The 71387-nt window shown below is 45.5% G+C and overlaps 2 protein-coding genes across 3 annotated transcripts; both read left to right on the top strand.

The window, feature by feature from the left end:
- Positions 1–14656: 14656 nt before the first annotated feature.
- Positions 14657–24881, top strand: LOC123282416 (rhox homeobox family member 2-like). Of its 2 annotated transcripts, XM_070502380.1 has the most exons (3): positions 14667–18333; positions 18498–20255; positions 23762–24881. In XM_070502380.1, the coding sequence occupies exons 1-2, from the start codon at positions 18216–18218 to the stop codon at positions 18872–18874; spliced, it is 495 nt and encodes a 164-aa protein (XP_070358481.1). In that variant the 5' UTR covers positions 14667–18215; the 3' UTR covers positions 18875–20255; positions 23762–24881. The 2 variants fall into 2 exon arrangements, with proteins under 2 accessions (XP_070358480.1, XP_070358481.1); XM_070502379.1 differs by having other exon boundaries at positions 14657–20255.
- A 9178-nt stretch (positions 24882–34059) lies between these two features.
- Positions 34060–64724, top strand: LOC139042734 (rhox homeobox family member 2-like). Its single transcript, XM_070502699.1, has 6 exons — positions 34060–34457; positions 48690–48979; positions 49599–49644; positions 54836–58176; positions 58341–60098; positions 63605–64724. The coding sequence occupies exons 4-5, from the start codon at positions 58059–58061 to the stop codon at positions 58715–58717; spliced, it is 495 nt and encodes a 164-aa protein (XP_070358800.1). The 5' UTR covers positions 34060–34457; positions 48690–48979; positions 49599–49644; positions 54836–58058; the 3' UTR covers positions 58718–60098; positions 63605–64724.
- Positions 64725–71387: the final 6663 nt, after the last annotated feature.

Here is a 71387-nt window from a genome sequence, read left to right as displayed (position 1 = left end):
CATTCCCACCAACAGTGCACAAGGGTTCCCTTTTCTCCACATCCTCGCTAACTCTCGTTATTGCTTGTCTTTTTGATAATAGCCATTCTAACAGGTGTGAGGTGATATCTCATTGTGGTTTTGATTTACATTTCTCTGATGGTTAGTAATATGGAACACCTTTTCATGTACCTGTTGGCAATTTGTATGTCTTCTTTAGAAAAATGTCTATTCGGGTCTTTTGCCCATTTTTTAATCAGGTTTTTTCTTTTTTTGCTGTTGAGTTGGATGAGTTCCTTATCTATTTTGGATATTAACATCTTCTCAGATATATGGTTTATAAGTATTTTCTCCCATTCAGTAGGTTGCCTTTTCATTTTGCTGATGGTTTCCTTTGCTATGCAGAAGCTTTTTAGTTTGATGTAGTTCCACTTGTTTGTATTTGCTTTTGCTGCTTGTGCTTTTGATGTCATATCCAAAACGTCATTGCGAAGACCAACGTCAAGGAGCTTTCTCCCTATGTCTTCTTCTGACGACAGTGGCAGTCCATGCTTGTAGGCCAAATCTAGGATGGTTTCTGAATTCCCACTGGCCATCCTCTTGTGGATCCAGGAGGCACGTCTGCTTGCACTTCTGAAGACTACACTTCAGTCTCCATGTTTAGTTGACAAGCACAGTCTGCTCATTCGTTATGTTCCCCCTCGTCAGTGTAGGGGCCTTTCTGGTGAGCATCCACATGAGTAACAAAAAGCTTATTAGGAGCAGAACTGCCTTTTACCCAAACGTCTTTCCCTCACAGGAAGGCTTATTCTATATGCCAGTCTGAGTCTTGCAGGAGGTTGGACCAAATGGTGAGGCCATTAGCCATGGTCCATGAGTCAGTGATAATACAGCAAGCCTCTTTTGTTGAGGTGGCCTGGGCCATCGATACTGCGTGAAGCTCCGCCCATTGTGATGAGCATCCCTTACCAAACTTGATAAAGGGAAGGCCTCGCTCAGGTTGGACGGCAGCTGCACCCCATTCCTGCTTGTTAGTAGTTATCCAGGAGGAGCCATCAGTGAACCAGGCCCATTTGGGGTCCAGGAGGTCTTTATATCTGGGCCCTCATTGGGCCATTGGAGGCAGTGGCTCCTTGGGCAATATGCCCGGGGGAGCCAGAGGGACACTCCTGAGACCTTTTCATGGAGTCGTGAGACCCCATCTGGGCCGAGTTTTGCTCATTCTTGTATGTGCCATTTATATTTTAGTGTGCAAGATTCCTGAGCCATCTCTACCAGGTGATTTGAGACATTTGCTTGGATCCATGACATGATTAGGATTTCTGGTCTCAAGATTACTTCACAGCCATGGATAATGTGCTCAGTATCCACCAAGGCCCAATAACAGGCCAATAATTGTGTCCTGAGCTGATTAAGACTAAGACACTGGGACTCTCTGATTCATCTCCACATTCACCAGGAAAGGCAGAGGGCCATCACTATACAGACCCTAGCAGGACTACCTATCAAGTCTCCTATGACCTGGTACCTGGCCCTGAGTTTCTTAGTGGGGAGCCCATCAATCTTCTCCTTTGAGGCCCCATTATCGAGTAACCAGACTCAGAGATATCTTTGGGAAAGCCCTTGCCCAGATAGTCCAGAAGAGGGCGCCCGATTACCATTTTTACATTGTTCTTTTTGTTGGCAAATTTTTGCTATTTTTGCAGTAGCCACTTTTTCCATGCCCAGAAAGAGGGCAAGGCGATGGTTTGGGGCCTGCTGTGGCACTAGAAGGTTCATAGCAGTTGGTCTGATGGGCTTAATGGGATTCAGACAGTAAGCAGAACTGAGGCCAGTCATCATCACTGACAGCAGTCATAGCTCTGGAGCCTGTGTGCTCATCAATGACAGTGTCCATACAAATCTGCCTTCTGCCTTGGATGCTGGGCGTTGACCCTTACGAATGAGAGCTCAAGATACACCCGGTCCCTGTAGCACTGAGAAAATTCTCCCAGCTTCAGGGAAGCAGTGGGCTCTTTCTGTTTCCTCTACTTTTTTATCGTCTGTTGTTGTTAGTCTCAATCATCATTGCGGTAGCTAATGTTTATTGAACCGGCAGCATGCTTGGCCTTGTTCTGAGTGCTCCACATGAATTTATTCATTTCATCTTGTTTTCAGCTCTATGAAATAACTACTATTAAGATCTCATTGTACAGACGAGGCTCAGAAAGCCGAAACAACCTGCCTAAAGTCACAAAGCCAGTATGCAGCAGGGCTGGGATTTGAAACCCTCTGAGTCCAAAGTTTTTCTTCTTCGTATTAAGCTACATGTTCTCACCTCTCCATGCCGTCTCAGAAGTACAGACTCTGTGTGTGGGTCGTGGATTTGTGTGGTGTCTTCCAGGCAGCGAGCTCGCACTTCTTCCTGAATAGAGAGGACACCTAGCAAAGCACTTTCTTGTCTTTGTTCGCATTGTCTTTTTTTTTTTTTTTTGGAGGAAGATTAGCCCTGAGCTAACAGCTGCTGCCAATCCTCCTCTTTTTGCTAAGGAAGACTGGCCCTGAGCTAACATCCGTGCCCATCTTCCTCTACTTTTATATGTGGGATGCCTGCCACAGCATGGCTTGCCAAGCGGTGCCATGTCCGCACCTGGGATCCAAACTGGTGAACCCCGGGCCGCCAAAGCAGAACGTGCAAACTTAACTGCTGCACCACTGGGCCGGCCCCAAGACCAATTGTCTTCATATGAGAAATCAACCACTCCAGATACAAAGCACAGAGGTTAAGGGCAGAGGCTCCCAGCCTTGAAGATTTCATGGACTAATAATATTAATAAAATAAAACTGGGTTCTTACATAGGTCATCATCTTTTTCTTTCATCAATTAGGACCATTTAAAAGATCACCATTTATACTCCTACTACGAATAATCTTAATAACAGGAATAATATTTAAACCTTATAGAGAAAGGTTATAATGTACCAGGTACTATTCTCAGTCTTTCAATGAACAGTCTGATTTAATCCTCATCCAAATTCTATTCAGTAGACATTACTCTCATCTCCATTTCATATGCGAGGGATTTGAAAAAGGGAAACGTCATGTAGATTGCTCCTGACTCTGTGCTGATAACCATTATAGTATACTCTTCCTCATCTGTATTTCATAAACGATATCTTTAAAAGAAACATGCAACGGAGTCCTCGATCTCAGAATTTAGGAATAACCAAGTAAAAGCCCAGACAGCTCGAGGTTTGAGACTTGAGCAAATTAATGCTGTGTCTCTTTTTTGAAATTTAATATGAAAATACTAATATCCTTTATGAGGAGTAAATGACTTGACTCCCAGAGCCCTTCACACAGTGACTGGCACATACTAAGGACCCCAATACATACCAGCTGTGAGCCTTATTATTACTATTCCTCCTGGCACAGCCCTGCAAGCTCATCTCTTGCTGAGAAGAAACTGAGTATGGACACCACAGGCTGGCCGTATTATTGAGGTCAGAGAGTTTCTGTGACTGACTACCTGCTCCTTCCCTCAATTGTCTCCAGTTCTGCCCTCCTTGACTGAACTGAAGCAGGCAGAAATGTTTAGGCTTTACTTCCCGTTGGTTGGAATTGTTGTTGCTGTAGCAGCACTCATAACCACTCCTGGGAACCCTGGGGAGCAGATGCTTAAGGAATTCTTCTGAGGCTTCTGCGGCAGCTGCTGCTCCAAACAAGGATCTGGTCAGTCAGGTTTCAGAGGTTGTAAGGAGTGGGGTGCTCCACAAAAAGCATCCGCAGTGGTTCTCCCCATCCATCACTCAGAGCCCGAAGTCGACCATGCCTCTGACCCTTCCCACCATTCTGCCCATCTGGCCTCTCATTAGGAAGGAAAGGGAAGAAAAAGAACTAGGATGTCAGTCGGAGGGAGGACAAAGAGTGATTTGTCGGGGCGGCCTGGTGGCGCAGTGGTTAAGTTCGCAGGTTCTGCTTTGGCCGCCCGGGGTTCTCCGGTTCGGATCCTGGTGTGGAGATGGCACCGCTTGGCACGCCATGCTGTGGTAGGCGCCCCACATATAAAACAGAGGAAGATGGGTATGGATGTTGGCTCAGGGCCAGTCTTCCTCAGCAAAAAGAGGAGGATTGGCAGCAGATGTTAGCTCAGGGACTGAGAGAATCAACATTTCTGGAACTCTGGCATCTATTCAAAAACTTAGAGCAAACTGTGGGCTGCTTATGAAAAAAGGACAGCTGAATTTTGGAAACAGAGTATTGCAGAATTTTTGCCCACTAGCCTAACATCTCTCATCTCCCTCTGGGGCAGGAGCAGGTGTAGGGATGGCAGCTTGTGTTCCTGGTCTAACTTTCTGGCACTAGAGGGATAATATGGACCTTGTTTTAAAAAGATTATGCATTTTGACCTGTCTGGTGATTCCCTGAGGGAGTAACTCACAGGCTGATTTTTGTCCGTCTCCCCACAGGCTGGTTTGGCTTTCTGGGCAACAGCGGTGTCTGCCAAGAGGTTTAAAGAGAGAAATCTTGTTCAGAGATATTGGTCTGTCGTGTTCCTTTTCTTGTAATGACTTTATCTGGCTTTGGTGTTAGGAGAATGCTGACCTCATAGAATGAGTTAGAAATTATTTCCTGTGCTTCTATTTTCTGAAAGAAAATGTAAAGAATTGGTATCATTTATTCTTTAAATGTTTGGTAGCTCTGACAATAACTAGTAATCCACTATTTGGAGATAATCGCTGTTCATATTTTGGTAAATATGCTGTTAAATGTTTTCCAATGCATACACCTCATAGAGTAGTTTTATTGACATAATCAACATCATATTTTATAACATTATATTATTAAGTGTATTTCTATTCTTCAGTACGACTTTTAATAAGTGTATAAACATTCTGTCAGCTAGATGTATCAATGCATTTAACCAATCCCCATTGTTTTAAATTGTCTATATTTTGGTTTGTTGTTTTATTTTTTTTAACCTGTTTTTTTTTTTTTTGAGGAAGATTAGCCCTGAGCTAACTGCTGCCAATCCTCCTCATTTTGCTGAGGAAGACTGGCCCTGAGCTAACATCCGTGCCCATCTTCCTCTACTTTATATGTGGGATGCCTGCCACAGCATGGCTTTTGCCAAGTGGTGCCATGTCTGCACCCGGGATCCGAACCCACGAACCCCGGGGCGCCGAGAAGCAGAAGGTGTGAACTTCACGGCTGCACCACCGGGCGGCCCCAGTGGGCTTTTTTTTGAAGGATCAAATTACTGTGTGGCTAACTCACCAAAGCCTACAAAATTTACCAATTTACCAAAAACTTTTGTTTTGTTGTTGCTTGTAAATACAGAGTTTATAGCAATTCACTTTGGCTGAATTGGCATAGTCTAAGAGCTATGGAGAGCTTGTTTTATAAGAATCTGTGCCTCCAGACACCTCCGTTCCTTATCTCTTCTCAATTTGGGACAGGAAGCCCTAGAAGATTCTGTTCTTCCCAAAGCAGATGACCTTCTCCTGCACTCCTTCCCATATTAGCCAGAGTTCTCCAGAGAAACAGAACCAACAGGAGATTATAGACATACATGTAGATATAGATAAAATAGGAATTGGCTCCTACAATTATGGAGGACAAGAAATCCCACTATGTGAAGTCTGTAAGTTGGGGAATGAGGAAAGCTGGTGGTGTAATTCCGTCTGAGTGTGAAGGCCTGAGAATTAGAAGGGCAATGGTGTAAGTCCTGATCCGAGTCTGAAGTCCCAAAAGTCAGGAGCACCAATGTCTGAGGGCAAGAGAAGATGGATGTCCCAGCTCAAGAAAAGAGAGAAAATTTGCCCCTCCTCTGCCTTTTTGTTCGATTCAGTCCCTCAGTGGAATGTATGATTTCAGTTGGTGAGAGTGATCTTCTTTCCTCAGTCTACCAATTCAGACGCTAATCTCTTCTGGAAACACCCTCACAGACGCACCCCAAAATAATGTTTTATCAGTTATCTGGGGCAACCCTTAGTGCAGTCAGCTTGACACATAAAATTAACCATCACATCACCCCACCCCAGTCTAGAGCTGCAACATGGGGAACTTGAATGAGGAAAACTGAGCTTAAGATGCTAATTTGAAGACTCAAATGAACCCTGGTCAACATACATACAGAAATGTTCAAAGGCTGTTCAAACCATTCTTGGACTGATGTCCATGGAAACTGGGTTGATTGTAGCATCCACTTAACTCTGGGTCCAATGATGATTTTGAGAAAAGGGGACAAAGTGTTGCCTTTCTTGGTATAGTGCCCGACAAACAGATAGATATTAAGACTTACATAACAATAATTATAACTTTTTTCTTTTCTCCTTTCTCCACCATCCATTTTTCCATGCCAATACTCTCTCTTTAGACATCTGATCTCATCTTTGCATGATTCTTCAAAATTAAGAATGAGAACACTTAATAAGAACTTTCTCAAGATTGCCTCATATACAGATTATGAGGGGAAGCAGAACACGCCACCCCAAAATGTACTATTTTGGCATGTGGATTGTCTTGACCTGAAGGCAATGAAGACCCAGCAGACTCAGGAAAAGCTATTTACCTCTCCCTTAACTGCCTAAAAGAATTTAGATAGGGGGCCTGTACCAAGAAGAGAGCTGTTACCAGAGACAACTTTTTATATCAGAAAGAATTTATCTGCATGGCAGGGCAAACAGTTGTTTACCAAACATTTGCTCTTCTCATCTTCCTGTGAATTTTCTTCCTCCCCTTTGAAGCCCCAGACCCCTACCCCTTCTCCTTAGCTCAGGGTGGTACACAAGCCTCAAGAACCTGACTGCTGGGGAGTCTCATATTTTTATGGGGCACCCATATGTATGAAATTTGTTTTTCTCCTGTTAATTTGTCTTGTGTCCATTTGATTATTAAACAAGCCAAAGAACCTAGAAGGGAAGAAGAGAAAAGTTTTCCAACCCTACACTTAGAAAATCACTTTTCCTGCGTTCATCTAATTATCTTGTCTCAGAGGAAGGTTTTTTCTTCTCCAATTTAAATCCTTAATATCAACCACTCCCAATTCCCTACAAAGCATTTGTACTTACATATCCTCTTATCATATTGAACCTAATATGTCTGTTCATTCATTCAACAAGCAATGTTTGAGAGTATACAAAGTGCTAGGCACTGTAAATTCTGTGATGAATAAGGTATGTCACCTTTCCAGGAGCTCAGTATAGTGGGAAATAAATAAATGCTCAAGAATGGTATCAACATAAAGCAAGTAAATGTTACAATTCCAGTAGATCTGCAGCTTTTGGACATGTCTGCTCCAGGTCATAAGAAGGTGGAGGGAGACCAGGGAACTGCATGAAGGGAGCAGAAAAAAAGGGGAAATGTAAGGAAGACCCGTGAACAAGAGGTTACCATAGATGGATTGACAAAAGGGATGAAAATGGGTTCAAGGCAGGCAGGGGAGGGACATGTGAACGGTCAGAAGCAATATTATAGGTGAGGTGACACCACAGGCAGGTGGGCTCCTGCAAGGGAAGCTAACAACTGTTGCCAATCTTCTTTTCTTTTTTTCTACTTGTTCTCCCCAAATCCCCCCAGTACATAGTTGTATATTTTACTTGTGGGTCCTTCTAGTTGTGGCAAGTGGGGCGCCGCCTCAGCATGGCCTGATGAGCAATGCCATGGCCACACCCAGGATCCCAACCAGTGAAACCTTGGGCGGCTGAAGCAGAGCGCCTGAACTTAACCACTTGGCCACGGGGTCGGCCCCGTGGCCAAGTCTTGTAGTCCAGGAAGGGGCGCGAGTAGACGACTGAATATGCAGATGAGGATTCAAAAGTGAAGAGGGTGCCCCGGGGCCCAAAGGGTTGTTTTCACTAGCATGACCACCAGCAGGAGCAGAAGGACTAGTTTCAGAGGCTTTGGCTGAGGCCACTCAGCTGATGCCCTAGGCCCTCCTAAGCACAGGCTGAGGGCAGGAGCGTCAGCAAGAGCTGTGGCTCCACCGGGAGCCACAGCTTTGCTGTGCTGCAGGCTCTTCGACAAACTGCGACGCTCCTCCCTGAAGCCGTGGCTTCCAGAGGAGGGGGTGCCCTCGCGAGACTGGAAAAATCTCGGTTGCGTTAGCTCCCAGAACCTGCCACCTCCATGGGAAAGGTTCCCGGTCGCTGGCAAAACCCTTCTTGGACCGTTGGGAGGACTCAGGCTAATGTCAGGTGTGAGTATTGGTGTAACTATGCTGGTGGGGCAACAGTTTCCTTTCATCCTTCCTATTCCATATGAGGCACCCCTAGTCTAAGCTGGATAGGAGATCATTTACTTTCTAAGCCTCATACTGGAAATGAGTGAAGGGAAGGATGACGGACCACAAAATACTTTTCACAGAGTGGCCGTATGAACAACAGCCAATTCTTCTGTTTTGAGTTCTGTGTGCGTGTGTGTAGGGTACCCTGGGTCATATATATCTTATGTATGTGTATGCATAGTAATAGCTCAAAGTGAAGTACATATTATTTTTTTCTGACTCTCTCCCAAATTAAAAGAAAAGTCACAATTGGATGGGAGGAAATGGACAAAGTATTCAAAGTATTTTCTAAGCTACTGACAATGTCTTGATTTTAGTTGCAAGATTAAGCAAATAGAAATATAAAGCTCAAGTTAAATTTGAATTACAGATTAAAAACGAACACATTTTTGGGTAAGTATTGTAGGGGCGGAAAACTTTTCCCTTTTTCCCTTCGAGGTTCTTTGGTTGGTCTAATAGTCAAGTTGACATAAGACAGATTGACAGGAGAAAAACAAATTTCATGCATATGGGAGCCCCATAAAAATATGAGACTCCCCAGCAGTCAGGTACTTGAGGCTTGTGTACCACCCTGAGCTAAGGAGAAGGGGTAGGGGTCTGGGGCTTCAAAGGGGAGGAGGACAATTCACAGGAAGATGAGGAGAGCAAATGTTTGGTAAACAACTGTTTGCCCCGCCGTGCAGATAAATTCTTTCTGATATAAAAAGTTGTCTCTGGTAATAGCTCTCCTCTTGGTACAGGCCCCCATCTAAAACTTTGTAAGCAGTTGTAAAAGAGGTAAAAAGCTCTGCCTTTGCCTGCTGGGCCCCAGTGGTCTTCTGCTTGAAATAACCCACATGCCAAGGTGGCACATTCTGGGGTGGCATATTCTGCTCTCCTTCAGTATGTCCCAACCAATATTTAGGAGATATTTATAAAAACATTAATCATTGTTTATCTGAATTTCAAATTTAACTGTGGATGCTGTATTTTATTTGGCAACTCAAGTTTATTCCCTCTTATTCAAATGAACAAAATTAAAGAGTTGATGACTTTTTAAAAAATTTCGAATTTCTGTCCATTGCCTCTATACTTCCTTGTAGCCATAAAAAGCATAATTTGGGGGCTGGCTCGGTGGCCAAGTGGTTAAGTTCGCATGCAGCCCAGGGTTTTGCCCGTTTGGATCCTGGGCGCGGACACGGCACCGCTCATCAGGCCATGCTGAGGCGGTGTCCCACATGCCACAACTAAAATATACAACTAAGTACTGGGGGGCTTTGGGGAGAAGAAGAAAAATAAAAAATTTTAAAAATAAAATAAAATCTAAAAACAGCATAATTTGCCATGATAAAAATTCAAGTGATTCCTAGATGTGAAAAGCAGAAAGAGCAAATCTACCTGCATTTCATAACCAAGAAATAATCGGGTTTGACATTGGCGAACATTCTCACAGACATCTCTATGCAGACAAAGATGAAGAAGGATGGATTAATGGATGCATGCCTGCAGGGAGAGAATTTAATAAGACTGAGATCATATTACATATGCTTTTTGAATATAAACAATTATTAAATTTAAATTTTACTTCAGTTTAACTGAAGAAAAAGAAACAAAGGAGATTGAACGAACTGATGAGTTTTAGAAAAAAATGTTTCTTTACAAAGAAATCTTTGAAATCTCTTTTCCTTCTCTAGGATGCTCTGACATTCTCAGCCTCTTACCTTGCCTGTTGAGGCATAATGTTTCTTAAGGCTCTCCCAAGCTGCCTGCGTGAAGTTGCAACATGTGCCAGAAAGGAAGTTTAAGTGATGTGAGGCCTGAAGCCTGATTTGTTATTGCGAGGCGTCCTGTCTTCACACTTGTGATGTCTTGGTCTTCCATAGTCAGGGGTTTAAGATCAGAACTTGGTCATAAGAGTGAAGGACAAAGTTAGAGAAACCCACAGGCAGGGCTGAGGGCAGAGAAAAAGCATATATGGGAGCAGGACTTATAATGAGGAAAAACAGGGCGGACTGATGGTGAAAGGGAACAGAATATGCTACCACAGAATGTGCCACCTTGGCATGTGGATTATTTCAAGCTGAAGTCCATCGAGGTCCAATAAAGGGAAAGCTTTTTACCTCTCCCTTAACTGCCTAAAAGAATTTAGATAGGGGGCCTGTACCAGGAAGAGAGCTATTACCAGAGACAGCTTTTTGCATCAGCAAGCCTGTTGCTGTAAGAAATGCTTTCAATTACATTGTACTGTTCCAGAGTTTTGAAAATTGCCTAAAATTACCTTCTCAGGCAAAGGTTGCAAACTGGCAGCTGCTTCCTGTGTCTCGTCCTCAGACCTATTTTAGATGACCAGCACACTTTTGTATAAAACATGTTTGAATTGATTGCCAAGATTTAAAGAATAGAAGGTTTCATATAAATATTTTTATTTCTGGCCAATCTTTACAAAGTGGAAAATCTTCCAGCCTGGGCGCCCCGCTCCCACCCAGAAAAACCGAACTGCACCTGAGTATTAGTCTTCCCCTTTGGAGGACACATATCCTTTTCCAGGTCACCACAGTCTCCAGTCTGCTTGTTTTCCTCATTTATGTTACCTGTCTGGCCCTGTAAGCATTTAGGTTTTCAACCCTTGATCTTTTTGAAAAATAATTATTATGGAAAACATCCAGTGTATACAAAAGCAGATAAAATCGTAAAATGAACCCTCATACAGCTATGACCCAGTTTCAGCAATTATCGTTCAGATCCAATCTTGTTTCATCAATAACCTTACCAATTCTCCAACACCCTTGCACTCAACCCATGATTATTTTGAAGCAAACCTAGACATCACATCATTTCATTAGTATTTCAGTCTGTATGTTTAAATGATACCCATTTTTAATACACATAATTTCAGTATCATTATCACAGCCAGAACATGGACATGTCTTTAGCATCATCAAATATCCACTATGCTTACTTTTAAAAATTCTTCTCCCTACTAGTCATCTGATTTCCTTTCTCTGTATTTGGGGAGAAAGGACGAATGGGAAGCATTGGCCTGGAAAAGTGGAGTGGAGAGTAGAAACATGACTAAGACCCTCCAAATTGTAGAAAACAATGCATTAAATGATTCTTTGTTTACATAACACATTGACTCCTTTATTTTCTTTTCCCGATTTTTTTTTTAAAGATCTTATTTTTCCTTTTTCTCCCAAAGCCCCCCGGTACATAGTTGTCTATTTTTAGTTGTGGGTCCTTCTAGTTGTGGCATGTGGGACGCCGCCTCAGAGTGGCTTGATGAACAGTGCCATGTCTGCGCCCAGGATTCGAACCGGTGAAACCCTGGGCCACCAAAGCAGAGCGTGCGAACTTAACCACTTGGCCACGGGGCCAGCCCCTCCTGATTTTTTTGAAACACTCCTGATATCTTTTTATCACTAGACTTATTCTCTCTCTCTCTCTTTTTTTTTGGTGAGGAAGATTGTCCCTGAGCTAACATCTGTGCCAGTCTTCCTCTATTTTGTACATGGGATACTGCCACAGCATGGCTGGATGAGCAGTGTGTAGGTCCACGCTGAGGATCCGAACCTGAGAAGCCCAGGCCACTGAAGCAGAGGGCACGAACTTAACCACTATGCTACCGTGCCAGCCCCTACTAGACCTATTCTGAATACATTGGTAAGGCTTTTCTGAATAGATTGATAAGGCTAACATAATTCTATAGATGGGACAACAGAGATATAACAGGTTAAGTGGCTTGTTCAAAGATAGAAAATAATAGAGCTGCGGCAAGGACCCAGACCTCTTGCCTCCTAATCAGGCCTCTTTCCCTTATGCCATATAGGAAATGTGGGATGACAGGTTATAATGGGTTAATGGGAGATGATAGGGAATCACTGTAGTGAACAATTCTGTGTGCTTACTCTCTGGCTAGGCATTGTGGGAGACAACTTATATACATTATGTCATTGATTCCTCTCATCAATTCAATGACTTAATATTCCCATCTTATAGAAAAGGATGATGCCTACACCTGTAGGCAAACCTGTCAAGTCATCACCCAAATAAAGTACATTGTTGCTTCTACCACTTCACAGTCATATCTTTTTCCTTGATCAGCTCTAAAATTCCTCTAACTTACTATAAGTGGTGATGAGGAAAGGGGAGGATTTTGGAGGTGATCAAGAAATTGACATGGGGTCCACTCAGTTGGTAGAACAGTCAGTTGGCAAAATGATCTTGTTTGGGATTCAATTTGAAATGCCTCTGCATCGGTTTGCTGTTGCATTTGTCTGTGCTATATTATATGCAACATTGTTTGTGGTATCACTCTGTGCCTCCTTAACCTGGCCAAGCTGTACTGTCAGTATTTGAGTAAACCCATGACATTGGAAATGACTTTTGAGGTGAGAGGTACAAGGCTGCTCAGTGAAGATCAGCCTGCCCGGCTGGTTCCCTCCCTAGACAGGTGCTAGACCTTGCAAGACCTGTGGGCCTAAACAGAAAAAAAAGGAGGAATGTGTGCCTCTGGAGTGAAGGTGGGCTACCCCTGACCTGATAATGGGCTATAGTAGGAGGAGCTTCCCATGGCCAGGCTGGTGATTTATGGTACTAAAAGGGAGCAGAATTTGCCACCCCAAAATATGCCTTTCTAGCATAAGGATTATTTTAAGCTGATTATTTTTAAGCAACAGCAGACATAGGAGAAGCTCTGAAAACTGAGTAGAAGTTACCCTTATATAAGAGACATTTACATTTATAAGGGAAATCTCCATCTGTAAGGACATCTCCCATTCTGTACCAGAAAGAGGGGGATGACTAAGTTTCTAGAAACTCTCATCAATGGAGAAGGCCCCTGAAATAAATCTGCATAACAAACTTACCCTTGTTTACGGTGCTTTGCCTGGTAACCTCTCATAACTGGCTACCCACCTCCCGAACACCCTCTTTTGCCTTTAGCTGGAGGTGGTTTTTAACATGATGGCTCAGGCCATTTCAGAGAGTTACTCAGTTTTCCTGGGTCTCTCCCCTGTATACAGGGGATATTCATGCTACTAAACTTCTGTTTGTGTTTCTCCTGTTAATCTTTATTAAAGGTATGTCTCAGCCAAGAACCTAGAAGGATTGTGAAAGGTGAAATAAAATGGAGCCACTTATGTCAAGAGGTTTTTAAATGGAGCTGGGAGGCCATTAAGGAAGTGGGTATGCACGTCCTCACCAAATGGAACCGTGAACTTTTGAACTGGGCCTGATCGCAAATATTTCAGGGCTTCTGCAAGAACACCTGCACCTTGCTACAGTGCTACACTTTTGCTTAGTGATGGCCTTAGCAACCAAACATGTTTAGCCAAGATTAGTTTTCTACCTCCTGCACTGAGTAAAATTCTTTGTAAACAATTTATGCAAACATTGTCACTTTGTCTTTAAAAACCCCTGACTTTTGCTCCCTAATGGGACACTGTTTGAGTTGCTGCTCAAATCTGTGTACGCTGAAATGCAATTTTTTCATCCCAAATAAATGCTTTGCTTCTTGAACTAGTTTCTTGTTTTTAGATTGACAGGTTAGGGGAAAATTATTTTTCCTCCCCTAAAGTAGTCGGAGTCGAGAGGGTGTCCTTCTCCCCATGGACCGCTATGGCAGTGAGGGAACCCACAAGGCAAGAGATGGCAGTCCAAGGCCAGAACTTTAAGCACACTTGGAGGAGTCGCCTTTGTAAACAGCTAGCCTGCCTTTGCTCTTGTCACATTTTGATCTACTATTGAGGACGACATCATTCTAGTCCTTCCGCAGAGGGATATTGAGACCCCAACCCTTGGGCTGGGCTGCCTAAGGGGTTACTTGAAGCGACAACAAGGCAGAGAAGTTGATATTCCTGTCTCTCCTGGGGAGGAGCTGGGTGTCCTACTGAACAGGTGCTTCAAACCACCAGATATGTTGGGCCTTGTTCACGGCCACTTCTCTCCAAGCAGTGACCTGGTGAGTGGGCTAACTGAGGTATAGGCTGATCCTAGTTCTGTATTTACAATACTTGTTTCATGAAACAACTCTTACTGGGGGCCTGCCCAGTGGCACAGCCATTAGGTCACACATTCTGCTTTGGCAGTCTGGGGTTTGCCAATTGGGATCCTGGGTGCGGACCTATACACCACTTGCCAAGCCATGCTGTGGGAGGCGTCCCACATGTAAACTAGAGGAAGATGGGCACGGATGTTAGCTCAGGGCCAGTCTTCCTCAGCAAAAAGAGGAGGATTGGCAGCGGATGTTAGCTCAGGGCTAATCTTCCAAAAAAAAAAAAAAAACCACAACAACTCTTACTGTGTTTGCAAAATGGTGGTGGGGGGGGACATCCATTAACATTTTCTTCAGACAAATGCTGTATGATCTCACTTATATTTAGAATCTAGAAAAAAAAAACTTGTAGAAAAAGATCAGATTTGTGCTTACCAGAGGCAGGGGCTGGGGGGTGGGGTGGGAATTGGACGAAAGTGGTCAAAAGGTACAAACCTCCAGTGAGAAGATAAATGAGTACTGGTGCTGTAATGCACGACGTGACGAGCACAGTTACCACCGCTCTACGGTATCTCTGAACGTTGCTGAGAGTAAATCCTAGGAGTTCCCATCACAAGGAAAAGAATATTTTTTTCCTTTTCTTTTTTGGTTTGTAACTATGTGAGCAATGATGGAGGTTAATTAAACTGACTGTGGTGATCACTTCACAATATGGGTAAGTCAAAGTACAGTGCTGGACGCCTTAAACCTAGACGGTGCTGCTTATCCATTATAGCTCAGTAAAACCAGGGGAAAACGTCTTTGGGAAATTCATGCTGTAGAGTGTGGAAATAGATGAATGGATAAAGAAGATGTGGGGTATACATACATATGTATATGTATGTATGTATATTTACAATGGGATATTATTCAGCCGTGAGAAAAGAGAAAATGCTGCCATTTGCAACAACATGGACGAATCTCGAGGACGTTATGCTGAGTGAAATGAGCCAGGCAGCGAGAGACAGAAAAAAAGAGAAAGAAAAAGTATTCTGTGAGACGATTATCTTTAGCCATTAGTAGTAGTAATAGCAGTCACCCTATTTTATCGTTGGGACACTGAAGCTCAGAGAGACGATGAGGCTTGCTCAGTGTCACGTGACAAGAACATGGGGCCGAAGTTCTCGCCATGAGGAGGAAACAAGAAGAGCAATGCTGTGCGCTGAATCCCACTTCAGGTGTTCCAACTCCCAACCTGGCTTCTTTACTCAAACCCCTGGGCTTCGGTATTTTGGCAGGGGGATGGTTAGTGCCATCACGCACCCCCTTGATAATCTGAGGGAAGGCGCGCACACGCTTAAAGTCACAGTACGGACAGATTTTACATTCGAGTTCCAAGAGACTCACGATCTCCCTGGTGGCCAACCATGGCCTCCAAATCAGGAGCCCCACGTCCAGACAATGTGCCCCACCCCAGTCACTGCAATGAATGGAGCCAGGTAGCACCCTAGACTCTCCCCCTCTCCCCCGCATCCTAAGACACTGCTCTCACCAAGTCACTGCCGCTGACCAAAACACTTACAGTGACCCACGCCCAAATCCAGGCATTCGAACTCCTCCCATAACTTTGGCCCCAACCCACCTTTCAAACTAGTTCTCACCCACAACAGTGTTGTCTTCAGGCTCTCCCTCCAGCTCCCCCTCAAAGTCACGTGTTACATGCACTCACTCTGCTGGCCACTCTGGCCGTGTGGGGGTTCCCTGAGACAAGCTTGCACTTGGTTCCTCCTCGGGCAGCTCACGCCACTTCTTGTAACCGGGATTCCCTGCACAGCTCAGCATCTGCCAATGCCTGACCCATCCTGTGAGGTGCAAAGGACACCCTCTTCCCCACAAAAGCCAAACCTGCTGCTACCACGGGGTGCTGAGAACAAAGCGTCTTGCAAGGTTTGAATCCTGGCGCACTTCCGCCGAGCTGTGTAACCTTGGGGAAGTCAGTGAACGTCTCTGAGCCTCCATTTCCTCGGTCAGGAACTAAAGACGGTGATGGTCCCCTCCTCAGGGGAGGGCTGGAACACACTGATTAGCCAGGCCCTGGTGCGCGGTGAGCTCCCACATGATGTCGCCAGCATGAGCAAGCACAGCGATGTGCCGCTCCACAGACTGTCATATCCACTCGGGAGCAGGGACTACGCTCCATGTCTGGCACCTTCAGTCACAGTGTGGGCTCACGTCCGGACTGACCCCACTCGGTCTTGATCCCTTAACTCCGGCATCAGCTCAAGATGTCTGAGCCTTCACCATGGGCCTTCCTTGTATTACTTCATGCAAATTTCACAACACCACAGAGGAGGTACGGTCACGATCCCCATTTTACACATGCGGCACCTGAGGCACAGAGAGGTCAGCTAACTCCCCCGGGGTCACAGAGCAAGTAAGTGGTGGGGCTGGGCTGCCTGCCTCCAAGCTGTGGGGCCTCCTGCTCCTGGGTGGGCCAATCCGCCTCCCCAGATGGTGAGAACCGACGGCGCCATGGCCAGCTGGGCCTTCTCAGCCCTCCCCACATGGCTGCCCTGCATACGCAGCAGCCGACATGGGCTTCTTGCGTGAAGCGTGTATATCTCCAAAAAGACACGGTAGGGACGTTATTTTCACAAGAAGACATCCTCTCCTCGGTGCCCACACTCAGATGATAAGCATCTCGATCTCCTCTCACGGGCCCTCATGAAAAATAACTAGGAAAAAGATGGAAGTAGGAAATGGGAGGCAACAGGGTACGGTCATTCATAAAGTCCTTTTAAATCGTCTCTATTAATCTTCTCGCAACCGCGCGTGTTAGCTTCTATTGTTGTCTCCATTTGGCAGATAAGAAAACTAAGACTAGGGGAGAATAAGCAACTCAGGTGAGCGTGGGGGCCCCGCGCAGGGCACCCCAAAGTATCCCACAAGGGCCTATGGATGATTTTGAATTAAAGGTAAGAAGCTTCGAGAAGCGGCCAATGCAAAAAGGGGATTTCCCCCTCCTCTTTCTGTTTCCGCGGAAAGCAGGAAATAAATCTCCCATGTGGAAGGTACCCTCCCGCCACCAGGCGACGGAGACAGCCTGATCGCCGGAGCTAGGGAATTCGGGGCCAGGAAGCCGGCAGACACAAAATCCGTTACTTCGACTAATTTGCTACCTCAAGCCTAAATTCTGCTTAAATTCCTCACTAATTACACACCCCAAACCTAAGCTTCTCGGTCCTGACATTTTCGCACAGATTGTTTCTCTGTGTCAAAAGATCTAACAAGCAGCCTGCTTTGCCCATCTTGGAGAGCATCGTTTGTTTGATCTCCAATGTGGACCTATTAAATTGGCTTTTCTCCTGTTAATCTGGTCTCGTGTCAATTTTATTCTTAGTCAAGAGGGGTAGAAGGGGGAATTTCCCCCTGTCGGACCAGACCCAAGGCCAAGCTCCTGTTCCTGGAGTCCCGGGGAGTATGGCGAACTCTGACTTCAGCCTCATTGCAAAAACTCAGAGCAGGCAACCTCCTGGCCAATCATACTAGTTTACTATTCCCTGCCTACGACTGGATGCTGGATATGGAGGGCTGGGCCAAGAGAGATCCTCCAAACATCTCTCCAACGTCTACGGAGCTAGCGTGGGTTCTCTCGCTTCCCCTGCACAAATCGGCTGGAACGATCCAACGCAACCCCTTCTTCCTCTGGAAAGACAACCCAAGAGGTCGGGCGTAGTCGGGCAAAGGGCAACCCGGAGTCCCAAGTTCTGTCCTGGCGCATGCTCCCTACCAGCGCCCTCCTTGCAGGCACACCCTCCCATTTGATGGCCACGCCCCTGCCGTATGGGCACCTCAGCCCGCCCAATCGCCAGCAACTGGTGGTGAGCCCACACACGGCGCCTACTCAGACACGCTCTAGTCCGACTAGCTGCTCTAACCTGCCTAGACGCTCTGACCTGACTAGACGCCCGAAGAGCCTTGAAGGAGCCGGGTCGCGGGCCGCCACTCCAGCCTTGAGCCATGGATCCCAGAGCAGAATCCCCAGAAGCACACGGCCTCTTGGACAGCACTCGGGACCTGGAGCCTCCACAGCAGTGCAGCGACGAGGGAGACGACGAGGACCGGGAAGAAGTGCATGGTGAGTGGTGGTCGGGACAGGCCCTTCGGCCAACTCCAAGCAAGGAGCGTGGCCTGGGAGAGGCGAGCGGACAGGACACCCCTCCGATGCAGCCCCTCACCCCCTTCTTCCCAAGCCTGGGCTCCAACGCCCTGATCTTTCTCTTTGGGATTCCTCCTTTGCAGAAGCGAAACGTGTGGAGATCTCGCTTAGCGCAGACGGAGGAGAAGAGGAAGAAGGGATACAGGCCGAACCTGAGCAGGAAGCAGCAGCAGCAGCCGCACAAGGAAAAGAGGCAGGAGACGGAGCAGGAGAAGGAGAAGAAAAGGACGACGGCGCCGTTGGCGCTGGAGCTCCCGCGAACCGCGAGGCCGGCGGCGATGGCGGCCGAGAAGCGGGAGAGCAGGGGCCGGAGGAGCAGCCCCCGCAGGCCGCCGTCGAATGTCCGCAGCCTGGAGCCAGGCGGCAGCCGGGCCGCCGCGCCACGTTCACCCCGGTGCAGCTGCGGGAGCTGGAGGGCGTTTTCCGCCACACTCCGTATCCCGAATTGTGGTTGCGGTAAGCCGATTGCTCTGCTTCGCGTCGTTTCCAGGCAGCATGTGGGGCTGGTCCAGGGCGGCCTTCGGCTCTCTCACAGGTCCCTCTCCTCCCCTCCCTCACGAAGAGCCACCTAGGGGACTCCAGGCTGCCAGGGCCCCCGCCCCTGCCCTTGGGTTCTAGGGTTGGGGTGAGGGCTGTGCCCCTTGGGAGTCAAGGTAAATGTTTTCATTCAGGATTTCAATAAATCGAGGCAGGAAACTTTGGCTGCCGCCTTTAAGATAGAAAACGTTCGGTCGGGACCAGGCCAGGGATAAAAGTGAGTAGCGTGAGGCAGGGTGAAGCAAATGCCGGACTGGATCGTGCCTTTGTTTAACGTTTTGATCATCTGTTGTTCACGGATTGTGTTTGCCTTGATTTTCATAGTTTTAAACGCTGCGTTTGAAAGTGATTGATCTTGATTAGCGATTTTTCTGCATCCCCTTAAATCCTGTTCTTGAGAGAAAACTGTCCGTAAAGCAAGCCTCATCTGAGATACTAGGGAATAGTGTACCCGAGTGGGGTGGGGAGCTGGTGATTAAAAAAAGTTTAAAAATAAGTGCAACCGGGGGCTGGCCCCGTGGCCGAGTGGTTAGGTTCGCGCGCTCCGCTGCAGGCGGCCCAGTGTTTCGTTGGTTCGAATCCTGGGCGCGGACATGGCACTGCTCATCAGACCACGCTGAGGCAGCGTCCCACATGCCACAACTAGAAGAACCCACAACGAAGAATACACAACTATGTACCGGGGGGCGTTGGGGAGAAAAAGGAAAAAATAAAATCTTTAAAAAAAAAAAAAATAAGTGCAACCGAAGAATGAACAGCAGAGAGTTTGTGCCATCCTTAAGCATCGTCTAGGAATGGACTCCAGCCTGTTCATCACTCATAGGCAGATAATAGATAATAGACAGATAGATAGATAGATAGATAGATAGATAGATAGATAGCAGGCTATTTTAAGGTTCTAATTTAATGCGTAACACGAGTGAGAGCAATGGTTGAAAGTTGGTAGGGAAATTTGCTCAGTCAGATATTCTTTTTCATTTTGAAGTCGGTAACACTCGGTGAACTAGAACTTCATGCGTCCTTGGGAACCGTGCCTCCTTCACCCGTGATACTTGGCTCTCCTTCAGTGCTTTGTCAACGTCAGTTCACTGTCAGTCCTGAAGTGGTGTGAGTTTTCCTACTGCAGAAGTGGGTTCGTAAAGCAAATGGCTGACATTTCCCTGAAAGAAAAAGTTTCAAATAAGAATGCACTATCACGCTAGATTTAATTTAATGCACAGCTCCAAATACTGAACACTTGCGATTTTTCCCCCCTCAGACAGGAGCTTGCTAGACGCATGGGTGTGACTGAAGCCAGGGTGCAGGTGAGTAAACCTGAACAAAGCAGCTCGGCAGGGCAGCCCTTCTAAAACCTGCTTCTGTCCTACACGGTCTCACGTTTGTGTGTTTTTGTTGCCTCTTCCGTGTTTGGGAAATGAGTTTTGAACTTTGGGGTCCTGGTGGGTGGAAAACGGGGTAAGTAAACAGCAGCTTTTGGAAACTGCCCGTCACCAGAAGGAACATGATTTCCTAAAGGAGAAAAAAAAAAAATGGTCATTAGTACACTGTTCCTTATATACAAAGATAGATGTGTATGTATAGCTCAACTCCTTTTGACACGGGTATCCTTTAGGTAACACTTGTGTGTGGAGTCACACTGGGGTTAAGTCTGAAGTGGAAATTGCTCAGATGAATGCACCAAGAAGTTCCATTATACTAAATTACTTAAAACCAAGCATAAGCTCTTTATGTAAGGAGTGAATTTATAAGTATCTAGGCATTGAAGAGGGGGCGTAATTCACACATAGAACACAGCAGAGGAGCAGCTGATGTGTGTTTGGTTTGGCCGAGACCGGTGGGGAGGGTATAGCATGAGTCCAAGCGCCTGGTCCTCCTGCCGTTGTTTTGAAGTGTTTGGCAGAGTGGTGTAGAGAATGGCGGCCCTAAATTTTAATCTTCTGGAATTCTTTGATATGTGAGCCTGCAAACACTGCTAACATAGTAGGTTGTGCATCGTGGCGGGGATGGGAGGGGGTGTTGCAACCTTGTAACTATGTCCAAAAGATGAAACAAAGGAAAGTACAACAATTTCAAAGTTCCACGGACCTAAGAAAGGTGGAAGCGCCAGGCACGAATTAGAGAGTCGAACGTACGCCTTGGGGACCTCACACACGTTCAAATTTTTGAGACTCCAAGTGCATTGGTGAATATTCTCTGGAGGAATGTCTAACACCTAAGAGGTGTGTCCTTCCTTCCTGTGGCGCTGTCGTGAAGCGGTGGGTTGTGTGGAACTTGGTGGTGGGGGTGGGGGGGGGGATGGCCCTTAGTTCAGGCTGGATGCTCACCTGTGGGAATTTGAAATGCTTTTTCTTTGCTCAGTCAGTGATGACTAATTTATGGGTCAATGGATCAAGAGGTGATGTTTTGAGATCGTAGGAAAGTCTAAGTTGTGTCAAAGGATAATTTGGAAGTGAAAAAAAGAAGAAGGAGAAAAGACAGAAAGAGAGGAAAAGAAAAATCAGGCTGGGTTTATTAGCTTTGCTGCAGAGACCGTGTGTGAGGGCAGTGACGGAAACGGGCCGCAGACCTAGTGCCGGGGTGTCTGAGAAGCAGCCCAACAAAGCAGGCCGCTGAGCGCTGGCGTCCTGAGGCCGAGGGCTGGGCTCACAGTCGGGTCTGGCCGGGGCCGGGAGGACCAGGCCTCTGCTTTCGCAAGCAGGCAGAGCAAGCTCAGAGGAAAAGAAAAACTTCAGTTTTCGTGCGTGGACTTCCTCCCTGCATGGGTTTGCGCAGTGCTCCCTCAGTGGGGTTCTGCAGGGACGAGGAGCCACAAGAAACAACTAAGGAAAGAGAGAGGATGTTCTCACCTGTTTCCAAACTCTACAGCATGAATTTCCCAAAGACGTTTTCCCCTGGTTTCACTGAGCCCTGACGGGTAAGCAGCACCGTCTAGGTTTGAGGCGTCCAGCACGGTACTTTGACTTACCCATATTGTGAAGTGATCACCACAGTCAGTTTGATTAACCTCCATCATCGCTCACATAGTTGCAAACCAAAAAAGAAAAAATTGTTTTTCTCCTTGTGGTGAGAACTCTTAGGATTTACTCCCAGCAACTTTCAGAGATACCGTAGAGCAGTGGTAACTGTGGTAGAGCAGTGGTAACAGTGCTCGTCACGTCGTGCATCACAGCCCCAGTACTCATTTATCTGCTCACTGGAGGTTTGTACCTTTTGACCACTTTCGTCCAATTCCCAGCCCCCCAGCCCCTGCCTCGGGTAAGCAGAAATCTGGTCTTTTTCTGCAAGTTTGGTTTTTTGTTGTTAGATCCCACATAAAAGTGAGATCATACAGCATTTGTCTGAAGAAAATGTTAATGGAGGTTCCCCCTTAGTCTGCAATTAACAGTAAGAGTCGTTCTAGGAAACCGGTATTTTAAATATGCAGCTAGTATCAGCCTTTACCCCAGTGAGCCCGATTTGCATTTTGGTTGTGTTTATGCAGGTTTGACCGCTGGTATGCTGGGATCCCTCAAAGTGAGCCCTATCACAGTGGCTTTTTAGACTACGTATTCACACAGAAGGACCCAAACACTACGGTGGGAGAGTGAAAATAAGGCAACAGGCAGAGAGAGGAGGATGCAGACTGGGACTGTCCCAAAATAGTAAACACAGCGTGATTGAGCTGACTAGGATGCTGAGGGGACAATGTAGTCTAAAGGGCAGTTTTATTTTTAGTTGTTTGGATATTTTGTGACCCCCTCACCCACACGGTTGTCGACTCTCTTCCCCAACCGCTGGTTCCATCTTCTTGCCTTAAGCATAAGGGAGGAGAAGGGGACCTCCTGGGTGAGCGGCACGGCCTAGGTTGAGTGGCATGCCGGGCATCAGCGGCCCCCTCCCAGGGTCCTGGAGCAGTGGGCTGACCTGGTCCCGAGCCCAGGAAGGTTTGGAGGGTGGGCCAGGTCGGAGCTCGCAGAATTGACAACGGTGACAGCGGTATGCCTCTTTCCCTCCAAACTCTTGGCTAGGCAAGGATTTTAAGAGAGTTAGTCAACTTGGTAAATTTGGGACTTTAGTAAAGTCGGCCCGAATTTAGTGAGTCTAAGCATTCATTTCCCCTAAAGTCTAAAAAGTTAAAGCAGTGTCCATGGCTTCAGCTATACTCGTGTCCCAGCAAGCCCGGCCACAAACTCCCTGGGCCCCCTCTGACCGAGCCTCGCTCGCAATGCCATCTTTTTAACTACCAAGAGGTTGCAGAGGATGAATGGCCCTTTAGTCATCCCTGAAGGAAAGCTTTGGTTTAAAAATCCCACACACCCCCTTTGATTATTTCCTGTACACTGAAGATGGGCTTTTCAACATGGAGGCTGTTCCCCTCAGGATGACTTGAAAAGACACCCACTTCTTACCATACTGTGCTTCCCCAAGATCACTGTGACACTTGCCTAGTGAGGAGGGGTTAGTGGCAGCTGGACAGCTGAGGGTCAGCTGTCAGGACACAGACGTACCAAGCATAGCAATCACAGCAGGGACACGGTGCAATTCCTCAGCCACACCTGCGTCCGAGAGTGGGGAAAATAACATTAAAGGTGGGAGGAGAGAGACACAGCAATCTGCCAAGCCGGAGCCTGGCACGTGGCCAGTGCTCACCGACGGCGAGCTGGGGCGGGGGGCCATGGTGGCAACTTTCCTAAGATATTTTCGCAAGAAGGAAACAGCTTCTCCTGACGCAGTTTAAAATCTTAAGGGCATAGAGAGTTGCCTGCTGTGTTTTTTCATGACATTAAACGCTCAACGTACTAAACCAATCCCTTTTTCCCTCTGTTTGAAGGTTTGGTTTAAGAATAGGAGGGCCAAGTGGAGGAGATGGCAGAGGGCGTTGATGTTCAGAGTCATGCCCCCCGTGGTCCTGGGCCCCCCCGTCGTCATTGGCTCGGGCAGACCCAGAAGTACCATCCTGATTCGGACTCCGGATGGCATGCGGATGCTTTTGCAGCCGCTGCCGCCGGGGCTGCCTCTGCCGCCGGGGTCTCCCTTTCCTCCTGTGTTCTTGCCGCCTCCGCCCTGGCTTCTTCCACCTTTCCTTCCCTGTGGCTGCTGTCGTGTGGCATGGCCTGCTCCCTTACCATCAGGGGGCCTTTTGTAGCCCACATTTTCTAAAGAATGGTCCCTGTGACAGTTTTTTCAAAGTTCTTTTGAGCCAAGTTCGAATTCTGCATCCCTCACCATCAAGAGCAGTTCACCAAATGCCTGCTAAATGTGTTAAATAAAAGTACGCAGTCATTGACCCTCTCTTATAGGGCACGTGTTTGTATTTTCAATAAAGTTGTGAATTCTCTGCAAATTTGTCTTGTGTGTTACATGGGGTTAGTGAGTTTGATGGAAATTGCGAAGAAGATGCCGTTCAGACCGACGGCCAAGGAGGCTTCCTTTCATGCAGGAGTATCTCTGAGTCACCATCGGCAGGCCACGCACATCTCAGAAGTTTCCCAAGTGCCCGTGGCAGGCTCACACAGACCCACCTCTTCTCTGCCACCCTCTCCCCCAACACCCCATCGTCCCCCGACCCTGCCCCGTTGGGACCATACAGATGTGTCAGATGGAGTGGCATGAGTCCCTGATGAGAGAACAGTGCGTTTCAAGGCAGGCCTGAGCCCCATTCTCGCTGAGGAGCTCAGGCACAACGGAGGACTCTACGGGAAGCTTCCTAAGAGGCTCCTCCCGGGGCTTTAGGGAGAAGTGGGAGCCAGGCCTTCACCTGGTGCTCTCCAAGTTCTGTTCGCCACCTTCCCTTTTGTGGAGGGGACACGGGGATAGAAAACTATAATTAGTGTTCGGGTGGTGAACATGATGTAATGTACACAGAACTCGAAATATGATGTACAGCCAAAAAAAAGAAAAATTGACAAAAAAGAAAGAAACCATTCTAGCAGGAGGGTCCTGCTTCTTCCAAGGCGACGCAGGGGGAGACTCCCTCAAGGCCAGAGCAAGGCTCTTCTCCCGCCCCCTTGCCCTCCTCCACCCCCCACAAGTAGAGAGCGCATTATAGCTTCCTCCTCAGCTCAGAGCTGAGATCACGCCTTCAAGTGTGTTTTGTCCCCTCCACCATCCTTGAGAGAACCCTGGTTCCAGCTAATTCTACAGCGAAACGTGCCAGGGTCGGGGAAAATCACCTTTCGACCCTTGTGTTCTATGGCTGGACTAACAATAAAATTGACACAAGACCAGATTAACAGGAGAAAAACCCAGTTTAATAGCACGTTTTGGAGATCATAGAGAAATGGTGCTCAGAGAGTGCACGTGGCAGGCAGCATATATATCTTTTACACAAAGAAACAATAAATTTGTGAGGAATGACACGACAAAGAAACTCAGATTTGAGGTACGTAATTCGTGACGCATTGAAGCAGAGTTGAGGCTTGAGGGAGTAAATTAGCAAGGTTTGTCTCTGCAGGCTCCCGGGATCAGGATGCAGGGAGAGCACCCTTCACAGGGGAGATGGATTTCCTGCTTTCAGGGGGGAACAGAGACAGGAGGGTCAGAATGCCCTTGTTGCTTCTCAAGTAACTTTAATTCAAAATAACCAGTATGCTATTGTGGGATATTTTGGGGTAAGGTGGCCTGCCCTGGGCCCCAACAGTTCCCTCCTCTGAAACTTCCCTGGAAGTTTCCCATATTAAAAATCGAGTTGGTAGATTGTTCCATTATTTCACGGAATTAAACTTTTAGTCTTCAAAATAGATCGGTTCAGTTGAACAGTTGGGTCTCATTGCAGGAGACCACGATGCAGGTGGGCTCCCAGAGTTAGGGCTGGGACATGCATGCAGGCTGTCAGTTCTTTCTTTTGGCTCTCTTTGGGAATGACTCTGGATCTTGGGAAGGTAGTAACCTCTGAGGACGCCTCTTGGGTCCGTAGAGTTGTTTAATACTGGCAGAAACATTTACTGTTTGTCTCACTTAAAAACCCAACAAGATATTTAAAAGGATTTTTTTAGCAGCTGTGTGGTCAAAAATTGGCCAAACTAAACCCTGATGTTCAGAGCCTGATAGGAATTTTTTATAGGCCTTCTTTGCTCAATTAGAATAAAACTATGTACCCAGAGGAAAGAAGCAAACTAGGAATAATGTAACCGGACCGGTAGATCAACCTATGATGTCATTTAAGTTACAGCCCAGTTTCTGAGGAATTGAGAGCCCACTGTCCTTACCTTACAAGTCCTTGCAAAGCTGAAAGTGCATCTCTACAGGCAGGTCAGATTCAACCCATTCCCTTTCACCAATCCCAAAACCTTCCCTATTTGCCTCAAAAGGCTTATAACCTCTCCCAGAACTCTTTAGACCATCCCCAGTTCCTAAGACTGAAGGAAAATTTTAAATGGCAATTACCCTGAAACTCCTTTGAAAAAAAGGGAAACTCGCCTTTTTTTCTCTCTGTCCATTAAAGTTGTAAATTTTACCACGTCTTTAAAATGTAAACACCCCAAAAGATAACAGCCCACGGTTGCCTGAGACTAAACCTGGCTAGCTCAATCAATGAAGCCCAAGGTTTAAGGAAAAAAACCGAGGGAAAATGTTTTGTTTTAAATGCAGGCTACCAGAGAGGCTCTTTTGCTGCAAATCTAACTCACACCCTCCTTGTCTAAGGCAAATATAAATCTTAAAAGTCTTCCCCACAAATATTTAAAGATAAAAAACTTGGGGCCGGCCCAGTGGCAAAGTGGTTAAGTTCGCGTGCTCCGCTTCAGCAGCCCGGGGTTCTCAGGTTTGGATCCTGGGTGCAGACACAGCACCGCTCGTCAAGCCAAGCTGTGGCGAGATCCCACATAAAAAGAGGGAGATTGGCACAGAATGTTAGCTCAGAGACAATCTTCCTCAAGCAAAAAGAAGAAGATTGACAACAGATGTTAGCTCGGGGCCAGTCTTCCTCACAAAAAACAAAAAGACAAAAAAACAAAAGACGTTTAAGCAGGTAATCTTAACTTGTTCCATCTGCTAGAGACATAATTATTTATAAATTAGTGAGTTTTGTATTGTACCTGATTCATGGCTGAAATTTTTTTTTTAAAGATTTTATCTTTTTTTCTTTTTCTCCCCAAAGCCCCCCGGTACATAGTTGTATATTCTTTGTTGTGGATCCTTCTAGCTGTGGCATGTGGGACGCCGCCTCAGCATGGTTTGATGAGCAGTGCCATGTCCGCGCCCAGCTCAGGATTCGAACCAACGAAACCCTGGGCCGCCTGCAGCGGAGCGCGTGAACTTAACCACTCGGCCACACGGCCAGCCCCTCTCTCTTTCTAACAGGGACAGAAAATCTAATTTTAATTTTAGACTAGTTTACTTTTGATATTAAAACTTATTTACTCAATTAAATTCATTCCAATCTTAGCCAGCCCTGGCCACACATAAAATCCCTTTCCAACTTTTTTTTTTTATAAACCTTCTATAACATTTTTATGTGCATTTTAGTTTATCCCTTGTTCTTTTATCATTATTATTATTCAGAAATAACCAGCTTTATTCTGGGACAAAATTATTCTTTTCTCAACAAAAATGCAGCTCCATTCCTCACACCTTTTTTTTTTTTTACCAGAAACATACAACTTATTTTCTTTGTGTACAGAGGTTTTTCTTTATTATTTATAGTAGCTTTAATTACATATATTAATTAGAATTATTAACCCTTAGAAACTTTAATTTCTAGTGAAAACTAAGAAGTAAGCAGTTGCTTCTTGACCAGTGAGAATATTCTCCTTGGTCTCCACCATATGGAAGGGGCATTTACCAGAGTGCACATTGGTGGCCAGTCAAATAGCCTGGGGTTCCGAGCTATCTCTCTGTCTGGCTGTGCCAAGCTCTCAGGAGAGTTTGTCATAAAGGGCCCAGTCCATAAGGGCCTTTGTCGTCTCAACCTTCGTTGCCTGATAGTGCTGGAAAAATCCCATTCCAGTAGCACCTGCCTGGTGTCACAGATTAGCAGGTCTCCGACTGGAGGCGTCCCACACTTTCGTGGGAGATCGGAGACGCTATTTTCACTACACCATCCTTACCGCCTGTGCAACGAAGGTCTTTCCTTTCTCTGACTAGTTCTGGGAGTGAACTTTTGGGTCATGGGGGCTGCATCATCTGCGCCCTCTCCAGGGACGCCTCTTGTGTCCATGGTAAAGACTTATTCTGAGCCTGGAAAGTTACCTCTGGGTCTTTCCTTAAAAAGGCTTATTGGGTTGAGTTACTGTTGGAATAAATATACAACTGGAGATCCTACTTGTCAAAGGCCAGACAACAGATCTTTTGAAGTGGAAAAACTTCTATATTTGAAAAATATTTTAGAGAGCTCTCATAACAAGCAGCTGCCTTATTTGTATTTGTGGGAAGATCAAATTGAAAAGAAAACCCCCCAAAATATAATGGCTAGCCTTAAGGAATCTCTTAATAAATTGAAAGAACAGAAGTCAGACTTAGAGCAAAGATTAATAAGCAAATGCAGGGGCCGGCCGGTGGCACAGTGGTTAAGTTCGCATGTTCCGCTTCGGCGGCCTGGGGTTCCCTGGTTCAGATCCTGGGAGTGGACATGGCACTGCTTGGCAAGCCATGCTGTGGTGGGCGTCCCACATATGAAGTGAAGGAGGATGGTTGCGGATGTTGGCTCGGGGCCAGTCTTCCTCAGCAAAAAAGAGGAAGACTGGTGGCAGACGATAGCTCAGGGCTAATCTTCCTCAAAAAAAAAAAAGAGCAAATTCAATGAAAATTCCCCTTCTCTTCATTCCTATGCTCCCCTGTATCCCCAGCTCCCTGTCCCTGATTCCCCAGAAGATCTTTTGGATCTCTGGGACCCTGGTTCAAACCCTCTCCCCCCAGGACTTAGCTCCTCAGCCAGTTCCCTTAGATCCTAGAATGCCGACTTCTCCAAAGGGCTTTCAGCTGCCTGTTTTAACTTGTCTCTCTAGAAGACTTACAGGGGGCACTCAGGCCTGACCTCCAAGTGAGAGGCATACAGGTTACTTGTGTAAATGCTGAAAGCCAGGAAGTGAATTTAGTAGAGGTGGCCAGGAAAAGCAGAAAGGTTCGCTTTGCTGTCCCTTACAACTCCTCCTGCTTTCCAGGGCTCTGTCATCAGGCTGTGCCAGCTTCAGGGGTTTCTATGCAGTGTCCATTGCGGATGTATCCTGGACCTCCTCCGCAGAGAATTCATGTCCCCTGGACAGCAGCCGATCTATTGAACTATAAAACTCTCCTGCCTCCATTGTCAGAAGATCCTACTAAGTTTAGAGAGGAATTAGAAAGATTAGTGGCGGGGCGGCCCGGTGGCGCAGCGGTTAAGTGCGCTCGTTCCGCTTCTCGTTGGCCCGGGGTTCGGTTTGGATCCCGGGTGCAGACATGCACTGTTTGGCAAAAAGCCATGCTGTGGTAGGCGTTCCACACATAAAGTAGAGGAAGATGGGCACGGATGTTAGCTCAGGGCCAGTCTTCCTCAGAAAAAAGAGGAGGATTGGCAGATGTTAGCTCAGGGTTAATCTTCCTCAAAAAAAAAAAAGAAAGAAAGATTAGTGGCTATTCATAACCCCACCCACAGACATCTTGACTGGCTGCTAAGGGGCGTTCTTCCAGCCCATGATTACACTGTAGTTATCAGACAGGCCAGACGACTCCCTGGAGAAAACACCCCTCAAGGCGGCTGGGGGGGGGGGTGGTGGTGGAGGGGGGGTGGGGGGGGTAGGGATTGATGGCCAGACCCTCTCCCAGGAGCCTGCAAATGACCAGGAAGTGGTGCAACTAGAGGCTGATATTCAAGGTTTAATAGGAGCAATTTTAGAGGCGTTTTCTCCCAAAGTTAATTGGTCAAAAATTGAATTATGCCCTCAGAAAAAAGGGGAATATCCAGAAGCCTTTGTTGAGCATTTTACACAAACTTTTCAAAGCCAGACTGCATTAAACCCGGAAGCCCCAGAACACAGGAATCTCCTAATTTCTGCTTTAGCTGGAAACTTTCTTCCTGAGACATACAAGAAAGATTCAAAATAGTGTGGTTGGTGGGTCAGGGCAACCATTACATGTAATAATGGTAGCTGCTACACAATTCTTTGAAAATAGCAGGAGAGTAAAAGAAAAAGAGAATTAAAGACAACTCTTCTCGCTTTACAAATGGAATCTTTTGAGAAGCAAAAAGGCAGCTCTGAAAGTAAACTAAAGCCCGCTCAGAGGCCTCCCTATTGACCTCCAGACAGTTGCAGGTATTGCAAGAAAGCAGGCCATTGGGAAAGAGAATGTCCTGCTCTTAAGAGAAGGGAAAGTTTAAAAATTATCCTTGCTTGGCCCCAGAACCCCCAGAAGGCTTGTTTTTCTCCTCCTCAGGGGCATTTCTCCCTAAAATGATGGGGTCAGCTGATCCTCAGTCGCACCCCTGAGCCTACCATTAAACTTAAAATAGACGATCAGGAACTGGATTTTTTAGTTGATGCTGGTGTGACTTTCTCTACTATCTGTTGGAAGGATTTATCTCTACCTGTCACCTCTGGTTCTATTCAAGCTGTTGGAGTCTCTGGGCAGCCTATTTCCCTGCCCATATCTCAGCCCACTCCAGTATCTTTAGGCCCCCTTAACACTCATCATGCTTTTCTGCTCTCTGACTGTTCACCAGCAAACCTCTTTGGCAGAGATTTTTTTAATGTAAATTTAATGCCACTATAAATTGTAATAAAAAGGTGTTTTTGTCTCCTTGCCCTCTGACCAAACCCCGAGTCTCCTACTTTCCTTGCTAGAAACTCGTCCTGATTTAAATTCTTCTGAAGAGGATGGATCTTTAAAAGATGTCCCAATTAGTCTCTGGGCTACACATGCAAATGAGGTAGGATTGTTGCTTAGTGCAGAACCCGTGCACATTACTTGGAAAAAGCATAAACCATTTCTATCAGTAGCCCAATACCAGCTCTCCAGAGATGCAGAGTGAGGAACTGAACCCATAATAGACTCCCTTCTGCAACAGGGTGTACTAGTTTTTACTTCCTCACCCTGTAACACGCTAATCTTGCCAGTAAAAAAAGAAGGCAAGTTTGACTCAAATGGGAACCAAATCTATAGATTTGTACAAGACCTCAGAGCCGTAAACTCTTTTGTAATTCCTCAGCATCCTGTAGTCCCTAATCAGATTGTCATCCTAACGTCAATTCCTGCGGATGCAGCCTGGTTGACCTCTGCTCAGCTTTCTTTTCAATCCCATTGCACCCTGACTCACAGTTTCTTTTCGCATTTACATTTAAAGGGAGACAATTAACACGGACTTGCATACCTCAGGGATATTGTGAGTCCCTCTCGATATTTTCCCAAGTCCTTAAAGCTGACTTGGATTCTGTAGCCTTTACTCAAGGCTCCACTCTTGTTCAATATGCGGATGACCTTCGACTCTGTAATCAAACTGAGCAGGGAGCCCTTACAGACCCCTCATTCTCCTGAAGGCACTCGCTGAACGAGGCCATAAAGCTTCCAGATCTAAACTTCAGTGGGTGCGAGCTACTGTTACCTACCTAGGGCATGAGATCTCAAGACACTCAAAAGCTCACTCCCAAACGCCTTGAGTCAATTTTGTCCATCCCTCTCCCCAAAAAGAAAACACAGTTACATAAATTTCTAGGGGCAGCTGGTTACTGCGGCCGATGGATTCGTAATTTTGCAGCCCTTGCTAAACCTCTCTGTATGCTCTTCTCCCAGATATCACTCCAGAGCCTATTTCCCGGCCATCAGAGGCATTAACCTCCTTTGAAGCCTTAAAATTAGCTTTGTCCACACCTCCGGTTCTCAGCTTACCTAATTTTGACAAACCTTTTCACCACTACGGTCATGAAAATAATGGAGTTGCTGCAGCCATTCTAGGACAATCTTTTGCCTCTCAAGTATGACCTAGAGCATATTTCTCATGCCAACCAGACCCTGTGGCATCAGGTATACCCCCAAGCTTACGTGTGGTGGCCACAGCTGCCACCTTGATTGACAAAGCCAGTATTTTAGCATTAGGCTGTCCCATTCACCTCTATATTCCCCACGCTGTGTCTGCTATTTTGCAAGTACATAAGACCCAACACTTCTCTACAGGCAACACACCACGTATGAGCAGGCTCTTTTAACCAACACTTCCATCTTACATCTTTGTAACATTTTAAATCCAGCTACTTTTCTGCCCCTCCCTGATGATGGAGAGCCCCACTCCATCCCACATGATTGCCTTGCAACTACAGAAATGGTCTCAATGGTCTCAAAGCCACGAGAGGATCTCTCGGACATCTCTTTAGACAATGTAGACTTGCTTCTGTTTTGTGATGATTTCTGTAAGCGAAATTTCCAGGGAAACATAACCGGTTATGCCATAGTTTCCCCACATGAAACGCTTGAAGCTTATTCTCTGCCCACTGTAAAATCAGCCCAAGCTGCTGAACTCATAGCTCTTACTAGAGCTTGCACATTAGCAAAAGGAAAAACTGCCGCTATTTACACAGACTCCAGATATGCTTTTGGAGTCTGCCATGCTGTTGGCACAATTTGGAAATCCCGTGGATTCTTAACTTCTGCAGGAACTCCTATTGCTAATGGATGCTTAATAGCAGCCTTATTACGAGCTATTCACCTCCCTTGTAAAATTGCCATTGTTCACCGTTCAGCCCATACTAAGGAGAGTGATGCCATATCTTTAGGAAATGACAGGGCTGACAGAGCTGCTAAACAGGCAGCTCACAACGGACCCCCTTATCCTTCTTCCACCCAATTTTTAAACCTGCCTTTAATCCCTGACTGATATTATTAACTATTAGCAGATGCCCCACAATCTGAAAAAGACAATTGGATACAAAAGGGTGCCAAACAATTATCAGATGGATTATATATTGGGCCAAATGGACTTCCAGTAGCTCCTTTTCTTTTGACTTTTTGGCTTGCACTTATCTCCCACCAAATGGGACATACATGCAAACAGGGGGTAGTTAATGAACTAAAAGACAATTGGTTTTGCCCTGGCATCCATAACATTTCTGGCCAAATTATTACCCAGTGCATTACTTGCAAATCTCACCAAGTTTCTGGGAGAAACCAGCATACCGCAGGAAGTCCTCCCAGGCTCACAGTGCCCTTTGCGGCACTCCAAATGGACTTTATAAATTTGCCCCCAGCTTTAGGCTACTCTCTTGTTTGATTATCATCTGCATGTTCAGTGGATGGACTGAATGCTATCTGACTAGACATACGGATGCCACAGCAGTGGTAAAGAAATTAGTAACTGAAGTTATTCCTCGTTTTGGCATTCCTATATGGATTGAATCAGACCAAGGAACTCATTTTACAGTGGAGATAAACCACTTGCTTGCAAAAACTCTGGGGTACTCCTTAAAATTTCATACCCCATATCACCCCCAGTCACCAGGGCAAGTGGAATGTAAAAATCTAGACATAAAAAGGACTTTAGGAAATGCCTATCAAGAAACTGGACTTAAACGGTCAGAAGCTCTGCCCTTGGCCCTTATAAAGATTCAAAATACTCCAAATAGGAGACGTGGATTGGCTTCTTTTGAAATAGTTTTTGGATGCCCAATGCCTACTGGCACCTCTAAACCTTCCATTCCTGGATTAAGTGAATATTATGGGAACTTAAGTAAACAATTTATGCTATGAGTAGCTATACACAGAAATTAGCTAGCATACTTGAAGCATATCGTCAACAGGTAAAAGAGGCGTGGCCTCCACCTTCTGACAAGCCTTGCCGTCCCTTTTGACCAGGAGGTTGGGTGTACATCAAGGTCTTTAGAAGAAAAAGTGCGCTGTCACCTCGCTGGCAAGGACCTTATGACGTCCTACTGACCACATACACTGCTATCAAAATAAAGGAAAAATCTTCCTGGATCCATGAAAGCCACACCAAAATAGACCCAGAACGTCATTCTCAAGACAACTGGGAGACAGTCCCCACAGGCGACCTTAAATTAAAGATTTCCAGGGCAAATTCCCAGGCCCCAGAAGCAGCCAACATCACGAAGTAGACAGCTTTTCCCAAGATGACAGCTTTTCCCAAGATCACGGATCAAGAAACCTCGCTTTCACCTATTTTCTCCCCCTTGCATTTAAAAGCTCCCTACACACACACGCGCGCACACACACACACACACACACACACACACAAACTATTAGCAAATATATAGTCTTTCAATCATTTATCAGAAAGCTGACTGGAGAGTGCTGGTCTCTATCTATCCTACTTCCCCCCATAAGTCTCCACTATGGGCTCTTTTCCAACCTGTGTCTTGCTTTTACTAACCCCCTCTTTTTCAACTGGTCGAGCAAAGACCAAACACCCCTTTATGCCAATTTATCAAGCCTCGGCCACACTAACTAATCAATCTGACTGTTGGTTATGTCAACAGCTAGACAGCACAAAATAACCTGAACTGGTCTTTGTTCCTGCTGAAGTGGACACCGGTGGACTAAGTATGGAAGATGGATGAACGACAGGGTGTGGTATCCACGACAAGGACAACTTCACTCTGGCTCTTCTGGTGAGTCACTTGGGCCCCAGAAAGACTCTATAGAAGCTCCAGGACTCTCCCTTACCCAGATAAAGACAATATGTGAAAGTTTTTCCCTCTGTGTTGAAAGTAAACATGACACTGGACCTTTCCTGGGTGACATACCAGGACAATATTGTAATCAAACTCTGTGGTTCGATTCCACAGGTGGCATCTTCAAACCTCTAAGGGGAGTTATAAGTGACTGTAACACTGCTCCCTTTGGCATAAACATCTGCCAAATCACCAAATGCTCTGGATGGCTTATGAGCCACGCATGTACAACTTGGGGAATTGCAGCTGCCCGCATGGTTAAGTTGCTCAGTGCCACAAACTATATATGGGTGGATCAAAACTCTGGACTCACTTGGTCAGGTGACTGGACCAGGCTTTATAGTTGCTGAAATCAGACTGCAGGCCTCTTGTACCAGCTATTCCGCAATCTGTTCTGTTCTCACAGATTGACAGGAGCGCATGGAAAATGGAGATGCTTAGGCACTAACAGTACCAGTGGCATAGGTCATGGAATACTCCAGGCCGTGGGAACTACAGATTCAGTTCTAACCTTGTCTATAAACCACACTGGTCTTTTTATTTTATGTGGCAACAAAGTATATAAAGGATTCCCACCTAATTGATCAGGATGCTGTGGACTTGGATACCTGGCCCCTTCTGTCACCAAATACTCCACCCTAAACGCCGGCCACATTGCAAACCTGGGTTCCTTTGTTCATAAGATTGTGCCACATAAACGTGCCAGTCTGGAAATCATGGAGAATCTGCTTGTGTATCACAACTCCAAGTTCTTTTTAGCATTGAGAGTCTTATTCCCCAGCTTTGGAGATTATGAATTGGAAAAGGCGATCTTAAATCTCTCCACGGTAATGGAACAAGAGTTCAACACCACCATGTGAGCTTTGAAAATACTCCAGTCAGAGATGAACAGCCTAGCCTCTGTGGTACTCCAAAATCGACGTGCTCTGGATACACTGACTGCCCAGCAAGGAGGAGCCTGTGCGATCATCGGTGAAAAATGTTGCTTTTATGTGAATCAAACTGTGCAAGTGGTATCTAACTTACATCTATTAAAAGAAATGATCAACATTTTCCATCTGATAAATGCAGCTCACACATTTTATTGGACTGACTTATTTCCAGGATTGAGGAACTGGTTTAACGGAGTGTGGGGAAATGTGCTATGGTTTGTTCTTTTCTGCTTGTTTATCCTCATTCTAATCTATGTGCTTTTCTCTCTTTGAAGATTTCTTACCACTCGGCTACTAACTCGATTTTTATCTCCACAATCACCAGCTCAGCTTGTAATGTGTGAAACTTCCAGGAACTTCTTTGGAACTTTGATAGGGATTGCATTGAATCTGTAGATTGCTTTAGGAAGTATGGACATTTTAACTATGTTAATTCTCCCAATCCAAGAGCATGGAATATCTTTCCATTTCTTTGTGTCCTCTTCAATGTATTATAGTGTTCAGTGCACGGGTTTTCACCTCTTTGCTTAAATTTATTCCTAGGTATTTCATTCTTTTTGCCGCAGTTGTAAATGGGACTGTATTCTTAATTTCTCTTTCTTCTACTTCGTTGTTAGTGTGTAGAAACACAACTGATTTTTGTATGTTGATTTTGTATGCTGCAACTTCACCATATTCATTTCTTATTTCTAAAAGTCTTTTGGTGGATTCTTTAGGGTTTTCTATATATAAAATCATGTCATGTGCAAATAGTGACAGTTTCACTTCTCCCTTTCCAATTTGGATGCCTTTTACTTCTTTTTCTTGCATGATTCCTCTGGCTAGGACTTCCAATTACTACATTAAATGAGTGATGAAAGTGGGCATCCTTGTCTGGTTCCTGTTCTAAGAGGGATAGCTTTCAGTTTTTCTCTATTGAGTATGATATCAGCTGTGGGTTTGTCATATATGGACTTTATTACGTTGAGATACTTTCCTCCTATACTCATTTTATTCAGAGTTGTTATCAAAAACAGATGTTAGATCTTGTCAAATGCTTTCTCTGCATCTATTGAGATGATCATGCGACTTTTATTCTTCATTTTGTTAATGTGGTGTATCACATTGATTGATTTGCAGATGTTGAACTATTCCTGCATCCCTGGAATGAATCCCACTTGAGCATGGTGTATGATATTTTTCATGTATTGTTATATTCGATTTGCTAGTATTTTGTTGACGATTTTTGCATCAGGTTCAACAGTGGCCTGTAATTTTATGTTTTTGTGTTTTCCTTGTCTGGTTTTGGTATCAGGGTAATGAGAACGAGTTAGGAAGCTTCCCCTCCTCTTGAAGTTTTCGGAAGAGTTTGAGAAGGATAGGTATTGAGTCTTCTTTGAATGCTCAGAGGAATTCACCAGGGAAGCCGTTTGGTCCTGGACTTTTCATTTTTGGGAGGTTTTTGATTACTGTTTTGCTCTCCTTACTGGTGATTGTTCTATTCAGATTCTCTGTTTCTTCTTGATTCACTTTTGGGAGGTTGTGTGATTCTAAGAATTTATGCATTTCTTCTAGATTATCTAATTTGTTGGCATATAGCTTTTCATAGTATTCTCTTATAATCTTTTGTTTTTCTGAGGTGTCCATTGTAATTTCTCCTCTTTCACTTCTGGTTTTATTTATTTGAGCCTTCTCTCTTTTTTTCTTGGTGAGTGTAGCTAAAGGTTTGTCAGTTTTGTTTATCTTTTCAAAGAACCAGCTCTTCATTTCATTGATTTTTTTCTATTGATTTTTTTAGTCTCTATTTCATTTATTTCTGCTCTGATTTTTATCATTTCCTCTGTACTACTGATTTTGGGCTTTATTTATTCTTCTTTTTCCAGTTCCTTTAGGTGCACTGTTAGATTGTTTGAGGTTTTTCTCGTTTGTTGAGGTAGGCCTGTACTGCTATAAATTTCCCTCTTAGAATCGTTTTTGCTGTATCCCATAAATTTTGGCATGTCATATTTTCATTTGTCTCCAGATATTTTTTATTTCTCCTTTGATTTCTTCATTGACCCAGTCATTGTTCAGTAGCATTTTGTTTAATCTCCGCATATTTATTGCATTTCTGACTTTCTTCCTGTAGTTGATTTCTAGTTTTATACTGTTGTGGTCAGAAAAGATGCTTGGTATTATTTTAATCTTCTTCAATTTATTGAGACTTGTTTTGTGGCCTAATATGTGATCTATCCTGGAGAATATTCCATTTGCGTTTGAAAAGAATGCGCATTTGTGGGTTTTTGGGCGGATTCTTCTGTATATATCTACTAAGTCCATCTGGTCTAAGGTATCATTTAAGGGCAGTGTTTCCTTATTGATCTGCTGTTTGGATGCTCTGTCCATTGGTGTAAGTGGAGTGTTAAAGTTCCCTACTATTATTGTGTTACTGTTTATTTCTCCTTTTATGTTTGTTAATAAGTGCTTTATATATTTAGGTGCTCCTATGTTGCGTGGATAAATATTTACAAGTGTTATATCCTCTTGTTGGATTGTTCCCTTTATCTTTATGTAGTGCCCTTCTTTGTCTCTTGTTACAGTTTTTGTTTTAAAGTCTATTTTGTCTGATATAAGTATTGCTACTCCAGCGTTCTTTTCTTTCTCATTTGCATGGAGTATCTTTTTCCAACCCTTCACTTTCAGTTTGTGAGTGTCTTTAGGTCTGAAATGGGTTTCTTGTATGCAGCATATATATGGGTCTTTTTTTTACCCAGTTGGCCAGCCTATGCCTTTTGATTGGAGCATTTAGTCCACTGACATTTAAAGTAGCTGTTGATAAGAATGTACTTATTGCCATTTTGTTACTTTTTTCTGTATGTTTAAGTAGTTCTCTGTTCCTTTCTTCTTCTCTTGGTTTTCCCTTGTGGTTTGATGGCTTTCTTTAGTATTATGTTTGGGTTCCTTTCTCTTAATTATTTCTGTATTTATCATAGGTTTCTGCTTTGTGATTACCATGAGGTTCATAGATAATAACCTGTGTATAGAGAAATCTATATTAAGTTGATGGTCTCTTAAGTTGGGCCTCTTTCTACAAGCTCTACTCTTTGAGTCCCCTTCTCCCACATTTTATGTTTTTGATATCATATCTTACTTCTTTTTTGTGCATATGTATCCATTACCCTCTTATCATGGAAGTAGATGATTTTAGTACTTTTGTCTTTTGACCCTCATCTTAGCTTCATACATGGTTGATCTGCTACTTTTACTCTATACTTGCCTTTACCAGTGATTTTATTGCTTTTTTAGTTAATTTTCTTATCCCTATTTGCGATTTTTCTTTTTTTAGTCAGGAAGATTGGCCCGGAGCTAACATCCATTGCCAATCTTCCTCTTCTTGCTTGAAGGAAGATTGTTGCTGAGCTAACATCTGTGCCAATCCTCCTCTATTTTATGTGGGATGCCACCACAACGTGGTCTAAGGAACAGTGCTAGGTCCATGCCTGGGATCCAAACCTGCAAACCCAGGGCTGCCAAAGCGGAGTGTGTGAACTTATCCACTATGGCCAATGTTCCAGCCCCTGTGGTCTTTCTTTTCAAGTTAAATTAGTCCCTTTAGCGTTTCTTGTAAGGCTAGTTTCTTGGTGATAAGCTCCTTTAGTTTTTGCTTGTCTGAAAAACTCTCTCTCCTTCCATTCTGAATGATAAACTTGCTCGGTAGAATATTCTTGGCTGTAGGTTTGTTCCTTTCAGCACTTTAACTACACCATGCCACTTGCTTCTAGCCTGTAAGATTTCTGCTTTGAAGTCAGCTGATAGCCTTATGGGCTTTCCTTTGTATGTAACTTGTTGCCTTTTTCTTGCAGCTTTTAGGATTCTCTCTTTATCTTTAATTCTTGGAGGTCCAGCACCTCCACCTTCAGATGTATGGCTGCGAGGGTCTCTCAGATGTCTTTTGTGTTGTGTGAATGTGCTCTGTTGGTATATGAATGTACTTTTCATTGCATCATAGCGGGAGAGTCTGAGGGGAGGGCTCACTCCACCATGATGCTGATGTCGCTCCTCTCTGTGTCTGTTTTTGTGCCAGTAGAATGCTGTTTTGATTACTATAGTTTTGTAGTAAATTTTGAAATCAGGGATTGTGATACCTCCAGCTTTGTTCTTTTTTCCCAGGATTCCTTTCACTATTCAGGATCTTTATTGTTCCATATAACTTTTACATTCTTTGTTCTATTTCTTTGAAAAATGTCATTGGAACTTTGATAGGGATTGCATTGAAACTGTCACTATTTGCAGATGACATCATTTTATATCTAGAAAACCCAAAAGAATCCACCAAAAGACTTTGAGAAATAATAAATGAATATAGTAAAGTTCCAGGCTACAAAATCAATTTGCAAAAATCAGTTGCGTTTCTATACAATAACAATGAAATAGCAGAAAGAGAAATTAAGAATACAATCCCATTTACAATTGCACCAAAAAGAATAAGACACCTTGGAATAAATTTTGCCAAACAGGTGAAAGACCTGTACATTGAAAACTATAAAACATTGTTGAAAGAAATTGAAGAGGACACAAACTAATGGAAAAATATTCTAGCTCTTGGATTGGAAGAATTTAAAAGTCATTGTATTGTGCTTTTTCTTTTTGATAATTTTCTTATCCCAATATGTGATCTTTATTTATTTATTTATTTTTGGTGAGGAAGATTGGCCCTGAGCTAACATCTGTTGCCAATCTTCCTCTTTTTGCTTCAAGAAAATTGTTGCTGAGCTAACATCTATGCTAGTCCTCCTCTATTTTATGTGGGATGCCACCACAGCGTGGCCTAAGGAGCAGTGCTTGGTCTGTGCTCAGGATCCAGAACTGTGAACCCTGGACCGCTGAAGCAGGGTGCATGAACTTGTCCACTACACCACCATTCCAGCCCCTGTGCTCTTTCCTTTTCCCGTTAAATTAGTCCCTTTAGCATATCTCGTAAGGTTAGTTTCTTGGTGATAAACTCCTTCAGTTTTTCCTTGTCTGGAACACTCTCTCTCTCCTTCCATTCTGAATGATAAACTTGCTAGGTAGAGTATGCTTGGCAGTAGACTTTTTCCTTTCAGCACTTTAAATATATCGTGCCACTCCCTTCTAGCCTGTAAAGTTTCTGCTGTGAAGTCAGCTGACAGCCTTATAGGGTTTTCTTTGTATGTAACTTGTTGCCTTTCTCTTGCAGCTTTTAGGATTCTCTATCTTTAATTCTATTTTTACTTGAGTTCATAATAGTTCACATCATTGTGAAATTTCAGTTGTACATTATCTCTTGTCTGTCACCACACAAGTGCTCCCCTTCACCCCCTGTGCCCACCTCCTGCCCCCTTCCCCCCAGTAACAACTGAGCTTTTTCCTTCGTCCATGTGCTTGTTTATATTCCACATAGGAGTGAAATCACCTGGTGTGTGTTTTTCTCAGTCTGGCTTATTTTGCTTAGCATAGGTCCCTCTAGGTCCATCCATGTTGTTGCAAATGGGATTAAATTTTCCCCTTTTTATGACTGAGTAGTATTCCATTGTATATATATATATACCACATCTTCTTTATCCAATCATCGGTCAATGGGCACTTGGATTGTTTCCATGTCTTGGCTATTGTGAATAGGGCTGCAATGATCATAGGGGTACATCTGTTACTTTGGATTGTTGCTTTCAAGTTCTTTGGATAAATACCCAGTAGTGGGATGGCTGGATCGGATGGTAGTTCTATTTTTAGTTTTTTGAGGAATCTCCATACTGTTTTCCATAGTGGCTGCACCAGTTTGCATTCCCACCAGCAGTGTATGAGGGTTCCTTTTTCTCCACAACCTCTCCAACATTAGCTATTTTTTGTTTTGTTTATTTTAGCCATTCTAACGGGTGTAAGGTGATATCTTAGTGGAGTTTTGATTTGCATTTCCCTGATGATCAGTGATGATGAGCATCTTTTCATGTGCCTCTTGGCCATCTATATATCGTCTTTGGAGAAATATCTGTTCATGTCCCCTGCCCAATTTTTGATCGGGTTGTTTGAGTTTTTGTTGTTGAGTTGTGTGAGTTCTTTATATATTATGGAGATTAACCTTTTGTCAGATATATGATTTGCAAATATTTTTTCCCCATTGGTGGCTTGTTTTTTTGTTTCAATCTTGTTTTCCCTTGTGGAAGCTCTTTAGTCTGATGAAGTCCCATTTCTTTATTCTTTCCATCGTTTCCCTTGTCTGAGAAGACATGGTGTCTGAAAAGATCCTTTTAAGACGGATGTCAAAGAGTGTACTGCCTATATTTTCTTCTAGAAGTCTTGTGGTTTCAGGTCTTACCTTTAAGTCTTTGATCCATTTTGAGTTTATTTTTGTGAATGACATAAAAGAATGGTCGATTATCATTCTTTTGCATGTGGCTGTCCAGTTTTCCCAACACCATTTATTGAAGAGACTGTCTTTTCTCCATTGTATGTTCTTGGCACCATTGCTGAAGATTGTCCGTATACGTGCGGTTTCATTTCTGGGCTTTCAGTTCTGTTCCATTGATCTATGTGTCTGTTTTTGTGCCAGTACCATGCTGATTTGATCACTATGGCTTTGTCATACATTTTGAAGCCAGAGATTGTGATGCCTCCAGCTCTTTGTTTCATTGATCCTTTCTAGCGCTTTTTTTTGTTTCAATAGCATTGATTTCTGCTCTGATTTTTATTATTTCTCTCCTACTGACTTTTGGCTTTGTTTGTTATTCTTTTTCTAATTCAATTAGGTGTAGTTTGAGATTGCTTATTTGGGATTTTTCTTGTTTGTTAAGCTGAGCCTGTATTGCGATGAATTCCCCTCTTAATACAGCTTTTGCTGCATCCCATATGAGTTACTATGGTATGATTTCATTTTTATTTGTCTCCAGGTATTTTTTGATTTCTCCTTTAATTTCTTCAATCATCCATTGCTTGTTCAATAGCATGATTTTTAGTCTCCACATCTTCCTCCCTTTCTCAGCATTTCTCTTGTAGTTAATTTCTAGCTTTATAGCATTGTGATCGGGAAAATGCTTGTTATTATTTCAATCTTCTTGAATTTATTGAGGCTTGCCTTGTTTCCCAACATATGGTCTATGCTTGAGAATGTTCCATGTGCACTTGCGAAGAATGCGTATTCTGCTGTCTTTGGATGGAGGGTTCTATCTATGTCTATTAAGTCCATCTGGTTTAGTTTTTCCACTGTTTCCTTGTTGGTTATCTGTCTGTATGATCTATCCATTGATATGAGTGGAGTGTTGAGGTCCCCTACTATTATTGTGTTATTATGAACATCTTCATTTAGGTTTGTTAATAGTTGCTTTATGTACTTTAGTGCTCCTGTGTTTGGTGCATAGATATTTATAAGCATTATTTCTTCTTGAGAGAGTGTCCCTTTGATCATTATATACTGCCTCTCTTTGTCTCTCTTTACCTGTTTTATCTTGCAGTCTACTGTGTCTGATATAAGTCTTGCGACACCTGCTTTCTTTTGTTTGCCGTTAGCTTGGAGTATCATCTTCCATCCCTTCACTCTGAGCCTGTGTTTGTCATTGGAGCTGAGATGTTTTTGCTGGAGGCAGCATATTTTTGGGTCCTGTTCTTCAATTCATCTCACCACTCTGTGCGTTTTTATTGGAGAATTCCATCCATTTACTTTTAGGGTGATTATCAATATATGAGGACTTAATGCTGCCATTTTAGCATTCATTTTCCGCTTCCCCTGCATTTCCTTTGTTTCTCGTGCTGTGTATTTTTATCTACCAGTCGAGTTATGTAGTTTTTTATGTTGTGTCTCTTTGTTTTCTCCTTATTTATTATTTGTGTCTCTGTGCTGCTTTCTTGTTTGGTGGTTACCATGACATTTGTATTCAAAATCTCATGGATAAGATTGTCCCTTTTCTGATGGCCTCTTATTTCCTTAGACTAAAGTGATTCAGTCCTTTTCATCTTCCCCTCCTAAGCCATTTTTCTCACATCTTATTCCATCTTGTGTTATGAGTTTGTGGTTACAATGACAAGATTATCTTTGTTTTTGGTGTTTTCCTTCCCTTTGTCTTCAATGCCACACCTGAGTATTTGCTATCCTGCTCTGATTCTGTCTACCTATTTATCTCCTTACTCTGTGCTTTGTAACCCCCTCCTCCCTTTTCTTTCAGGTATGAGGGCCTTCTTGAGGATTTCTTGTAGGGGGGGACATCTCACGGCTACAAACTCCCTTAACTTATGTTTGTCTGGGAAAGTTTTTATTTCTCCATCCTATCTGAAGGATATGTTCACTGGAGAGAGTATTCTTGGATGAAAGCTTTTGACCTTCAAAGATTTGAATATATCATTCCATTCTCTCCCAGCCTGTAAGGTTTCTGCAGAGAAATCCACTGAAAGCCTGATAGGGGTTCCTTTGTAGGCTGTTTTCTTCTGCCTTGCTGCCCGTAGTATTCTTTCTTTGTCATTCACTGTTGCCAGTGTTACTACTATATGCCTTGTAGTAGGTCTTTTTACATTGACATATTTAGGAGATTTGCTAGCTTCTTCCACATGGATTTCCATCTCCTTCCCTAGGTTTGGGAAGTTCTCTGCTATTATTTCTTTGAGCAAGGTTTCTGCTCCATTCTTCTCTTCTCCCTCTACAATACCTGTAATTCTTATGTTGCATTTCCTAATTGAGTCGGATATTTCTTGGAGACTTTCTTCATTTCTTTTTACTCTTAAATCTCTCTCCTCCTCTATCTGGAGCATTTCAACATGTCTATCTTTCATTATGCTGATATGCTCCTCCATGATGTCCACTCAAGCATTCAGGGAATCCATATTTTGTTTTATTTCTTCCATTGTGTCTTTCATCTCTAATCTTTCTGATAGATTCTTCTTTATAGATTCAATCTCTTTTGTGAAGTAGCTCCTGAACTCAATTTGTTTCTTTACATTCTGTTTTAACTCATTGAGTTTTTTGATGATCGCTATTTTGAATTGTTTGTCATTTTGATTACATATTTCTGTGTCCTCAGGGCTTATTTCTGGGTACTTGTCATTTTCTCTCTGGTCTGGATATCCAGTATAATGTTGGTATTGCCAGAGGGAGTCACTCTGTTTTTTCACATCTGGGTGTTATTTGGTTGCAGTTACCATCTATCACCACTGGGTGGGGGTCAAGAACCACATAGTCTGAGCCCTCTGCCTTCAGCCAAGATTCCAGGTGCTAGAGCCACACAGGGTGGGTGAAGGGAAGGGTACTTCCTCCTGCATGTTCTCGGGGTTTGCTCGCTCTGCTCTTGCTATCTGCTCTCCTGGGGTGTTGGCTTGATAAGGTCACACCCCATGCAAGCTTTTGCCCTGGTAGAGGGCTTCACTCTAGGCTTCAAGGATCCTTGGAGATCCTTGATGTTCCTGTGATCGAATGCCCCCCTCCATTCCTTCCCTCTCAGAGGCTGCCCACAGTCCCAGATCACAGTCTCTAGGGGAGGAAGCAATGTTTTCTCTTACCCTGTTCCACCTCCTCTGAGGAGGCATTCCAGCCTCTTGACCCTCCATCGTATGGCTGCATGGGTTTCTCTGATGTTTCTCGTGTTGTGTTAGGATGTCCTCTGTTGGAGTATGAATGTTCTTTTCATTGTATGTTGGAAGGGAGAGATTACTGGGAGAACTTACTCCACCACAATGCTGACGCCACTGGTTTTATCTTTAATTCTTCAAATTTCAATTATAATCTGTCTTGGTGTGGGTTTCTTTGGGTTTATCTTGTTTGTTGCTCTCTGTGGTTCCTGTACCTGGATGTCTGTTTCCAGCCTTAGGTTAGGAAAGTTTTCAGCTATTATTTCTTCAAATAGATTCTCTGCTCCTTTGTCTCCCTTCTCTTTCCGGGACACCTATAATATGGATGTTAGTGTGCTGGACGTTATCCCAGATTTCCCTTAGACTGTCCTTGTTCTTTTTAATTATTTTTTCTTTTATCTGTTCAGCCTGGGTGATTTCCTCTAGTCTTGCACTCAGCTCGCTGATCAATTCTTTTGTGTCATCTACTCTGCTATTGATTCCCTCTACTGAACTTTTCATTTCCAGTAGTGTATTCTTCATTTGTGATTGGTTCTTTTTTCTATTTTCCAATTCTTTGTTGATGTTCTCACAGTGCTCATCCAGTCTTCTCCCAAGATCAGTGAGAATCCTTATGACTTTTTGTTTGAACTCTTTGTCAGGTAGATTGTTTATTTCTGTTTCCTTTAGTTCTTTTTCTGTGGATTTGTCCTGTTCCCTTATGTGGAATGTATTCCTTTGCCTCCTCATTTTGCCTCTTCCTCTGTGCTTATGTCTATCTATTAGGTAGATCAGCTATGTCTCCCAAACTTGGAGAGGTGGCCTTAAGCAAGAGATCCTTTATGAGGTCCAGAAGTGTGCTTCCCTCTTTTCACGAGTTCCAAATGTTCCAGGAGTGTCCCCCTGTGAGGGCTACCTGTGTCCTTCTTTTCTGGCAGGGCTGCTCTTGCTTCATGTGCCCAGGGAGGCTTGGCTGTCCCCCCGGCTGGTTGTAATGCTCAGCTGCATGAAGCTGCTACAGTCACTTTTGTCTTTTTATCGGGCATGGGGGCCCCAGCACAGTTGGTTGCAAGCTCTAATAGCACATTCCTGTTGCAGGCTTTCTGTTAAGTGAGTAGGCTCCCAGCTTGGCTTGTTGCTAGGCTCAGTGGCTTACAATTGCTGTAGGCCCCTAGCCTACAAAGCTGTTGTCAAATCTCAGTAATCCAGCTGGCTGGGGCTGGCCCCAGGTGTGGGAGCACCCAACTGTTTCAGGCATTGGAAATTGTGGTTGATCCCCTAGGTGGCTGTTTGAGAATCCCAAGCCTGCTGCAGCTGACAAGCTCCAACTCCCGCAGACCGACACACCCCATCAACACAGTCCTGCCCCATGCCCATGTCCTGACTCACTGAACTGGACCCACTCACCCTGCTGCAGAGGCCCCACACACTTCACCAACACAGACCTGCCCCTCATACATGCCATGCCCTGCAGAGGCGTAAAGGTCTCCTATCCAGATCCCCCACTCCTCCCGGAAGGCTTCATACCTTAAGATTGCTCCTGGCTGGCTGTGAAGCACCATGGCTAGGACGTGGTTTTTTCCTCTCCAGAAAGGAATTTCTGCCTCTTCCGCCTCAGTCAGAACTGTCCCTTGTTGTCAGGGTTCTTTTTATCCAGTTTTCAGTTCTCTCTCAGGGGAATTGTTCCAAGAGTATTGGTAAATTTGTTGTGTCCAGGGAAGGAGGTGAGTTCAGAGTCTTCTTACACCACCATCTTGACACTGGATTCTAAAATATGTGAAAATATATTTGTAAATAATATATAAAATATTTATATTAACAAAATTATATTAAAATATCTATTTTGCTCTATATTTTAATAATTTAATAATTACATAGTATAAATATGTAATAATTATGTATTATTACATTTATATCATTATATAACATGAATTATCATATAAAATAGCATGAACTTTATATATATATATATTTTTTTCCTAAAGACTGTCACCAGAGCTAACAACTATTGCCAATCCTCTTTTTTTTTTCTCTTCTGCTTCCCCTCACTGACCCCCCAGTACTCAGTTGTATATTGTAGTTGTGAGTGCCTCTGGTTGTGCTGTGTGGGATGCCACCTCAGCACGGCCTGATGAACGGTGCCATGTCCACGCCCAGGATCCGAGCCAGTGAAACCCTGGGCCGCCAAAGTGGAGCACACGAACTTAACCACTTGGCCACGGGGCCAGCCCCAATATTTTTAAATATGTAGAATATAAAAAATATTTTATAAATATTTGAAGCTGACATGCTTTATTAAAGGCATTTTTTAAGCATTATTAGTGCACATGATTCTAAAATCAAATATATTTTTCACCATTCATTCAAATACTGTGTAAAATTTACATTTATACATATTTTACATGATAATAAACAATATTTTGTGTTTTATGGCCATGCACTAGTGCAGGCACACACCAGCATGTCCCACTTACTGCAACTGGTGGTGAGAAAGCCAATGGCTGGCATCTAATATGTAGTACTGCTGTGTATGGGTTTGATATGATTTCAAATCCACTTGTTTAGGATTTAAGTGAAGTTGTTTTAATGCACCTGCTTATGACAAAGACAAGAACTTGTTGTTTTGGTATAAGAATGAAGTTGTGTCAGGATGTCATTGTCTCATCTGTTGTCTTTGATAAGAACTCAGTGGCTCAGCTGATGATGAACCCTGCTGGGGGCTTATCCGTAAGAACATGTGGAGAAGCAAGGATGGCAAGGGGGCTATAAATGCCCAGAGTTTGTGAGGAATAGCCGAGCATGTCGGTCTGGGCAAGGTGACTCTTTGCTGACCTAAATAAGCTCTGCAAAGATCCTTGGGACATTAGCTTCTGCTGTAGTAATCGTGACTCTTTTAGGGGCGATGGTGAAAACTGAGTGGTGGCCCCTCAAAGATCATCATGCCCACCAACGCCAACTCCCTCATTCCCTAGCAATGTGCTCTAGCAACAGGGGGCTTTTATTTTGCACTGGCAGCTGGACGTCAGCTCTCCATTGGCCAATCCGCCTCTCCTCAGAAGAAACTCATAGGAAAGGTACACCTCAAACTAAATCTGGACTTTATCTCTTTTATGTCCCCTTGCCTGGAACAATAGTGTAATTAATCTATCATCGTTTTGGAATATGTTATTTATTTATTAGCTTATTAAGACATATTATCCTGTATGCTCTTGGCTTGTGAAATTCCTGCAGTGAACCTGTGTTAAATAAACTGCCGGCAAAGACAAACTCAGTCTCTGAGCATAATTTTGACCCCAAAACAAAACAAGTACATATGCTTTGAACCTGATGCTGACACACTGTCACCAAGATCAGACACTCCGAGACAATTCAACTCGGCTGCTGGTTACACCTCTGGACCCAACGAGGGATCGCAGCACACTGCAGGGCAGAGTCTGCAGAGACGCACAGCTACAGCGACAGCACTGAGGACAAGGAGCCTCTACCCAGGTGCCGCGCGATGAAACTGGTTACCTGGGAGTCAGCGAAAACCAGGAAAACCGCATTGTCAGTGGCTGGATGGTGACAGGTACTTCAGTGAACTCCAGGAAATGACCTTTCCCTGGGACAGTGGAGCAGACTGATGCTGAGCTTCTCTCTCTGCTGCTTTCAGTTCCAGGCCCTGGCCTCCTCCTGCCCTTGAACCCTGGCATCCAATGCCCTGATCTCTCTACTTGCCTTTTCTCCTTTCCAGATGCAAATCCTCCCACGACCTCAGTGATTGCATCACATGGTGAGAGTGAGGAAGTACCACCCGAACCTAAGGAAGGAGCAGCAGCACCGGCGGCACCAGTAAAAGGCCATGTTGGTAGGGGAGCTCCTGGCCCCATGGACAGACAAAGAGAACCTCGGGGGTGGCAGGCGGGAGCCCAGGCATCCTGAGGACAGGCAGCGGCCCTTCTACTGCACCGCTTTCACCCTGTTGCAGGTCCAGGAGCAGGAGAGCATCTTACAACAAATTCCCTACTCAGGCATGTTAGCATGGTAAGCTTCGTGCTCAGGCGGTTCTCCCTTTCCAAGAGACCCCTGGCTAGACCCAGGCCTCATTTTCTTTCCCAGATCCTCTTCCCTCCCTTCCTGAGCCAAAGGCCAACTAGGGATCCGAAGGCCGTGGGGCCCACCTGTCCTCAGGCCCCAGGGTAGAGGCAATGCCTCCTGGGCACCAAGGTAAGTATTTTCATGCAGCATTAAAAGTGGGCAAACTTTGGCCTGTTGCTAGGGTTTTGTAAACAGTGTTTGATTGGACCCAGTGTCGTGATCAAGGTGAAGAGAGTAAGGCATGGTGCGTAGTGCGAGTGAAGTGTCAGATCCCGTCTTTATCTAAAATTTTGATAATTTGTTCATAATTATCATCAATTTTGATTTTTTAAAATCTCGCAAAATGTGTTATTTATCTGGAATCCCGAGTTTCTGGTGGCCCTTAGATTTAGTCTGGAGGGAAAACCACCCCTAAAGCAAGGCCTCAGTCTGGATATTACAGAATAATGTCCCAGGGAAGAGGGGTTGTGTGATAGCTATTTAAAAGCAAGTGTGATGTGAGTATGGTGTATTGAATTTCATCTACAATTCCAAACACGGAGTATTTGTGGTTTTCTCCCCTCAGAAAGGAGCTTGCAAGATTCATGCATGTGACTGAGGCCAGCATGCAGGTCAGTATAGCTGAAAAAACGTATTTGGCAAGGCAGCCATTCTAAAATTTGCTTCAAGACGTGGACATCTATGTTGCGGACATTCTAAAGTTGAGTGTTTTTGTTGCCTTTTCCATGTTTGGAAACTAAGTTTTGAACTTTGAATCTTTGTGGGTGGGAAATGGGATATGTAAACCCCAGCTTATGGGACTTTCTCATTACCAGAAGAAACATGATTTCCTAAAGAAAGAAAACAGAGTTGAACTACTTCTTCTAGGCTTTGTATACAATTAGATATATATGAATAATATATCTAAGTAATATAAAAATATATTCTTTTTTTTTTTTGAGGAAGATTAGCCCTGAACTAACTACTGCCAATCCTACTCTTTTTGCTGAGGAAGACTGGTCCTGAGCTAACATCCATGCCCATCTTCCTCTACTTTATATGTGGGACGCCCACCACAGCATGGCTTTTGCCAAGCGGTGCCATGTCTGCACCCAGGATCCAAGCCGGCGAACCACGGGCCGCTGAGAAGCGGAACGTGCGCACTTAACTGCTGCGCCACCAGGCTGGCCCCTAGAAATATATTCTACATGATATAAATAAATATGTGCACATTTGCATGTGTATACATACACATGCATATATATATATGTATTAGGGAGGACTTCTGTGTGGAGACTATACGATGGAAATAATAACACTATCTATGTCATAGAACTGATGAGGGGAACAAATGACATAATGCACATAAGTACCCAGCACAACGCCCAGCGACAGAGGAAGCCCTGAGAAATGTTCAGTACTAATACTCCATGATATAGCCTATCACCACGGTACAACCTGTGGCATATGTGACATAGTGGGAAGAGGCCTGGTTAGGAGTCACACATTCTGGTTCCTTTAGAGATACAAGCTGAGATATTTACAGATGAAACGATGCGAGGCCTAGATTTGCATCGAAATAATCCAGGGGCAGATGCAGGGGTGTTGGAGCATTGGTTAGGGCATTGATGAAATGAGACGGCTGTTAATAACTGTTGAAACTGAGTCATGAGGACACGGGACTCATGCTACGATTCTCTCTGTATATGTTTGACATTTCTCATAATAAAAAAAACATGTTTTTAAATGATTGGCGTTACAAACTCAAATGTTGAGAAGGCCAGGCGTGAGAACAGCAAGGAGGGTGGGGACTGGCACATGTCTTTCCCAAAGGGGACGGCTGGTATTCAGCTCAGCTCAGCGTTGCTGGGCAAGAATGTTGGGTCAGGATGGCCAGATTTTCTAGCTTTTCAAGACTGGCCCCAAATCAAAATGCTGGTATGAAACCTTCCATTCTTTAAATGTTGGCAACTAACTGAGATGTTTCACCACAAAGCATGCTGGCCACCTAAAACAGGTCCGCAGAATACACTCAGCTTGCAGCTGCCCATTTGTAGCCCTTGCCTGAGAGCTAACTTTCAACAAGTTTCATTCTCAGAAGCAGAAGAATGTAATTAAAAGCACTCTTTTTTTTTTTTTTTAAAGATTTTATTTTATTTTTTTTTTCCTTTTTCTCCCCAAAGCCCCCCGGTACACAGTTGTATACTCTTCGTTGTGGGTCCCTCTAGTTGTGGCATGTGGGACGCTGCCTCAGCGTGGTCTGATGAGCAGTGCCATGTCCGCGCCCAGGATTCGAACCGACGAAACACTGGGCCGCCTGCAGCAGAGCGCGCGAACTTAACCACTCGGCCACGGGGCCAGCCCCTTAAAAGCACTCTTAAGGCCAAGAATCCTAGGTTGCCATTGTTCCACTCTGTCGTTTCTCATTATAAGACCTGCTCCCATACATGTTTTGGTCTCTCCCCTCCATCCCTGCCTGTGAGTTTCTCTACCTGGATGCTTCACTCGGCTTACCTAGTTCTGATCTCAAATTTTTTCCCACTGATGCCCAAGACATTAGGAGTGTCTGAGAGAGGAGGCCCCAAGCTAACGAACCAGGACGTGCTTGACCTGATCCTACTTGCTGGCACATTTTGTAACGGTTCTTCACGATAAGCGGGCATACTGAGTGAATCTTAAGAAACATTATGCCTCAGGGACAAGGTAATAGGCTGGGAAGGTCAGAGCACCCAGCAGAAGAAAAAAAGGATTTTATGAAACATTCATATCCAAAAATATATATGTTGTTTACCAGTAATTCAAACGTAACTCAGCCTCCTGTATTTTTAATGCTAAATATCGCAACTGTAATGTAAACCTATTGTCGTTTGCATAGGAAATATTTTCAATACTTTGTACTCCTTTTCGCATTCCATTTATATTTTTCTTTTCATTCAGGAGAAATTAAAAAACATGTACTTTGATTTGAGCCATTCCTATATGATACACACATGTGTGCATCCATGGAAATGAGCCACTGGGGCAGCCGGTTCCCTGCAGCCTTCCGGTTCCTCAGGAGGCTCTTTGAGTCTAAGCTGATGAACAGGAGACTGTGTCCTTTCTCAGTCCCATGTTTGCAATGACGGAAGGGAAGGGCATGGGCCACAGGACATATTTCACCAGGGGGTGACCCAACTGGCATTTGAAATACTGGTGGCACAAGCTTTCAGCATCACAGCAACATGCCTCCACCACAGTATGAAAACCGACAGACGGGTGGTGTGGTTCCCTGACCAGGAAACAAACCCTGTCAGGTAGTGAGAGCAGAGAATCTTAGCCACTAGACCTCCAGGGCTGGCTATAGACATATACATATAGAGATGTATAAAACAGTACACACCCTATATTATATAATACGTGATACACACATACATACAACCTACACAAGCTGAATTGACTGTCTTGTTGATACGGCCTCTCTGTGAAATATGTCCTGTGGCCCATGCCCTTCCCTTCCGTCATTTCAACGTGGGGCTGAGAAAGGACACAGTCTCACGTCCAGCTTAGACTCGAAGAGCCTCCTGAGGAACCGGAAGTGTGCAGGGAACCGGTTGCCCCAGTGGCTCATTTCCGTGGATGCACACAGCCCTTCTCATTGGCTGAGCTCACTCTAGGCACGAGAAGGGCTTTGTTGACTTACTCACAACTATTTTCAAGGTGTCTTCTGCTTTGGGCAGGTGTGTGGCATTGCCAGTCTCGAAGCCAAAGTACCAGCTCCCCAGAGCACCTGCAATTTTTCACAATTCAGGGAAGACTTCCAGGGCGGCTCCCCAGACCTCTCTTCAGACAGAGAGGGGAGCACGTTGCTGATCTGTTTCTCAACCCGTATCTAAGACCACCAAGTAAATGCCAGATGTCTTCTGGGAAGGTCTTTGCTACCTCAGAGTTTGTTGCTCAGGTCTGCCAGATGGCCTGGGAGGAAAATAAGAGGATGGAGCCAACACTCGACAAACTCAGCTATTAAAAGTTCCCAGGCTTGTTGGCCTTGGTCAAGGCCATCCACCCTTCATCTATATTCTCCAACCAACCAACAAGCCCTTACTGAATGCCTACTGGGTACACAGCACTGCTTTGGGGTTCTGCATGGGCAAAACTGAGAAGTGTGTCAAGTGCAGGGAGTTTACAATCTAATTGAGAAATCACAAAATACACACACACACACACACACACACACACACACACACACTGCATCGACCCGTGTACATACGCACGCATATGCATCCGTGCTCCCATACATTTAAGAGTGGCTCACAACCGAGGTAAGGGGTGATAGGAATCTAATGACGTGGTCCCATTTCAAAGGCAGTAAGAGCTCAGAAGATGAGAGTACTATGGGCTGGGAAGGCTTCTTACAGGAGATGGGGACTGAGCTAGACCCAAACATCTGAAAGTCAATGGTAGTTAGCACATTGCATTTCTTTCACCATCAAGTAGACCAAAAGCAAATAACTTTCCCAATCATAGCAAGGACGAAGGATGTCATATAAGGTTCCCCTCTGAAAGGGCCCTGCAGAGAATGCGACCATAGGGAGCAGCCCTTTGAGGATTGAGCCCAGGCAGCCGGAGGTGAAGACATCCTTGGGGGTGGTGTCTGGTTCATGCTTCACCACATGGAGCCGTGGACGGCAGCGGTTGTACAAGCTTCCTGGTCATAATGGCTTACTATTTCAGGCACAATGTAAAGAAAAATCATGGAATTTTACCCTTAGCTCCTGGTTACAGTAAAAGGATGCAACGTTCCAGGGTCTGGGCAGGGAGTTAGTGTGCAAATGATTCAGCTCCCTGGAACCAACCTGAAGAGCCTGTGGTGTCCTATGATAGGGCAGCGAACACAAGAACTGAATCACTTTCATTGCCACACACAACCACCAGCAGTCATAGACATGTAGGGGCTCTCTTTAATTTAGTCCATCCCTTTCTAAGGCAAATGGCCCCCACGAGTTTTCCTCTTACTTTATCAGTGTAGACACAGCAAAACTTACATCCTAAAAAAAAAAACTGTAAAAAGTCACCTTGCAGGCAAGTGGGGAATTCTGAATACAGACGACTGGGTGATGATACCAAGGGAATACGGCACCAATCATGCGCCTGGACGGCACTGTGGTTGTGTTGGAAAAGCCTATCTTTTTTAGAAAGTGCACACACATAAAAATATAGAGATGAAAAGACATATTGTCTTGAGTTTCTTTTAAATTATCACAACAAGAGGAGAATGAATGGGAGGGGAGGAGGACGAAAGCGAAGAAAGAAGGAAGAGAGGGTGGGAGGGACAATGAAAGAGGCTAGACGAAGCAAGTTTGACAAAAGCCTGATAAATATTGAAGCTGGATGATTATTTTTATGGGGGTTCATTACAATATTCTTTCTACTTTTGTGTATGTTTGAAGATTTCATGATAACAGGTATTTTTAAAAATGAAGAGGCCAGCGCCATGGCCGAGTGGTTAGGTTTGCCTGCTCCGCTTCTGAGGCCCAGCATTTCACCAGTTTGGTCCTGGGTGCAGACATGGCCCCGCTCATCAGGCCATGCTGAGGCAGTGCCCTACGTAGCACAACCAGAAGGACCTACAATTAGAATATACAACTATGTACTGGGCAGCTGTGGGGAGAAGAAAGAGAAAAAAAAAGATTGGCAACAGACGTTAGCTCAGGTGCCGATCTTTAAAAAATAAATAAACAAATAAATAAAAAGTCAAAACCCTTAACACAATTGACAATAATAAAAATCACCCCCTATATTTTTACTGGTAAAATTAGCAATGTATCTTTCCATACTTCATTCTAGCTTCACAAGAATTCCGGGAATAGCAAGACATGGAAACAACCCACGTGTCCATTGATGGATGAATGGATAAAGAAGATGTGGGGTATACATACATATGTATATGTATGTATGTATATTTACAATGGGATATTATTCAGCCGTGAGAAAAGAGAAAATGCTGCCATTTGCAACAACATGGACGAATCTCGAGGACGTTATGCTGAGTGAAATGAGCCAGGCAGCGAGAGACAGAAAAAAAGAGAAAGAAAAAGTATTCTGTGAGACGATTATCTTTAGCCATTAGTAGTAGTAATAGCAGTCACCCTATTTTATCGTTGGGACACTGAAGCTCAGAGAGACGATGAGGCTTGCTCAGTGTCACGTGACAAGAACATGGGGCCGAAGTTCTCGCCATGAGGAGGAAACAAGAAGAGCAATGCTGTGCGCTGAATCCCACTTCAGGTGTTCCAACTCCCAACCTGGCTTCTTTACTCAAACCCCTGGGCTTCGGTATTTTGGCAGGGGGATGGTTAGTGCCATCACGCACCCCCTTGATAATCTGAGGGAAGGCGCGCACACGCTTAAAGTCACAGTACGGACAGATTTTACATTCGAGTTCCAAGAGACTCACGATCTCCCTGGTGGCCAACCATGGCCTCCAAATCAGGAGCCCCACGTCCAGACAATGTGCCCCACCCCAGTCACTGCAATGAATGGAGCCAGGTAGCACCCTAGACTCTCCCCCTCTCCCCCGCATCCTAAGACACTGCTCTCACCAAGTCACTGCCGCTGACCAAAACACTTACAGTGACCCACGCCCAAATCCAGGCATTCGAACTCCTCCCATAACTTTGGCCCCAACCCACCTTTCAAACTAGTTCTCACCCACAACAGTGTTGTCTTCAGGCTCTCCCTCCAGCTCCCCCTCAAAGTCACGTGTTACATGCACTCACTCTGCTGGCCACTCTGGCCGTGTGGGGGTTCCCTGAGACAAGCTTGCACTTGGTTCCTCCTCGGGCAGCTCACGCCACTTCTTGTAACCGGGATTCCCTGCACAGCTCAGCATCTGCCAATGCCTGACCCATCCTGTGAGGTGCAAAGGACACCCTCTTCCCCACAAAAGCCAAACCTGCTGCTACCACGGGGTGCTGAGAACAAAGCGTCTTGCAAGGTTTGAATCCTGGCGCACTTCCGCCGAGCTGTGTAACCTTGGGGAAGTCAGTGAACGTCTCTGAGCCTCCATTTCCTCGGTCAGGAACTAAAGACGGTGATGGTCCCCTCCTCAGGGGAGGGCTGGAACACACTGATTAGCCAGGCCCTGGTGCGCGGTGAGCTCCCACATGATGTCGCCAGCATGAGCAAGCACAGCGATGTGCCGCTCCACAGACTGTCATATCCACTCGGGAGCAGGGACTACGCTCCATGTCTGGCACCTTCAGTCACAGTGTGGGCTCACGTCCGGACTGACCCCACTCGGTCTTGATCCCTTAACTCCGGCATCAGCTCAAGATGTCTGAGCCTTCACCATGGGCCTTCCTTGTATTACTTCATGCAAATTTCACAACACCACAGAGGAGGTACGGTCACGGTCCCCATTTTACACATGCGGCACCTGAGGCACAGAGAGGTCAGCTAACTCCCCCGGGGTCACAGAGCAAGTAAGTGGTGGGGCTGGGCTGCCTGCCTCCAAGCTGTGGGGCCTCCTGCTCCTGGGTGGGCCAATCCGCCTCCCCAGATGGTGAGAACCGACGGCGCCATGGCCAGCTGGGCCTTCTCAGCCCTCCCCACATGGCTGCCCTGCATACGCAGCAGCCGACATGGGCTTCTTGCGTGAAGCGTGTATATCTCCAAAAAGACACGGTAGGGACGTTATTTTCACAAGAAGACATCCTCTCCTCGGTGCCCACACTCAGATGATAAGCATCTCGATCTCCTCTCACGGGCCCTCATGAAAAATAACTAGGAAAAAGATGGAAGTAGGAAATGGGAGGCAACAGGGTACGGTCATTCATAAAGTCCTTTTAAATCGTCTCTATTAATCTTCTCGCAACCGCGTGTGTTAGCTTCTATTGTTGTCTCCATTTGGCAGATAAGAAAACTAAGACTAGGGGAGAATAAGCAACTCAGGTGAGCGTGGGGGCCCCGCGCAGGGCACCCCAAAGTATCCCACAAGGGCCTATGGATGATTTTGAATTAAAGGTAAGAAGCTTCGAGAAGCGGCCAATGCAAAAAGGGGATTTCCCCCTCCTCTTTCTGTTTCCGCGGAAAGCAGGAAATAAATCTCCCATGTGGAAGGTACCCTCCCGCCACCAGGCGACGGAGACAGCCTGATCGCCGGAGCTAGGGAATTCGGGGCCAGGAAGCCGGCAGACACAAAATCCGTTACTTCGACTAATTTGCTACCTCAAGCCTAAATTCTGCTTAAATTCCTCACTAATTACACACCCCAAACCTAAGCTTCTCGGTCCTGACATTTTCGCACAGATTGTTTCTCTGTGTCAAAAGATCTAACAAGCAGCCTGCTTTGCCCATCTTGGAGAGCATCGTTTGTTTGATCTCCAATGTGGACCTATTAAATTGGCTTTTCTCCTGTTAATCTGGTCTCGTGTCAATTTTATTCTTAGTCAAGAGGGGTAGAAGGGGGAATTTCCCCCTGTCGGACCAGACCCAAGGCCAAGCTCCTGTTCCTGGAGTCCCGGGGAGTATGGCGAACTCTGACTTCAGCCTCATTGCAAAAACTCAGAGCAGGCAACCTCCTGGCCAATCATACTAGTTTACTATTCCCTGCCTACGACTGGATGCTGGATATGGAGGGCTGGGCCAAGAGAGATCCTCCAAACATCTCTCCAACGTCTACGGAGCTAGCGTGGGTTCTCTCGCTTCCCCTGCACAAATCGGCTGGAACGATCCAACGCAACCCCTTCTTCCTCTGGAAAGACAACCCAAGAGGTCGGGCGTAGTCGGGCAAAGGGCAACCCGGAGTCCCAAGTTCTGTCCTGGCGCATGCTCCCTACCAGCGCCCTCCTTGCAGGCACACCCTCCCATTTGATGGCCACGCCCCTGCCGTATGGGCACCTCAGCCCGCCCAATCGCCAGCAACTGGTGGTGAGCCCACACACGGCGCCTACTCAGACACGCTCTAGTCCGACTAGCTGCTCTAACCTGCCTAGACGCTCTGACCTGACTAGACGCCCGAAGAGCCTTGAAGGAGCCGGGTCGCGGGCCGCCACTCCAGCCTTGAGCCATGGATCCCAGAGCAGAATCCCCAGAAGCACACGGCCTCTTGGACAGCACTCGGGACCTGGAGCCTCCACAGCAGTGCAGCGACGAGGGAGACGACGAGGACCGGGAAGAAGTGCATGGTGAGTGGTGGTCGGGACAGGCCCTTCGGCCAACTCCAAGCAAGGAGCGTGGCCTGGGAGAGGCGAGCGGACAGGACACCCCTCCGATGCAGCCCCTCACCCCCTTCTTCCCAAGCCTGGGCTCCAACGCCCTGATCTTTCTCTTTGGGATTCCTCCTTTGCAGAAGCGAAACGTGTGGAGATCTCGCTTAGCGCAGACGGAGGAGAAGAGGAAGAAGGGATACAGGCCGAACCTGAGCAGGAAGCAGCAGCAGCAGCCGCACAAGGAAAAGAGGCAGGAGACGGAGCAGGAGAAGGAGAAGAAAAGGACGACGGCGCCGTTGGCGCTGGAGCTCCCGCGAACCGCGAGGCCGGCGGCGATGGCGGCCGAGAAGCGGGAGAGCAGGGGCCGGAGGAGCAGCCCCCGCAGGCCGCCGTCGAATGTCCGCAGCCTGGAGCCAGGCGGCAGCCGGGCCGCCGCGCCACGTTCACCCCGGTGCAGCTGCGGGAGCTGGAGGGCGTTTTCCGCCACACTCCGTATCCCGAATTGTGGTTGCGGTAAGCCGATTGCTCTGCTTCGCGTCGTTTCCAGGCAGCATGTGGGGCTGGTCCAGGGCGGCCTTCGGCTCTCTCACAGGTCCCTCTCCTCCCCTCCCTCACGAAGAGCCACCTAGGGGACTCCAGGCTGCCAGGGCCCCCGCCCCTGCCCTTGGGTTCTAGGGTTGGGGTGAGGGCTGTGCCCCTTGGGAGTCAAGGTAAATGTTTTCATTCAGGATTTCAATAAATCGAGGCAGGAAACTTTGGCTGCCGCCTTTAAGATAGAAAACGTTCGGTCGGGACCAGGCCAGGGATAAAAGTGAGTAGCGTGAGGCAGGGTGAAGCAAATGCCGGACTGGATCGTGCCTTTGTTTAACGTTTTGATCATCTGTTGTTCACGGATTGTGTTTGCCTTGATTTTCATAGTTTTAAACGCTGCGTTTGAAAGTGATTGATCTTGATTAGCGATTTTTCTGCATCCCCTTAAATCCTGTTCTTGAGAGAAAACTGTCCGTAAAGCAAGCCTCATCTGAGATACTAGGGAATAGTGTACCCGAGTGGGGTGGGGAGCTGGTGATTAAAAAAAGTTTAAAAATAAGTGCAACCGGGGGCTGGCCCCGTGGCCGAGTGGTTAGGTTCGCGCGCTCCGCTGCAGGCGGCCCAGTGTTTCGTTGGTTCGAATCCTGGGCGCGGACATGGCACTGCTCATCAGACCACGCTGAGGCAGCGTCCCACATGCCACAACTAGAAGAACCCACAACGAAGAATACACAACTATGTACCGGGGGGCGTTGGGGAGAAAAAGGAAAAAATAAAATCTTTAAAAAAAAAAAAAATAAGTGCAACCGAAGAATGAACAGCAGAGAGTTTGTGCCATCCTTAAGCATCGTCTAGGAATGGACTCCAGCCTGTTCATCACTCATAGGCAGATAATAGATAATAGACAGATAGATAGATAGATAGATAGATAGATAGATAGATAGCAGGCTATTTTAAGGTTCTAATTTAATGCGTAACACGAGTGAGAGCAATGGTTGAAAGTTGGTAGGGAAATTTGCTCAGTCAGATATTCTTTTTCATTTTGAAGTCGGTAACACTCGGTGAACTAGAACTTCATGCGTCCTTGGGAACCGTGCCTCCTTCACCCGTGATACTTGGCTCTCCTTCAGTGCTTTGTCAACGTCAGTTCACTGTCAGTCCTGAAGTGGTGTGAGTTTTCCTACTGCAGAAGTGGGTTCGTAAAGCAAATGGCTGACATTTCCCTGAAAGAAAAAGTTTCAAATAAGAATGCACTATCACGCTAGATTTAATTTAATGCACAGCTCCAAATACTGAACACTTGCGATTTTTCCCCCCTCAGACAGGAGCTTGCTAGACGCATGGGTGTGACTGAAGCCAGGGTGCAGGTGAGTAAACCTGAACAAAGCAGCTCGGCAGGGCAGCCCTTCTAAAACCTGCTTCTGTCCTACACGGTCTCACGTTTGTGTGTTTTTGTTGCCTCTTCCGTGTTTGGGAAATGAGTTTTGAACTTTGGGGTCCTGGTGGGTGGAAAACGGGGTAAGTAAACAGCAGCTTTTGGAAACTGCCCGTCACCAGAAGGAACATGATTTCCTAAAGGAGAAAAAAAAAAAATGGTCATTAGTACACTGTTCCTTATATACAAAGATAGATGTGTATGTATAGCTCAACTCCTTTTGACACGGGTATCCTTTAGGTAACACTTGTGTGTGGAGTCACACTGGGGTTAAGTCTGAAGTGGAAATTGCTCAGATGAATGCACCAAGAAGTTCCATTATACTAAATTACTTAAAACCAAGCATAAGCTCTTTATGTAAGGAGTGAATTTATAAGTATCTAGGCATTGAAGAGGGGGCGTAATTCACACATAGAACACAGCAGAGGAGCAGCTGATGTGTGTTTGGTTTGGCCGAGACCGGTGGGGAGGGTATAGCATGAGTCCAAGCGCCTGGTCCTCCTGCCGTTGTTTTGAAGTGTTTGGCAGAGTGGTGTAGAGAATGGCGGCCCTAAATTTTAATCTTCTGGAATTCTTTGATATGTGAGCCTGCAAACACTGCTAACATAGTAGGTTGTGCATCGTGGCGGGGATGGGAGGGGGTGTTGCAACCTTGTAACTATGTCCAAAAGATGAAACAAAGGAAAGTACAACAATTTCAAAGTTCCACGGACCTAAGAAAGGTGGAAGCGCCAGGCACGAATTAGAGAGTCGAACGTACGCCTTGGGGACCTCACACACGTTCAAATTTTTGAGACTCCAAGTGCATTGGTGAATATTCTCTGGAGGAATGTCTAACACCTAAGAGGTGTGTCCTTCCTTCCTGTGGCGCTGTCGTGAAGCGGTGGGTTGTGTGGAACTTGGTGGTGGGGGTGGGGGGGGGGATGGCCCTTAGTTCAGGCTGGATGCTCACCTGTGGGAATTTGAAATGCTTTTTCTTTGCTCAGTCAGTGATGACTAATTTATGGGTCAATGGATCAAGAGGTGATGTTTTGAGATCGTAGGAAAGTCTAAGTTGTGTCAAAGGATAATTTGGAAGTGAAAAAAAGAAGAAGGAGAAAAGACAGAAAGAGAGGAAAAGAAAAATCAGGCTGGGTTTATTAGCTTTGCTGCAGAGACCGTGTGTGAGGGCAGTGACGGAAACGGGCCGCAGACCTAGTGCCGGGGTGTCTGAGAAGCAGCCCAACAAAGCAGGCCGCTGAGCGCTGGCGTCCTGAGGCCGAGGGCTGGGCTCACAGTCGGGTCTGGCCGGGGCCGGGAGGACCAGGCCTCTGCTTTCGCAAGCAGGCAGAGCAAGCTCAGAGGAAAAGAAAAACTTCAGTTTTCGTGCGTGGACTTCCTCCCTGCATGGGTTTGCGCAGTGCTCCCTCAGTGGGGTTCTGCAGGGACGAGGAGCCACAAGAAACAACTAAGGAAAGAGAGAGGATGTTCTCACCTGTTTCCAAACTCTACAGCATGAATTTCCCAAAGACGTTTTCCCCTGGTTTCACTGAGCCCTGACGGGTAAGCAGCACCGTCTAGGTTTGAGGCGTCCAGCACGGTACTTTGACTTACCCATATTGTGAAGTGATCACCACAGTCAGTTTGATTAACCTCCATCATCGCTCACATAGTTGCAAACCAAAAAAGAAAAAATTGTTTTTCTCCTTGTGGTGAGAACTCTTAGGATTTACTCCCAGCAACTTTCAGAGATACCGTAGAGCAGTGGTAACTGTGGTAGAGCAGTGGTAACAGTGCTCGTCACGTCGTGCATCACAGCCCCAGTACTCATTTATCTGCTCACTGGAGGTTTGTACCTTTTGACCACTTTCGTCCAATTCCCAGCCCCCCAGCCCCTGCCTCGGGTAAGCAGAAATCTGGTCTTTTTCTGCAAGTTTGGTTTTTTGTTGTTAGATCCCACATAAAAGTGAGATCATACAGCATTTGTCTGAAGAAAATGTTAATGGAGGTTCCCCCTTAGTCTGCAATTAACAGTAAGAGTCGTTCTAGGAAACCGGTATTTTAAATATGCAGCTAGTATCAGCCTTTACCCCAGTGAGCCCGATTTGCATTTTGGTTGTGTTTATGCAGGTTTGACCGCTGGTATGCTGGGATCCCTCAAAGTGAGCCCTATCACAGTGGCTTTTTAGACTACGTATTCACACAGAAGGACCCAAACACTACGGTGGGAGAGTGAAAATAAGGCAACAGGCAGAGAGAGGAGGATGCAGACTGGGACTGTCCCAAAATAGTAAACACAGCGTGATTGAGCTGACTAGGATGCTGAGGGGACAATGTAGTCTAAAGGGCAGTTTTATTTTTAGTTGTTTGGATATTTTGTGACCCCCTCACCCACACGGTTGTCGACTCTCTTCCCCAACCGCTGGTTCCATCTTCTTGCCTTAAGCATAAGGGAGGAGAAGGGGACCTCCTGGGTGAGCGGCACGGCCTAGGTTGAGTGGCATGCCGGGCATCAGCGGCCCCCTCCCAGGGTCCTGGAGCAGTGGGCTGACCTGGTCCCGAGCCCAGGAAGGTTTGGAGGGTGGGCCAGGTCGGAGCTCGCAGAATTGACAACGGTGACAGCGGTATGCCTCTTTCCCTCCAAACTCTTGGCTAGGCAAGGATTTTAAGAGAGTTAGTCAACTTGGTAAATTTGGGACTTTAGTAAAGTCGGCCCGAATTTAGTGAGTCTAAGCATTCATTTCCCCTAAAGTCTAAAAAGTTAAAGCAGTGTCCATGGCTTCAGCTATACTCGTGTCCCAGCAAGCCCGGCCACAAACTCCCTGGGCCCCCTCTGACCGAGCCTCGCTCGCAATGCCATCTTTTTAACTACCAAGAGGTTGCAGAGGATGAATGGCCCTTTAGTCATCCCTGAAGGAAAGCTTTGGTTTAAAAATCCCACACACCCCCTTTGATTATTTCCTGTACACTGAAGATGGGCTTTTCAACATGGAGGCTGTTCCCCTCAGGATGACTTGAAAAGACACCCACTTCTTACCATACTGTGCTTCCCCAAGATCACTGTGACACTTGCCTAGTGAGGAGGGGTTAGTGGCAGCTGGACAGCTGAGGGTCAGCTGTCAGGACACAGACGTACCAAGCATAGCAATCACAGCAGGGACACGGTGCAATTCCTCAGCCACACCTGCGTCCGAGAGTGGGGAAAATAACATTAAAGGTGGGAGGAGAGAGACACAGCAATCTGCCAAGCCGGAGCCTGGCACGTGGCCAGTGCTCACCGACGGCGAGCTGGGGCGGGGGGCCATGGTGGCAACTTTCCTAAGATATTTTCGCAAGAAGGAAACAGCTTCTCCTGACGCAGTTTAAAATCTTAAGGGCATAGAGAGTTGCCTGCTGTGTTTTTTCATGACATTAAACGCTCAACGTACTAAACCAATCCCTTTTTCCCTCTGTTTGAAGGTTTGGTTTAAGAATAGGAGGGCCAAGTGGAGGAGATGGCAGAGGGCGTTGATGTTCAGAGTCATGCCCCCCGTGGTCCTGGGCCCCCCCGTCGTCATTGGCTCGGGCAGACCCAGAAGTACCATCCTGATTCGGACTCCGGATGGCATGCGGATGCTTTTGCAGCCGCTGCCGCCGGGGCTGCCTCTGCCGCCGGGGTCTCCCTTTCCTCCTGTGTTCTTGCCGCCTCCGCCCTGGCTTCTTCCACCTTTCCTTCCCTGTGGCTGCTGTCGTGTGGCATGGCCTGCTCCCTTACCATCAGGGGGCCTTTTGTAGCCCACATTTTCTAAAGAATGGTCCCTGTGACAGTTTTTTCAAAGTTCTTTTGAGCCAAGTTCGAATTCTGCATCCCTCACCATCAAGAGCAGTTCACCAAATGCCTGCTAAATGTGTTAAATAAAAGTACGCAGTCATTGACCCTCTCTTATAGGGCACGTGTTTGTATTTTCAATAAAGTTGTGAATTCTCTGCAAATTTGTCTTGTGTGTTACATGGGGTTAGTGAGTTTGATGGAAATTGCGAAGAAGATGCCGTTCAGACCGACGGCCAAGGAGGCTTCCTTTCATGCAGGAGTATCTCTGAGTCACCATCGGCAGGCCACGCACATCTCAGAAGTTTCCCAAGTGCCCGTGGCAGGCTCACACAGACCCACCTCTTCTCTGCCACCCTCTCCCCCAACACCCCATCGTCCCCCGACCCTGCCCCGTTGGGACCATACAGATGTGTCAGATGGAGTGGCATGAGTCCCTGATGAGAGAACAGTGCGTTTCAAGGCAGGCCTGAGCCCCATTCTCGCTGAGGAGCTCAGGCACAACGGAGGACTCTACGGGAAGCTTCCTAAGAGGCTCCTCCCGGGGCTTTAGGGAGAAGTGGGAGCCAGGCCTTCACCTGGTGCTCTCCAAGTTCTGTTCGCCACCTTCCCTTTTGTGGAGGGGACACGGGGATAGAAAACTATAATTAGTGTTCGGGTGGTGAACATGATGTAATGTACACAGAACTCGAAATATGATGTACAGCCAAAAAAAAGAAAAATTGACAAAAAAGAAAGAAACCATTCTAGCAGGAGGGTCCTGCTTCTTCCAAGGCGACGCAGGGGGAGACTCCCTCAAGGCCAGAGCAAGGCTCTTCTCCCGCCCCCTTGCCCTCCTCCACCCCCCACAAGTAGAGAGCGCATTATAGCTTCCTCCTCAGCTCAGAGCTGAGATCACGCCTTCAAGTGTGTTTTGTCCCCTCCACCATCCTTGAGAGAACCCTGGTTCCAGCTAATTCTACAGCGAAACGTGCCAGGGTCGGGGAAAATCACCTTTCGACCCTTGTGTTCTATGGCTGGACTAACAATAAAATTGACACAAGACCAGATTAACAGGAGAAAAACCCAGTTTAATAGCACGTTTTGGAGATCATAGAGAAATGGTGCTCAGAGAGTGCACGTGGCAGGCAGCATATATATCTTTTACACAAAGAAACAATAAATTTGTGAGGAATGACACGACAAAGAAACTCAGATTTGAGGTACGTAATTCGTGACGCATTGAAGCAGAGTTGAGGCTTGAGGGAGTAAATTAGCAAGGTTTGTCTCTGCAGGCTCCCGGGATCAGGATGCAGGGAGAGCACCCTTCACAGGGGAGATGGATTTCCTGCTTTCAGGGGGGAACAGAGACAGGAGGGTCAGAATGCCCTTGTTGCTTCTCAAGTAACTTTAATTCAAAATAACCAGTATGCTATTGTGGGATATTTTGGGGTAAGGTGGCCTGCCCTGGGCCCCAACAGTTCCCTCCTCTGAAACTTCCCTGGAAGTTTCCCATATTAAAAATCGAGTTGGTAGATTGTTCCATTATTTCACGGAATTAAACTTTTAGTCTTCAAAATAGATCGGTTCAGTTGAACAGTTGGGTCTCATTGCAGGAGACCACGATGCAGGTGGGCTCCCAGAGTTAGGGCTGGGACATGCATGCAGGCTGTCAGTTCTTTCTTTTGGCTCTCTTTGGGAATGACTCTGGATCTTGGGAAGGTAGTAACCTCTGAGGACGCCTCTTGGGTCCGTAGAGTTGTTTAATACTGGCAGAAACATTTACTGTTTGTCTCACTTAAAAACCCAACAAGATATTTAAAAGGATTTTTTTAGCAGCTGTGTGGTCAAAAATTGGCCAAACTAAACCCTGATGTTCAGAGCCTGATAGGAATTTTTTATAGGCCTTCTTTGCTCAATTAGAATAAAACTATGTACCCAGAGGAAAGAAGCAAACTAGGAATAATGTAACCGGACCGGTAGATCAACCTATGATGTCATTTAAGTTACAGCCCAGTTTCTGAGGAATTGAGAGCCCACTGTCCTTACCTTACAAGTCCTTGCAAAGCTGAAAGTGCATCTCTACAGGCAGGTCAGATTCAACCCATTCCCTTTCACCAATCCCAAAACCTTCCCTATTTGCCTCAAAAGGCTTATAACCTCTCCCAGAACTCTTTAGACCATCCCCAGTTCCTAAGACTGAAGGAAAATTTTAAATGGCAATTACCCTGAAACTCCTTTGAAAAAAAGGGAAACTCGCCTTTTTTTCTCTCTGTCCATTAAAGTTGTAAATTTTACCACGTCTTTAAAATGTAAACACCCCAAAAGATAACAGCCCACGGTTGCCTGAGACTAAACCTGGCTAGCTCAATCAATGAAGCCCAAGGTTTAAGGAAAAAAACCGAGGGAAAATGTTTTGTTTTAAATGCAGGCTACCAGAGAGGCTCTTTTGCTGCAAATCTAACTCACACCCTCCTTGTCTAAGGCAAATATAAATCTTAAAAGTCTTCCCCACAAATATTTAAAGATAAAAAACTTGGGGCCGGCCCAGTGGCAAAGTGGTTAAGTTCGCGTGCTCCGCTTCAGCAGCCCGGGGTTCTCAGGTTTGGATCCTGGGTGCAGACACAGCACCGCTCGTCAAGCCAAGCTGTGGCGAGATCCCACATAAAAAGAGGGAGATTGGCACAGAATGTTAGCTCAGAGACAATCTTCCTCAAGCAAAAAGAAGAAGATTGACAACAGATGTTAGCTCGGGGCCAGTCTTCCTCACAAAAAACAAAAAGACAAAAAAACAAAAGACGTTTAAGCAGGTAATCTTAACTTGTTCCATCTGCTAGAGACATAATTATTTATAAATTAGTGAGTTTTGTATTGTACCTGATTCATGGCTGAAATTTTTTTTTTAAAGATTTTATCTTTTTTTCTTTTTCTCCCCAAAGCCCCCCGGTACATAGTTGTATATTCTTTGTTGTGGATCCTTCTAGCTGTGGCATGTGGGACGCCGCCTCAGCATGGTTTGATGAGCAGTGCCATGTCCGCGCCCAGCTCAGGATTCGAACCAACGAAACCCTGGGCCGCCTGCAGCGGAGCGCGTGAACTTAACCACTCGGCCACACGGCCAGCCCCTCTCTCTTTCTAACAGGGACAGAAAATCTAATTTTAATTTTAGACTAGTTTACTTTTGATATTAAAACTTATTTACTCAATTAAATTCATTCCAATCTTAGCCAGCCCTGGCCACACATAAAATCCCTTTCCAACTTTTTTTTTTTATAAACCTTCTATAACATTTTTATGTGCATTTTAGTTTATCCCTTGTTCTTTTATCATTATTATTATTCAGAAATAACCAGCTTTATTCTGGGACAAAATTATTCTTTTCTCAACAAAAATGCAGCTCCATTCCTCACACCTTTTTTTTTTTTTACCAGAAACATACAACTTATTTTCTTTGTGTACAGAGGTTTTTCTTTATTATTTATAGTAGCTTTAATTACATATATTAATTAGAATTATTAACCCTTAGAAACTTTAATTTCTAGTGAAAACTAAGAAGTAAGCAGTTGCTTCTTGACCAGTGAGAATATTCTCCTTGGTCTCCACCATATGGAAGGGGCATTTACCAGAGTGCACATTGGTGGCCAGTCAAATAGCCTGGGGTTCCGAGCTATCTCTCTGTCTGGCTGTGCCAAGCTCTCAGGAGAGTTTGTCATAAAGGGCCCAGTCCATAAGGGCCTTTGTCGTCTCAACCTTCGTTGCCTGATAGTGCTGGAAAAATCCCATTCCAGTAGCACCTGCCTGGTGTCACAGATTAGCAGGTCTCCGACTGGAGGCGTCCCACACTTTCGTGGGAGATCGGAGACGCTATTTTCACTACACCATCCTTACCGCCTGTGCAACGAAGGTCTTTCCTTTCTCTGACTAGTTCTGGGAGTGAACTTTTGGGTCATGGGGGCTGCATCATCTGCGCCCTCTCCAGGGACGCCTCTTGTGTCCATGGTAAAGACTTATTCTGAGCCTGGAAAGTTACCTCTGGGTCTTTCCTTAAAAAGGCTTATTGGGTTGAGTTACTGTTGGAATAAATATACAACTGGAGATCCTACTTGTCAAAGGCCAGACAACAGATCTTTTGAAGTGGAAAAACTGCTATATTTGAAAAATATTTTAGAGCGCTCTCATAACAAGCAGCTGCCTTATTTGTATTTGTGGGAAGATCAAATTGAAAAGAAAACCCCCCAAAATATAATGGCTAGCCTTAAGGAATCTCTTAATAAATTGAAAGAACAGAAGTCAGACTTAGAGCAAAGATTAATAAGCAAATGCAGGGGCCGGCCGGTGGCACAGTGGTTAAGTTCGCATGTTCCGCTTCGGCGGCCTGGGGTTCCCTGGTTCAGATCCTGGGAGTGGACATGGCACTGCTTGGCAAGCCATGCTGTGGTGGGCGTCCCACATATGAAGTGAAGGAGGATGGTTGCGGATGTTGGCTCGGGGCCAGTCTTCCTCAGCAAAAAAGAGGAAGACTGGTGGCAGACGATAGCTCAGGGCTAATCTTCCTCAAAAAAAAAAAAGAGCAAATTCAATGAAAATTCCCCTTCTCTTCATTCCTATGCTCCCCTGTATCCCCAGCTCCCTGTCCCTGATTCCCCAGAAGATCTTTTGGATCTCTGGGACCCTGGTTCAAACCCTCTCCCCCCAGGACTTAGCTCCTCAGCCAGTTCCCTTAGATCCTAGAATGCCGACTTCTCCAAAGGGCTTTCAGCTGCCTGTTTTAACTTGTCTCTCTAGAAGACTTACAGGGGGCACTCAGGCCTGACCTCCAAGTGAGAGGCATACAGGTTACTTGTGTAAATGCTGAAAGCCAGGAAGTGAATTTAGTAGAGGTGGCCAGGAAAAGCAGAAAGGTTCGCTTTGCTGTCCCTTACAACTCCTCCTGCTTTCCAGGGCTCTGTCATCAGGCTGTGCCAGCTTCAGGGGTTTCTATGCAGTGTCCATTGCGGATGTATCCTGGACCTCCTCCGCAGAGAATTCATGTCCCCTGGACAGCAGCCGATCTATTGAACTATAAAACTCTCCTGCCTCCATTGTCAGAAGATCCTACTAAGTTTAGAGAGGAATTAGAAAGATTAGTGGCGGGGCGGCCCGGTGGCGCAGCGGTTAAGTGCGCTCGTTCCGCTTCTCGTTGGCCCGGGGTTCGGTTTGGATCCCGGGTGCAGACATGCACTGTTTGGCAAAAAGCCATGCTCTGGTAGGCGTTCCACACATAAAGTAGAGGAAGATGGGCACGGATGTTAGCTCAGGGCCAGTCTTCCTCAGAAAAAAGAGGAGGATTGGCAGATGTTAGCTCAGGGTTAATCTTCCTCAAAAAAAAAAAAGAAAGAAAGATTAGTGGCTATTCATAACCCCACCCACAGACATCTTGACTGGCTGCTAAGGGGCGTTCTTCCAGCCCATGATTACACTGTAGTTATCAGACAGGCCAGACGACTCCCTGGAGAAAACACCCCTCAAGGCGGCTGGGGGGGGGGTGGTGGTGGAGGGGGGGTGGGGGGGGTAGGGATTGATGGCCAGACCCTCTCCCAGGAGCCTGCAAATGACCAGGAAGTGGTGCAACTAGAGGCTGATATTCAAGGTTTAATAGGAGCAATTTTAGAGGCGTTTTCTCCCAAAGTTAATTGGTCAAAAATTGAATTATGCCCTCAGAAAAAAGGGGAATATCCAGAAGCCTTTGTTGAGCATTTTACACAAACTTTTCAAAGCCAGACTGCATTAAACCCGGAAGCCCCAGAACACAGGAATCTCCTAATTTCTGCTTTAGCTGGAAACTTTCTTCCTGAGACATACAAGAAAGATTCAAAATAGTGTGGTTGGTGGGTCAGGGCAACCATTACATGTAATAATGGTAGCTGCTACACAATTCTTTGAAAATAGCAGGAGAGTAAAAGAAAAAGAGAATTAAAGACAACTCTTCTCGCTTTACAAATGGAATCTTTTGAGAAGCAAAAAGGCAGCTCTGAAAGTAAACTAAAGCCCGCTCAGAGGCCTCCCTATTGACCTCCAGACAGTTGCAGGTATTGCAAGAAAGCAGGCCATTGGGAAAGAGAATGTCCTGCTCTTAAGAGAAGGGAAAGTTTAAAAATTATCCTTGCTTGGCCCCAGAACCCCCAGAAGGCTTGTTTTTCTCCTCCTCAGGGGCATTTCTCCCTAAAATGATGGGGTCAGCTGATCCTCAGTCGCACCCCTGAGCCTACCATTAAACTTAAAATAGACGATCAGGAACTGGATTTTTTAGTTGATGCTGGTGTGACTTTCTCTACTATCTGTTGGAAGGATTTATCTCTACCTGTCACCTCTGGTTCTATTCAAGCTGTTGGAGTCTCTGGGCAGCCTATTTCCCTGCCCATATCTCAGCCCACTCCAGTATCTTTAGGCCCCCTTAACACTCATCATGCTTTTCTGCTCTCTGACTGTTCACCAGCAAACCTCTTTGGCAGAGATTTTTTTAATGTAAATTTAATGCCACTATAAATTGTAATAAAAAGGTGTTTTTGTCTCCTTGCCCTCTGACCAAACCCCGAGTCTCCTACTTTCCTTGCTAGAAACTCGTCCTGATTTAAATTCTTCTGAAGAGGATGGATCTTTAAAAGATGTCCCAATTAGTCTCTGGGCTACACATGCAAATGAGGTAGGATTGTTGCTTAGTGCAGAACCCGTGCACATTACTTGGAAAAAGCATAAACCATTTCTATCAGTAGCCCAATACCAGCTCTCCAGAGATGCAGAGTGAGGAACTGAACCCATAATAGACTCCCTTCTGCAACAGGGTGTACTAGTTTTTACTTCCTCACCCTGTAACACGCTAATCTTGCCAGTAAAAAAAGAAGGCAAGTTTGACTCAAATGGGAACCAAATCTATAGATTTGTACAAGACCTCAGAGCCGTAAACTCTTTTGTAATTCCTCAGCATCCTGTAGTCCCTAATCAGATTGTCATCCTAACGTCAATTCCTGCGGATGCAGCCTGGTTGACCTCTGCTCAGCTTTCTTTTCAATCCCATTGCACCCTGACTCACAGTTTCTTTTCGCATTTACATTTAAAGGGAGACAATTAACACGGACTTGCATACCTCAGGGATATTGTGAGTCCCTCTCGATATTTTCCCAAGTCCTTAAAGCTGACTTGGATTCTGTAGCCTTTACTCAAGGCTCCACTCTTGTTCAATATGCGGATGACCTTCGACTCTGTAATCAAACTGAGCAGGGAGCCCTTACAGACCCCTCATTCTCCTGAAGGCACTCGCTGAACGAGGCCATAAAGCTTCCAGATCTAAACTTCAGTGGGTGCGAGCTACTGTTACCTACCTAGGGCATGAGATCTCAAGACACTCAAAAGCTCACTCCCAAACGCCTTGAGTCAATTTTGTCCATCCCTCTCCCCAAAAAGAAAACACAGTTACAT

This window comes from Equus asinus, chromosome X (assembly GCF_041296235.1).
Source record: "Equus asinus isolate D_3611 breed Donkey chromosome X, EquAss-T2T_v2, whole genome shotgun sequence".
Taxonomy (NCBI): domain Eukaryota; kingdom Metazoa; phylum Chordata; class Mammalia; order Perissodactyla; family Equidae; genus Equus; species Equus asinus.
Note: the sequence above shows the minus strand (reverse complement) of the source record. Positions and strands in the feature narration are given on the sequence as shown.

Bases quoted from the DNA above. Each gene is read 5' to 3' on its own strand.
- LOC139042734 (XM_070502699.1), top strand. From the start codon at position 58,059: ATGGATCCCAGAGCAGAATCCCCAGAAGCACACGGCCTCTTGGACAGC. The intron at 58,177-58,340 runs GTGAGTGGTGGT...CCTCCTTTGCAG, and splicing joins GGACCGGGAAGAAGTGCATG to AAGCGAAACGTGTGGAGATC.
- LOC123282416 (XM_070502379.1), top strand. From the start codon at position 18,216: ATGGATCCCAGAGCAGAATCCCCAGAAGCACACGGCCTCTTGGACAGC.